Source organism: Mastigoproctus giganteus, chromosome 14, assembly GCF_048544385.1.
Source record: "Mastigoproctus giganteus isolate SK-2022 chromosome 14, ASM4854438v1, whole genome shotgun sequence".
NCBI lineage: Eukaryota > Metazoa > Arthropoda > Arachnida > Uropygi > Thelyphonidae > Mastigoproctus > Mastigoproctus giganteus.
Genome location: NC_143588.1, coordinates 117,705,956 through 117,778,044, shown reverse-complemented (window position 1 = coordinate 117,778,044; position 72,089 = coordinate 117,705,956). Strand labels below are relative to the sequence as shown.

Below are 72,089 nucleotides of genomic sequence, written 5' to 3'. Positions count from 1 at the left end.
CTTGTTCAGATTACGAACCTAAGGGGGCATAAATTCAAATTGAGGAAAGACATGTAGAATAGATTTGCGGAAATTTGCCTTTAGCCAGCTGGTGGTTAATTGCTGGAACAAACTTCCATCTGTCGTTGTGGAAGTTGATAGGTTAAATAAATTTAAGAAGGAACTGGATAAACATTTAGAGGGAATTGTGTTGTAAATTTTTTTTTTTCTTTTGGCTGTTTCTGCATAAGCTCATCCACTTGCTTTCTTGCATCACATGCCACTACCACTACTACTAAAACGTTGCCTCATCTGCCCCTTACTTCTAATACTTTAGCTTATCCTTAAATTTATTAAGACCACACAACACCAGACAGAAATCTATTCTAACAGTCACAAGTCTGGCTCAAAGCAAATTTTTGCACATCTATCTAATGTTCAGTATATCAATTCTTAATTTAAGTTTCCTGATGTGTGTTGTCAGAGAAAGAGCAAAGATGCTATCAGCATTTAGTTTACTTAATCCATTTAAAGCCTTAAAACACTTCAGTCAGGTCTCCTGCAAGGAGATCTGATTGAAGGCTGCTTGGTTTTCAAGTGCAACAGTTTGCAGAACTGAATGCATTGAAGGCTACCTTGATTCCAAGTGCTGCAGTTTTCAGCACTTAGAAAGCACTTTTGTAACCAAGTCTTAGTTTAAGGCTGCCTAGTTTGCAAGTGCTACAGTTAGCAGAACCCTGATAATGGTACCCTTTTGTGTACTTGACTAATCTTGTCACTCTTCTCTGCACCTGCTCCAGCAGATCCACATCATTTTTAAAATGAGCCTTCTGGAACTGTATGAAGTACTCAAGATGCTTGTTTGTTTGTTATTTGGTTTTTTGGGAGCATTAGCAACTAAGGCCATATTTCTCCAGGGATATGCGGTGGTCGTTCCCTGACTTTTCCGCATCCTCTGTATTTGGTGGTCACGGGCTTGAACCCTGGTCTAATCAGGAAGCATGTGCTATGAACTGCTGCTCCTACCACCTCTTGTCCCTGCTAGTAAAAATTCTTGTATATTATTGGCTGTCCATTATTGGCTTACTGACTGTCCAAGTAGCCTATCTACACTGTTCAGAAAACTTCATATCAGACCATACAATTAATCATAGGTCATGTTCATTCTCCACCACCTTGAGGGTGGTACCATCCAGTTGGTGTTATTTTGGGATTACTGCTGTCCACTTACAGTACTTTTTATTTATCAAAAAAAGTAGCAGAGTTGTGGCAGTACAGGATTCTTAGAATATAAATGGGATTCTGAAGGAAACAGAAATATATACAATGCTTAAACAACCTAGTAAGCTATTTTCTTTGAATCATTCATGAGTAGGAAATAATTTTGACATTGTTTACTTAGATTTCAGCAAAGCATTTGACTCAGTCCTGCAGGAGAGGTCACTATATAAGCTGGAACTTGTTGGAATTGCAGGCAAATTCATGAAATGGATCACAGGGTAGCTGCAGAGTAGAGAACAGAGGATGTTTATTAATGGTTTAATTGTTATCTCTTTAGATTGGGCCAACATAAGAAGTGGTGTTCCCCAAGGATTGGTAATGGAACCATTGCTATTTTTTATATTCTTAAGCTACATTAAATGATACAGGACATGATGTGAAAATTTGCAGGTAATATCAAGATTGTTAGAATAGCTAATAATCGGTGCCAAGTAGCGATTCTTTAGGATTACTTACATAGACTTTAGTGAAGGTCAAAAAAAGTGGCAAATATCTTTTCATGAAGCAAAATGCAAGGTTTTACACTTAGAAAATAGTAACCCCAAAATAGGTTCTACATTGGGTAGGGTTTCAATTAAAAAATAGTAGGGGAAGAAATGGATTTGAAAATTATGGTACAGTGGGGAATGTTAAATCATTGATAGGACACCATGGTGTTCTTTTGATGATTTCTTGTACACTTGCATGTAGAGATAGGGATGTTGTAATCCCACTGTATAAGACAATTGTATGTGACCACACTTGGAATACGAAGTTGAAGTTTAGAGACTGCACCTAAAGAAAGGTATTGAGGGTGAAAGGGCACAAAGATGGCCAGCATGCTTGGTGAGATCAGCAAAGGGGTATCAGTATGAGAAAAAAGTCATTGAATATGTAGGCAGCAGAGTTTGATTACTAGACATTTTATAGGAGTGATTGAAGGGTATAAGCCCCGGCATGGAGAAAATAAAATTAATATGGGTGAAGTTTTCACTGTTTTAATTGATTAACTAAACAGACAAGCTAGTGCAATTGCATCATATAAGTACATGTGTTCAGTGGTTTTGTCAACCACCACCGAACATATCTACCAGAAGTAAGTGCCATTTCACCTACTATGGTGAAAGGAGGCATATGATGGTTTTGTCAACCACCGAAGTAGGAGAAATTGTATCGTTTTTATTATATATCATATTGTGAATACCTTCACTAGTTACCCTGATATTGCACTACATTAAATAAGCAACGCTTCACTAGTACAGAAGACTAATGTTACTTATTGTTGCTGACACCACCACCCAGATGTCACCTTCTCAAGGTTTTCTGGACTCTCAATGGGTGGTAGGTACTCTGATGTTACAGTAAATGATAACCCAGTTATGAAGTATAACTCCACAATATGAGAGATGCCAGATGGTATGCAATAGTATAGACTAAGAATATTTTTGGGCTAAAGCCTCAAACTACAGAAAGTTGAAGCTTTAGTCCAAAAATCATTAGAGAAGGCATATGATGGAAGAAGCAAAAAAAATAAAATAAATAAAACTTCCCATTTCACCTATCCATTTGCTTCAAAAGTTTTCTCACCTTTTCTTTGAATTTATTTAAGGTATCAACTTCCACAATGACAAATGGAAGTTTGGTCAGCAATCAACCACTCCTTGGCTAAAAGCAAATTTCCACACATCTATTTTGCAAATGGCCTTCTTCAGTTTGAATTTGTGTCCCCTCATGTGTAGTTTGAGCAACAGGAAGAATCCCATCAGCATTGAGCATGCTCAATTCAAAGCATTAAACACCTCAAGCAGATCACCTTGCAGGTGCCTAGTCTCCAGATGCTGCAATTTTCAAAACTGAAACCATTCTTGGTAAGAGCACCCTTTGTTCCCCTCACCAATCTCATTGCCCTTCTCTGTACGCATTCCAGCAGCTCTACATCTTTCCTAAAATGAGGCCTCCAAACCTGTATGTAGTACTCAATAAGTGGCCTGATCATTGTCTTATACAAAGGGATAATAGCTCTTTATCCATTTTAGCAAAATTCTTGTATATCATTGACAAAATCCCATGAGCTGTGCTGGCAGCCTGCATTGCTCAGAGAACTTCATATCTGACTATACAATTACTCCCAAGTCTTTTTCATTTTCCACTACCCTGAGTGTAGTATCATACACTTGGTACATTACTCTGGGGTTACTGCTACATATATGCAGTACTTTGCATTTGTCAATATTAAACTTCAGTTGTCATTTCTCTGCCCTTCTGCTAAAGTTTTCTAGATCCTGTTGCAGTAGCATACAGTCTTTCCTATCATTAACCACCTTGCCAACCTTTGTATCAAACTCTAAAAGAGAGCTAAATAATTTAGACATTAAGCCTGATATACCTTTATGAATATCATTGATAAATATAGAAAACAACAATGGGCCCAACACCGAACCCGGGGACTCCACTAATAACATTAGTCCACAAAGAGCAATGGCCATTGATTACCACTCTGTCTTCTCCCACTCAACCATCCCTTTTTCCATAGCAGCAACTTGCACTTAATGCCACATTGCTACAATTTGTTTGCAATCTTTTTTAATGTGCAACAGTATCAAAAGGTTCCTTTGAAATATAAGTGTATCAAAATTATTTTTTGCATTCAGTTCCTTTGTGGCCTCATCATAGTATCCATTCAGATTGGTCAGACAATTTCCCCATAACAAACCCATACTGCTCTGAAATATAATTGCAGCGTTGTCTAGACCAGGCATGTCAAACTGAGGGTCCCCCGAGGGCCATATGGGTCACATTTGTGTTATCATGAGGGCCGCACACGACAACTAATTGAAGTCATTTAATAAAAATTATTGTAGAATATTTTTATTACTTAAACTTAGAAACATACAATGTGCATACAAATGGTTTAGCGGCTAGCCACATTCATGAATGCAAAGTAATGAAGTAGTTTAACAAAAGAAATTTTAAACGCAACGCAACAGACTTGTATGCAACAACAACAAATATATTGTACAAAAATTACAGCAGTTCAAAATGAACATTTATTCATGACTATTTTAGTGTTTTGTCCTGAGGCTTGACACCTCGTTTTAATGACAATTTTTGCTATGTCTGGCTGAAATGTCTATGCAGTTCCGACTTTCATCAGAGATGAGAGGTGTTGATCAGTCTTGTTCTCTGAGAAGTTTCTGTTGATTTCATGAAGGAAAATAACTGTTCACACACATAGGTGTGAACAGTTATTTTCCTTCATGAAATCAACAGAAACATTGCCATAATCCTTGTGGCAAACTTTCTGAAGTTTTTAAACTTTTCAGGAAGGTATGAAAAGAAACGAGGTATCCCCACTTCAAGATACTTTGCTCTGAGTGTAGAATCCCACTGCATTTCTAATAGTTCTATCTGCAGTCTTTCTTCTGCCTTGGCAACATCAAAGGTGAATGGTTCTGAGAATAATGCAAAGTGGTGTTCAAAAGATGAGAAATCACGAAATCTTTCCTGAAATTCTTTTGACAACAATTCCAGGTGACCGTCATACTTAGCAAAGCTAAGTACAGACTCAGTATTGGCAGTGTTTTTCAGCCCTTTGCACTTTGGAAAATGAACTAAATTTTCATTTGACAGCTGTGACTTCCATAAGCTTAGTTTTGTAATGAAGCACTTGATGTCATCATACAACTGAGTGATGAGTTTGTTTTTACCTTGTAATTTCAAATTAAGATCAGTTAATTGTGCAGTAATGTCCACAGCAAAAGCCAGATCCTGGAGCCAACTTTCATCTTTTATTTCATCCATGTTTTGACGTTTCATCTCCAAAAACAATTATTTCTTGTCTCAACAGATAAAATCTTTTCAGCACTTTGTGACATGACAACCAGTGGACTTCTGTGTAGAATGGAACATCGGTAAACTGATTATCCATATCTTCCAACAACTGGCTGAATTGACGGTGGTTGAGAGCACAGCCTCTGATATAGTTCGCTGTCTTTGTGACCAAACTAAGCACATGATCCAATTTTAAAATCTTTGAACACAAATTTTGCTGATGAATAATGCAGTGAAAATGTGCAAATGATGAATCTGGATGCGAGTTTTCTATTTTTGTTCGTAACATGGCAGCAACACCATTATGTCTGCCAACTATATTCGCAGCACCGTTGGTAGATAAGCATGCAAGTTTACTCAAATCCAAACCATAGTCATACAGAACCTGCTCGACTTTCTCAAAGATGACCTGGCTTGTTGTAGTGTCATGCATGGGGATCAGTTCTTCATAAATATTAAATTCATTGTCACAAGCCCTGATGAAAACTGCAAGCTGTGCTATTCCAGTGATGTCACCGGTCTCATCAATAGCAATAGAAAAATGTTCAAATCTTGTTGATGTGGCCTTCAACTGTTGTTTCAAATCACTTGACATTTCATCAATCCGTTCAGCAACAGTGTTCCTGGTTAATGAAATATCTTTGAATAAGTGTGCTTTCTCTGGACACACAATTTGAGCCGTTTTTACAATGCATTGCTTTATGAAATCTCCTTCACTGTAAGATTTCCCACTCATGGCGATCATTCGGCTGAGTTTGCAGTAACGGAAGCTACATTCCCTTTCTCAATTTTCGTAAAACAAGTCTGTTGCTGTCTCACATTAGCCTTCAATTCCTTGAGTCTTGAGACATGCATTGGGCCTTCATAATTTATCGTAAGATCGATGGTTCATTTCATAATATCTTTTCAAGTTGTACTCTTTTGGCGTGCCAATGCTTTTGTTGCAAATTAAACAATGTATCTTTCCATTCACCGTTGTGCAAAAATACTGTAATTCCCATTTTTCTTGAAACACTCACCCTTCTTCGTTCAGTTTCCTTTTTCTCTTAGCTGGAGAAGCACTAGCCATTTTTAAAGATGATGTGCAATCTGAAAAATAATAAAATTAAATTAAAAATAAATTCACCGGTTAAAAAACTGAAACGAAATTTAGACCAGCTTATGTATTGTTACGAGCGAGATAAACGGGTTTTTACCTCATGCTCGTTGGTTTCCCTCTCTCACTCAGGCCAAGCGGTTTACCTTAAAGAGAGAGGAACCTTTTCCACTTGTGGGCCGTGGAATTCGGATTAGGACCAGGTACCTACACCAATAAATTGGCAAGAATACTAGAATTCTTGTTGTAAGGCAGCCGTGCGCGATATTCTAAATTACCTAAATTACTTCAATTAATAGATTTTGCGAATCGCTACAGTGTCCTTTGTGCGAGCCGCAGGTGTGCTTGCAAAGGGCCACATGTTTGACATGCCTGGTCTAGATGATCCTGTGTTGCTTTCTCAGACCATACACAATTTACAGACAGTCAACACTGAGCAATATAGCCTTAGTCACTCATTCTCGTAAAACCCAACTAAAGCCGCCTGCCTTTTACAGTAACTCCATAATTTTTCCTAAAACAGAATTTAAACTAACAGGCCTGTAATTACTCATGTCACTGTTTGATCCCTGTTTGTGAATTGGCGATTCATTTGCTGACATCCAGTTTTAGGGGACCTGCCCTGAATCCAAGGATGCTCTCATAATTCTGGCTAAGGGTGGACTTACTTTGTTTGCTGCTTCCCTTAATGTAATTGGATAGATCCCATCCACCACAGATGCCTTTCTTATGTTTAACTTCAAAAATTTCTCTTCCACTTCTTAGTTATTATATAATTATTTAGCCCTCTTTTAGAGTTTAATAAACTTCTGGCATTTCCTTCCCTAAAGAATTCCTCATTTTTGAATGTAGATACAAAATACTCATTCTGTTTGTAAGCAACCTGAACAGGATCATCAACAGTCAAAGCAGCGATATCAAGTGGAACAAACTGATTCATCCCCTTCCTTTTAGTGTTTACATAAGTAAAGAAGTCTGCTATTTTTTTTTTTTTTTTTTTGCATCCTTCGCCAAAGGTAGGCTGTCGCTTGCCTAACCTTCTTTGCGACTTGATTACGTACTAGTTTATATCTGCCATAGGCTTCTGGGTCGTCTAATAATTTATTTCCATACAATGCATTTTTCTTCTCTTCCAAGAGTCTCGTCAGTTCATCTGTCATTCATTTAGGCACATATCTTGAAGAGTATTTCTTAGTTGATATGAAAAGCCTAGTAGCTTCTATGATTAATTCCCTGAACACTTCTCATTTAGAATTTGCTGATGGTAACATCATCAGTTAGTCCCACTGTATAGAAATTAAAAACCATCTCAGATGACTGTAGTCACCTTTACAAAAGCAAAAGCCTTTCCCTTTACCTTTGGTGATTGTTACATCTTTAAGTATATCCCAAATCAATTTGTGCTTTAAAAATCTGCAGATTCTTAATGCATGAATAATCACTGCTGATAATCAGATCACAAGTATTACTTAGTTAGGTTAATTAATGATCAATCATTTACAAAATTCTCTCCACCCTTCTTTCTCTCCAAAATTCTCCCTCTCCTCCAAAAGTCTCATAGAAGTTCATTTTCTACTTAATGCCTTTCCTATAGATACTTACATGCTGTTTGTTATTTGGTTTTTAGGAGCATTAGCAACTAAGGCCATATTGCTCCGGGATATGCGGTGGTCATTCCCTGACCTTTCCGCATCCTCCGTATTTGGTGGTGACGGGCTCGAACCCCAGTCGAATCAAGAAGCGCGTGGTACGCACTGCTGCTCCTTCCCACCTGGCTACGGAGGCACCATACTTACATGCACACTATTCCAAATGGTAATCTGGAATTTTCTCATGGCTTCCAAACTAGTCTGAATACATACAGCAATTGGTCAGCATTCATTCACTGCTGAACTCCAAATTCACAGAACTAACTTTTCCTCTTTCTCACCCTTTCTACTTCTGTTTTCTAGAATGTCCTTTCTTCACATATTTCCAAATAACTACAGTTTACAGAAATTCAATTCTAGTCAACAACTATCTTATGTTTTTTCAGCCTTCAGCCTATATTTGTATATATCTTGGCATCTCCTTGTACTATATTTTCTTAAAAATATATATATATTTTATCAATGGGATTTTATTTGTTATTACTTATAGAAAAGAGACTAAACTAGTAATGCCACTTGTATGAAATGTATGAACTAGAAAATGGCGATTGTTCAACATATTGAAAAATAAGAGTACATGTTTTAGTCTTTAATATTCAACCAACAAAACTTATTAATCTATATGTTAATAGCAATTTCATAATTTATACTTATATGTGAAGATCACAAATTAAAACTGCTCATCAGTTATTTTTATTTTTTTATTTTTTATATTTGTTTTTATGAAATATTCTAAGTCAAACAGAAATCCTATGTAGAAAAATATTTGATCACATTCAAAAAGTCCCAAAAATCTGTTTTTTAGATTATTGCAATAAAGAACAAATTAATTTTCTTAAAAGTATTGTTAAAAACCAAATGTGATTGCTTTTTTTAAATATTACTAAGTGATTATCATATAGAGATCTGTTTATTTAAATATTTGTTGTTTTACATATTTTAAAGTATTTCATTTTATTCTACAGGTTGCAAGCTACCTGCTGGAGAGATTTCTAAAGAAGTTTGGAAATAGAAATAGAAAGTAGCCATTAATATTTTATGGCAGGATAAGTAGAAGACTAGGATTAATGATTTATTGCTACTTTTCATGGTTTGTGAGGACACACGAGACTGAAACATTTTGATATTAGAAAGTCAGTGAAAAGTAATTGTTGTTACTTTCACTGTTTTAAACAACCAAGCAAACATAGACTATGAAAGAAATATTTAGTTGCAAAGTTTGTGGTAAGAAATATTCACAGGCAGGCAAGCTTACTGCACATGAAAAAGTTCACACCAATGAGAGAACTTTTCTCTGTGAGTACTGTGGAAAGGTTTTCAAAGGATCCAGCAGTGCTTTGTACCACATTAGAACTCATACCGGTGAAAAACCTTTCTCATGTAAAATCTGTGGTAGAACATTTACCCGGTGTGACTACCTTGTTTCACACCGCAAAACACACACTCGTGAGAGGCCTTTTACTTGCAAAATGTGTGGCCTGACATTTGCACGGTCTTCATATCTTTACAAGCACAGTAAACTTCATAATTTTAAAGAGAAAGAGAAACATTTTAAGTGTGAAAAATGTCCCAAAGCATTCATTTCTTCTGCATACCTTCAATCACATATGATAGTACATAGCAGTGAAAAGCCATTTGCTTGTGATATATGTGAGAAGAAATATAAACATTCACAGGGCCTCATTATCCACAAACGAATTCACACTAATGAAAAACCATATACATGTGAAACATGTGGAAAGGCATTTGCTGTTGCTGGACGTCTTACAGCACACTCAAGAATTCACACAAATGAGAAACCATATACATGTGAAGTATGTGGAAGAGGATTCTCATGTTCTAAATATCTTAAACAGCATTCTACTGTTCATTCACGAGTAAAATCATATATGTGTGAAATGTGTGGAAAAGAATTTTCTTCCTCTTGTTATCTGAAAAGACACAAAAGAACTCACAATAATGAGAAGCCATACATGTGTAATACATGTGGGAAAACATTTTCAGATAATAGAGTTTTAAAGATTCATACCAGAATTCACACTAATGAGAAACGTTTTGTATGTAACATATGTGGCAAGGTATTTTCAAGCCCAAGTGGTTTTACATATCATCGTAGAGAACACAGTAATGTAAAACCCTTTGCCTGTGAAATATGTGGCAAAAAGTTTTATCGTTCACATCATCTAATAGGACATCGTAGAATACACACTCATGAGAAACCATATACTTGTGAAACTTGTGGGAAAAAATTTGCACATGTAGGAAATCTCAAGCAGCATTTAAAGATTCATACCAAAGAAAAACCATTTACATGTAATACTTGTGGAAAATCATTTTCCCAGTCAGGAAGCCTTCGTGGACACATGAAAACTCATCGGTAAAATCTTGTGTTTGAGGAACATAAAGTAATAAAGTTTCCATTGTAAATTATTTTTCTGTACATATTTGTCTCATATGTATTCTTAAGTGGAAACTGTAGTTCCAACTAATAGTGTCCAAAAGTAATTCCATAAATAATGTGTGTATGGAAAAGAATGTGAAAATTTTCATTTATAGTACAGTAATTTAATGATTGAGGCAGTCTTTTTCCGTGTGTAAATATGAAACAAAATTTATAAATTAAATAAATTAAGAAATAAAGTAAATAAATAACTTCTGCTTTAATTCCCGATGCTGACATTCTTTCCTTAGTGAAAGTTGTTACAAGAAAATAAATTGCAAACCTGATTATGAATACTAACTCTAAAGATTTTTTTTTAATAAGAAAGCCCTCAAACAGAAAAATTATTAGAGCCCATATAGCTTAGTACCGTGTATGAGTTAACGCTTCAGAAGACTGAAGATACTTGTTGACGTTAAACATCAATTTCTGTAGATTGCAATTTGAGTAAATACTAGAATATAATTCTGCGAGTTTGGAGTTGGATAGTGATTGGATGTTGACTGGCTGAAGCACATATTTGCATTACTTTTGAAGAGAGCAGTGAATTTAAGAAACAAATTCAGAAAAACTGTGCTAATAAAAGTATTGATGGAAGAATTTTGCATTAGAAATTGATCATGTATGACACAAAGAGTCAAGAAAATTTCAAAGAGATGGATTGTTAATTAATCCAACTTCCCTCTTTTGAATAGAGCCGAGCTTGAGGTTCTGGGATCATTGCCCCAAATGCGGGAACAATATTTAATTGTAGGACAGATTTGAGATTTGTACAGAGTGAGTAGTTAGAAGGAAGTAATGCTTCTCTTCCAAAATAATAAAAGAAAACCCAGTTGTTTTGATGAAGAGGAAGCCATATCTGCGATGTGGTCATGCTAAGATAGATTAGAAGTCGGTAATCCCTAAGAATAATATGTGAATTTGTCTAGAAATCTAAGTGTCATTGAAGGTGAGCATAGGGGTAATAGACTTTTTTACAAGGTAAAAAAACAGGATTGGGTTTTAAAAGGATTGAAATTAAGTTATCCTTGCCCGATTGGAGAATTATGTGGAGATGAGTATTTATGGAATCAGTGGTGATATTTGAGACTTGAAGCTGTTTGTGTGGGTAAGGTTTCTCAGACTGGAAGAGGGAATGCAACATACTATCATTTGCAAAACTATTGATGGGATTTACAGTCAGTGGAATAAGGTCAGTTATATACAAGAGGAAGAGGGAGTAAGAATTGAACCGTGGGGAACACCAGAATTATGTGGAGAAGTTAGACGATAGTCATCTGTCATCACTTGCAGTGAGTGGCCAGAGAGAAAACATGTATTAGTCTTGAATTTCTGTAGATTGTAATTTTCATGTTATCTGCTAAATAAATCCATTATCTCAAATATAGCTTGTCTACAATTTCATTTCACATAGCCTTTGATTATTATTGAGTTTTGTAGTAGGTGTCTTGTAGTAGGTAGTGGCACTCAGAAGTGGGGTATATAGCCCATCCCTTATGATCAAATTAATGCTGATATTTCATATCAGCATTGCATAATAGTAATATACACAAACCATATTTTTTTATGTGGAGGAGAATGAAAGATAAAAGGCTGTATTTGGGGTGGAAGAACAAAAACTGGAATGTTTTTGGGAAAAATTCTATAAATACAAAAGGCAATAACACAATAAGGCAGAGAGGTAGAGATTTTAAGTCACAGAAGATCAGAACGATCTTCTGTGACTTGATTTCCAAATTATAAGTCTCTGACAGGGAATATCAGAGCAGACATATGGACAAGTACCATGAGTAATTAGGACAATGAAGTGAGCAGTGGTTGAGGCAACTAATGATTGAGATTCTGTCAGAAAGAAGCAAGTGAGACTTGGCAGACTAAGTGGAAATGGACATCCTTGAGATTGAAACTGAGACCACCTATATTTTTCAAATGAAGAAGGAAGTGTTTGAGAGGTTCAGATTTTTTAGCAGATAAGTTTATTCTGTTGGTTTGACTATTTATGATATATTCAGTAGTAAAGTAAAAGTAGAGGGACTGGAGCATGTATATAGTAATGAAATTTTTGTATATGGCATACATGCAGCAAGAATTATACCCTTCTTCTTGATATAATGTATCCTCAACAATGTCTCCTGCATATATACTATCTAATCACTATCTGGCAGAGTGGAGGTAGCAAGATTATTCACTTACTGATTTGATGCCTCCTGGAGAATTACTAATAGGTTTGGTCTGGTGGACTATCTAGCAGCCGGTATTCAAAAATTTTAGAAATGAACCCTCAAAATTTAAGGATATGTGATTATGACAAAAGTCCTGCATTTAACAATCATTTACATCACTGTATAAAATAAAATTACTGAACAACAGTGATTCCAAAAAGGAAGACATGAGAAGAAAAAATGGAACATAAAGGATAGATTTGTTAAAAGTAAAAGTCAAAAAGAAAAATAAATAAAATTTGTGCAAAGTTTATGAAGTATGAGTTCTTTTGCACTGATAATATTCAAAATAAAAAAAAAAATTAAAGGTATGTTCATCTTCATACATTTTTGATGATGTTCTATTCTAAACTTTTTAAAAATTATCATCAGTAGATACAAATATTAGGTTAAAATTAGATATTTCTTAAGAAAACGAATTCAGTTGGTAGCAGCACAGCTAATCATAGATATAGTAGACGTTCAGAATAACGGCATCTTCAGGAGTTCAGGGTGGCATTATTTCAATTTTTCCGCTATCTAGAAAGTTTTATTTTTAATATATTTAATGCAGAAATAATGAGGTTAAATAAGAAATAGATTAAGAACGCAATTTTATTAACCGCACATAAAAAACATAAACATGATGACAATTCAATGTTATATTCTGCCATTAATACACTCCTACTTATGCCTTGTTCTGTTTTCTTTGTTATATCAAGTTTAGTCTGCATGATAGCGTAGCACAATGGTATCATCACCATCCTTTCCATAGCGGGTGGAAAAGGGCCGGATTCAAATCCTGTTGATGTCGTGAAGAACTTTTATGGGCTTTTTACACTCTGTGGCTGTTAGTCAGTCAGTCTGAGTCGTAGTAGCAAGGTTTTTCCCCCCAGAAACTGGGATTTTTCATCCAGCAAAACAGGCAAATTGACCAGAGAACACATGCAATTTACAGACACAATACACACGTGTATATGAATTAACTTTCCTGGTGACCATAATGTAATAGTTTGGATTATATCAAATTTGTCACTAAGCTTTAATGTTTTTCTTCTCTGTATGAGGGGTTTTAAATTTAAAATAAATAAATAAATGTAAAACAGCGGTATGATCTGTGATATCAGTACAGAATTCACTTTTAAAATGGCGAACGTAAACAAATACAGTAATCACGTGACTTGCCGTTTTTTTTTTTTTTTTTTTTTTTCCAGCACTGCAAGACAACTGCGCTGTATGTAAACATCTGATCTCAATGTGCTGTTAGCTTGAATGTTCCATTATTTGGGGTGCCGTTATTTCGACAGTCTACTGTATTTTTCCTGTCTGAGGGGAAGGTGTATATGACATCTCTTAATTATAGCAAAGGAAGTAAACAGATTTTGAGCTTTTGGAAACTGATACGTTTTTGGAAATAATTGCTGTTTTTTTTTTGCTTATCATTAAATTTGTTCAAAAACTAGTTTAACAGACTTAGCCGTGTGTCTTTAGCTTATTTTTTAATTTAGCTAGAGATTATGTTGGTTAGGACTTAATGTTCGTAAACTTTTGTACTGGTGATTTGGTGCGAATCTTGTAAAATGTAGCATAGTATAATGCATAGTAGTGACTTATAGTAAATAAGTAGCTCAAAGGTTCTAATCTCATGAGGTCGTGTATATTTTTTTTTTGTTTTAGCAAAAAATTTTATTTCTAGTAAGGCTATAACTAATTTAAAACTACGAACATAACAGTATAGCCTAATACATATAACGTAAACTTGATAGTGTAATATGTATTATTGCATTTAGATATCTATCAGTTTAGTCTAGTATTCTTAAGTTAAACTGAATTTAAACAGAAACCATGCCTCAGACTAGAGCAGCAAAGCAATGGCTCAAATTAGCGAGAGTGCTGGGGCTTGGAGAAGAACTGAAGGGGGTGGTTCTCCTACGAATCACAGCCTTATGAGATAAGCTAGTTGGGTGATGTTTGTAGACTATCTGCAAAGGGATATGATACAGCCAGGGGAGAATGTCTTTGTGTGTGTTCAGTGCAAAGAGTATGAGGAAATTAGGTGTGAACTCATTATTCTGATGGGTGTTTATATGAGCTTGAAAAATATGGTGTGTGCACCATTGAAGGAATTAAAATGGGGGCCCCATCAAGCTCTCAGCTGCAAACTCAATGCCAGAGCCCTCACTTGTGCATCAGGCAACATACCAGCAATCTCCAAGGCAGAATGCATTCATCCTGCAGGAGGTAGATATTGTCAGAGAAATGGAAATATATTGTGCAAAAAGGATAGGTGGAATAGGACCAGAATATGTCTGCCAGGGACAAAGGCGCCTCCGTAGCCAGGTGGGAAGGAGCAGCGGTGCGTTAGCACACGCTTCTTGATTAGACCGGGGTTCGAGCCCGTCACCACCAAATATGGAGGATGCGGAAAGGTCAGGGAATGATCACCGCATATCCCGGAGCAATATGGCCTTAGTTGCTAATGCTCCTAAAAAAACCAAATAACAAATAACGCCAGGGACAAAAGTAGATGGCATTGTATAGCTGATATCATCTCTTTTCAGGGCACAAAAGGCGATATTGTAAACACATTGGCACTAAATGATATTATGAGTAGCAGATCTGAGGACTTACTTAATAAGTGCAGGACAACGTTGAAAAAAAATTGGGAGGATTAAATTTGAAAATGTTTACAATCCTGCTCCTAACACTGCCTTGATGGCATCAGAACGATAGGAAGGAGTGCATGTATTGTCAATCTGGAGGGCTCATTGGGTACAGTTTTTCTCAGCATGTTTTGTGCTTGTTAACAAGAGAAACTTCTTACAGGGATGGGATAAACTTAAACAGAAGGGGTCCAAGAATATTTGCTGATGCTATCAAGGCAGTGTTAGGTGGGTTGGAAAACTGACAGCATGGGGATACACAGACTAATAAATTAAGTAGAGCAGGGAGTAATATGTTAAGTGAGAGCTGGCAGAGGTGAAATTGGTTCTTGCGTTGCTTCTATTGGAATATGCAGCAGCCTGGAAAGCAAGGTGTCAGGGATTTCATGCTCTGCTTTGGGTCATCAAGTAAATACATGAGCTGTGTTAGTTGTGTTACTAAGGGTAAGAACAGGTGCATGTATACTTGCATACATGGGCACTGGTAGCATGGTGCAAGTGCACTACCTTTGGATTTCAAAGTAATACACAATTTTTAATATTTTCATTAATTTATTTTGATGAAAATTTGGTGAATAAAAATTTTATTCCCACATGCACCACCTTGAAAAATATCCTGTCGGCTCCCATGCTTGTATACACTAATGTGTGTGTACTGAGTAATGCTAGGGGCATAGTAAATAAATTTGATGAATTTGAAGTACTGATTATGTCATTAAATGCAAACATTGTGTCATTCAAACATTAAGGATGCAGAATTTGAATGTGGAGAGTACAATCTGTATAGAAAGGGCAGACAAGGGCAGTGAGGGCTATGCTGTTACTTAAGAAGCATATTACACCTGAGGCAAGTGCCTCCAGTTGACATGGATGGCCAGTGCAATGTAGAGTCTATTTGGTGACACATAAGCACTAGAAACACAAAAATTATAGTAGGAGTGTGTTTTAAGCCTAATGACTGTAATGAGTATAACAAACAACTAAACACAGAAATATAGTAGGCCAGTAAATCAGAATGTCTTGTAATGGAGGATTTCCATGTATTGACTGGAACTCACAGGTTGGTAATTCACACTCTAGGAAGACTTTTGTGGATTTATTGGATGACTGTTTTCTACAGCAGCATGTTAGAGAAGCAACAAGAGAAATCAGTACTCTTGATCTCATTATCAGTAGTGATTATTCATGCATTAAGAAACGGAGCCTCCATAGCCAGGCGGGCAGGAGCAGCAGTGTGTAGCACACACTTCTTGATTAGACCGGGGTTCAAGTCTGTTGTTGTTGTTATTTGGTTTTTAGGAGCATTAGCAACTAAGGCCATATTGCTCTGTTCGAGCCCGTGACTACCAAATACGGAGGATGCGGAAAGGTCAGGGAATAACCACCGCATATCCCCGGAGCAATATGGCCTTAGTTGCTAATGCTTCTAAAAAAACCAAAATAACAAGCATTAAGAAACTGCAGGTAAAAGAGCCAATGGGTATCAATGATCACAAAGTACTGATGTGGGATTTACTTTCATAAGGGTGACTGAAGTGGTTTCAGACAGTTTTTAAATTCCATGTAGTGGTAGCATCTGATGATGTTACTAACAGCAAATTCTAAATGGGTAGCATTGAAGGAAGAAATTTTACAAGCTACTAAGCTTTTTGTACCAACTAAAAATGGCATTCCAGGCTTATACATAAATGGATGTCAAACGAACTGGTGAGACTTGTGGAATCAAAGAAAAATGCATGCAATGCATACAAATTATCGGGTGATGCAGAAGCCTGTGGCAGATGTAAACTAGTTTGTAATCAAGTCACAAAGGAGGTTGGTCAAGCTAAGACAGATTAAAAACATTATGGAACAGATGTGCAGAAATTTGTCTTCAGCCATCTGGTGTGGTAGAAGTTGGTAATTTGAATAATTTCAAGAAAGAACTAACTGACAAATCGTTAGAGGGAATGGACAGGTGATATTAGCAGTGACAAATGATGCAAGAAAGCAAGCTTATATAGCATCAGGCAAAAAAAAAAATAACTTCCCACATCACATGTCCATCTCCTCCAATTTTATTCAAACTACCCACTTCCACGACAAATGGCAGTTTGTTCAATCAATCAACACTCGCTGGTAGCTGAAGGCAAACTTCTATATGTCTATCCTGCAACTGTCCTTCCTCAATTTGAATTTATGCCACCTCATGTGTGTAGTCTGAGCAAGACAAAGAATGGCATTGGCATTGAGCTTGCTCAGTCCTTTCAAAGTGTTAAACATCTCAATCAGATTACTTTGCAGGTTTCTAGTTTCCAGATGCTGCTATTTGTAGAACTGCAAATTGCTGCATTTGGAAACTTTTTATTTGTAAAACCACCCTTGTGTTCCCTTCACCAGTCTCATTGCCCTTCTCTGTGCCCAATCCGACATCTCTATATCCTTCGTGGAGTAAGGTCTCTAGACTTGTATGCAGTACTCAATATGTGACTAAATCATTGGCTTGTACAAAGGGATAATCACCTCCTTTATCCCTGCTAGTAAAGTTCCTGTATATCATTGACAAAACCCTATGAGCTGCCCTAGCAGGTTGTGTGCATTGCTCAGAGAACTTCATATCTGATTGTACAATTGCCTCCAGGTCTTTTTCATTTTCTATTGTGAGTTACTATCACACAGTTGGTATGTTACACTGATATAACTGCTGTCCATATGCAGTACCTTGCATTTGGCAAGGTTAAACTTCAACTACCATTTCTTGGCCAACTGCCTAATTTTTCTAGACCCCATTGCGGTAGTTGTCATTAACCACCCTACCAACCTTTGTATTATCTACACACTTAGACATTAAGCCAGATATACCCGTATCAGTATCATTAATAAATATAGAAAACAACAATGGGCCTAGCACTGCACCCTGGGGAACTTCGTTAATGACACCTAGCCCATGAAAAGCAGTGTCCATTAATAACTACTGTGTTCTCCCACTCAACTGCTCCTTTATCCAGAGTGCTGACTTGCTCTTAATGCCACACTGCTTAATTTGAACAGCAGTCTTTTATGTGCAACAATATCAAAATATTTTTTGAAATCCAAGTATACGATATCAAAATTATTTTTGCATCCAGTTCCTTTGTTACTGCATCATAGTATTCATTTAGGTTGGTCCTACAAGATCACTCATTAATAAATACATGCTGTGACTGCAGTATAACAGCAGTCAGTGTGATTGCTGTTTTAGCGCAGTCATATTGGAAGTGATAGGGGTTTTTTTTTTTTGGGTGATGCTGTATAAGCTTTCTTTCTTGCATTATTTGTCACCAATAATACTAACATTGTGTCAGTGTCAGATGTTCTCAAGGAGACCACAGAAATCAGTGTGTGTGTGTTGAAAGTGCTTGAAACATTTTCTGGAAACAACTGCCTTTCAAACCATAGAAGCCACATTATGTTCAGCAATTGTTTTCTTTTCTGCACATCTGTCCTTCAACCATCCTTCCTCAATTTTAATTTGTGCCCCACCCCTCACTTGTGTAGTCTGAACAAGAGGAAGAATGCTATCAGCATTGAAGTTACTCAGTCCATTCAAAGCTTTAATACCTCAATCATATCAGCTGGCAGTTACCTAGTGTTGAGACACTGCAATTTGTTGAACTGAAGCCTTTAATTTCTCTCCATAATAGTCTGATGTACTTTTTAGGTAACTTAAAAAATATTATGTACCTACTTAACTAATTGTCTCTTTTATAATACTTCTACAACTAGCATATTTTATTTAAAACAGGGATACATTAATAAAAATTGATAGGTTGAATTCGTAACCTTGTTTCATTTTAAAGTTGCTTATGTACTGGGAAAGGTAGCCTGGTTTAAAGCACTGTGCATGATACAATTATTAGTTTCATAAGTTATATAAATGCTTTCAAAAAAAAAAAAAAAGAGTATATAACAAAATCACATCACATTTTCCCTTAAAGTGGAATGGAAATTTTTTCTATTATTCTACCCAGAGAAATTACAACAAAAACCTTGGCCTAATCATGTTTAAATCCAGAGAGGTGGTGACTCTTATTGCAGCGAAAAGATGTATTTATTGAGGTTAATATCTGGGGCATTTTTGGCTTTACTCATATTAGGAATGAATTATTAAAAATTTTTAACCCCATGCAATTATGATCTTTTTCAGGCCTCTGACTGTGGGAATTTAGTAATACAGTACATACTACTCAGTGGTCAGAAGAATCATTTTAATACACAGAAACTCACAGAGGGCATTCAAAGTTTTATCACTGAATTTCGCCCTGATTTGCCCTCTCATGAGTTTACTAAATAATAAAATTGAGTACTTTGAGCACTACTCAATATTATAAAATTTTAATAAATTTTATTTTAATACCATAATTATTTTAGTTATATTCAACTGAATTGTTTGCGCATTAATAATTTATCACACGTCATGAGACAATCTGTACAATAAGAATGGCACAAACTGTACATTGGAACAAAAGCCTGTTTGTGCTGGTTGTCATTACATTTAAACTGTGTTAGTGAAGTGTAGATAAAATTGTGGAATAGTTAGTTTTAAGATATGACTGGATTGTAATTTTCTGTTTTATTTTTGCTCTTTATTATTGATCAGCCAAAAACAAAGGGAATTTTGTTTATTCTGTTGTTCTTTACAGTCACAAGTACAGGGGATCTCCGGTATCCGAGTATTCATTATCCAAGTCCTCGCAGTTACGAGGATTTGAAAATTAAAGAATTAAAGTTTTTTCCCTTGAGAAAATTGACCAAGCACTTGAATATTTTTTGTAAGAATGATCTTCTTCATGATCGTGCAACGAAAGTTAAGTGCAAAGTTAAAGACACCTAAATGCTACAACACAATTTTATCTGAAAAAATACAGCAAAAAAAAAAAAAAAAAAAAAACTCAAAACAACTCTGGATTCATTCTTTATTCATACAACTGAAAAATAGTGTAACTTCAATAAACTTTACTTAACCTTACATTGTGTAACATATTATAATAAAAAATTTATAACAAAATAATTTTCTCATTTTTCAGTTCCTTCATCCATTTTTTTACTATGTACAAGTAATAATAAACATTACTGTATAATATCGGTGTAGATACACTGTAGACAACTCTTAAAAGAAAAACTACAATAGTAGCGTGAAAGGCATCATTTCATCTGTATCTCATATTGTGCTCATCGTTCACAACGAGTTACCATGTATTGCACTGCCTGGAATAAGTAACGCTTCACTTAGAGAAGACTATTGTTACTTATTCTCGGTGGGCACCACCACCACCCAGACAGCACCGCTTGCCAAATGGTATGGGATAAGAAACTGTGTTATCCACATACTATCCCTATTAGACTTAGGAAAGCAAAAAGGTGTAGGAAAGTGATAGTAGGAGAGGAAGAGGAAGAAATGCCATCGAAAGAAGAAAGGGGCAGTTACTCCCACTCACTGACTGAACTAAATCACTCACAAAACCCCCCGAGTAGGCAACGCTGAGTTAACACGTATTGCACTATGAGTGCACAATGAGTTGCACTATGAGTCAACTCATTGTGCACAATGAGTTGACTCATAGTGCAACAGTCGGCCCATACCACAATGAGTTACCACGTATTGCACTATCTCGAATAAGTAACGCTTCGCTAAATGGTGCCATCTGGTTGGGTGCCCACCAAGAATAAGCAACAATAGTCTTCTCTATTAGTGAAGCATTACCTATTCGAGGTAGTGCAATATATGGGCAGCTTGTTGTGAAGGATGAGCACAATATGAGATACAGATGAAATGATGCTTTTCACTCCAGGATCGTAGTTTTTCTTTAAGAGTTGTCCATGGTGTATCTACACCGACATTATATACAGGGTGTCTCAAAAATATGAGGAGTTATTCAGCAAGGGGAATGCCAGAGGTGTATTCAACTCTAGCAGTAAGCTACAGAATCTTGAAATAACTGAGAGTAAAGTGGAGGAGAAACTGTTGAAGATAAACACAAGAAAGGCACCCGGGGTGGATGGGATCTATCCAGTTATATTAAAGGAGGCAGCAAAGGAAGTAAGCAAACCCTTAGCCATAATTATGAGAGCTTCCTTGGACTCAGGGGAGGTACCCATAGACTGGAAATGTGCAAATGTGACCCCAATTCACAAAGGAGGATCAAAGGCTGACACAAGTAATTATAGACCTGTGAGCTTAACTTCTGTTCCAGGAAAATTAATGGAGGCACTGGTTAAAGAAGCACTGCAGGATCATTTAGACAAGACTTCAGTTATAGCTCAGACACAGCATGGTTTTGTTAAGGGGAAGTCTTGCCTGACCAACTTGATTGGATACTATGATGCAGTCACAAAAGAACTGGATGCAGGGAATAACTTTGATATTATATACTTGGATCTTAGAAAGGCTTTTGATACTGTTGCACATGGAAGACTGCTACACAAATTGGAGCAGTGTGACATTGGAGGCAAATTGCTGCTATGGATAAAGGGGTGGTTGAGGGGGAGAAGACAGAGAGTGGTAATCAATGGACACTGCTCATCGTGGACTAATGTTATTAGTGGAGTCCCTCAGGGCTCAGTGTTGGGTCCACTATTGTTTTCTGTATTTATAAATGATATTGATGATGGTATATCAAGCTTAATGTCCAAGTTTGCAGATGATACAAAGGTTGGCAGGGTTGTCAAGGACACTACTGACACTATGCTGCTGCAACAGGATCTGGAAAGGTTGAGCAGATGGGCTGAGAGGTGGCAAATGAAGTTTAACATTGACAAATGTAAAGTACTACACATGGGAAACAGCAATCCCAGAGCAATGTATCAACTCTGTGGTACTACACTGACAGTGGTAGAGAATGAAAGGGACTTGGGGGTGATTGTGCAGGCAGATATGAAGTTCTCTGAGCAGTGCAGACGGGCTGCAAGAGTAGCTCATGGAGTATTGTCAATGATATACAGGAATTTTTCCAGCAGGGATAAGGAGGTGATTATTCCATTGTATAAGGCAATGGTCAGGCCACACCTAGAGTACTGTATACAGGTCTGGAGGCCTCATTTCAAGAAGGATGTAGAGCTGCTGGAACGAGTACAGAGAAGGGCAACAAGATTAGTGAATGGAACAAAGGGGTGCTCTTACGAAGAAAGGCTTAAGTTTTGCAAATTACAGTGTCTGGAGACTAGGCACCAGCGAGGTGATCTGATAGAGGTGTATAAAGCCTTGAATGGTTTAAGCATGCTCAATGCTGATGGGATTCTTCCTCTAGCTCAGAAAAATCACCTGAGAGGGCATAAATTCAAATTGAGGAAAGACAGATGTAGGATAGACGTGCGGAAATTTGCCTTTAGCCAGCGGGTGGTTGGTTGGTGGAACAGACTGCCATCCCTTGTGGTGGAGGTTGATAGCCTAAATAAGTTTAAGGCTCAGCTGGACAGGTATTTTGAACAAACAGAGGGGTGACGTGGAAGTGGGTTTTTTTTTTTTTTTTTTTTTTGGCTGATGCTGCATAAGCTTGCTTTCTTGCATCAAATGCCTCTACTAATGCTAATGCTAATGCTAATATTGGTACAAACGTTTAGGGGAGGTAGGTAACATCTAAAGGAATGTGAATCGCATAGGAACCCAGAGGGAAAATTTCTGGTTTACTCATTCAAGCAGTAGTCGCCACATGAAGAGCATGCATCGATATACGAACTGTGAGCTGGCAGACATGCACCTAGTGTATGGATTAGCAGAGGGCCCACACGGTGTGCCCCCCCATGCGGCACAACATCGCTTCGCAATAAATGTGTGGGCAGGTATGGTCAGTGACTGCTTAGTCGGCCCATACCTGTTACCATCCCGCATGAACTCCGCTAAATATCCGATCTTTCTTGAACAAGTTCTACCAGGGTTACTTGACGATGTTCCAGCAAATGTGAGACGCAACATTTGGTTTCAACATGACGGGGTGCCTGCCCATTACGGCAGGTGTGTTCGTGACCATTTGAACAGGTGTTTTGGACGTCGATGGATTGGCCGTGGTGGACCCGTTGCCTGGCCCCCGCGCTCACCTGATTTATCAAGCCTTGATTTCTTTCTGTGGGGGGGGGGGCTCTCAAATCTATCGTGTATGAATCACCTGTGGAGACGGAAATGGATCTCGTGGCGAGACTCATCTGCGCTGCTGCTACTGTCAAAGAAACTCCAGGTGTGTTCGACCGTGTCTGCCAATCCATGCTGCATCGGTGTCACGCATGCATCGCGTCTCATGGTGGAACCTTTGAGCATCTGTTGTAACATCATGAAATGCATCCATCTCGTACTCCATTGTTAATATTGTCAAATGTTTGCCACTAATTACTGTCTTGTGTCATTTCTGCTTCTTGTGCCTCTGCTACTACTTTCCTGTGATGTTTCCGGTTATGGGTTCCTATGCGATTCACATTCCTTTAGATGTTACCTACCTCCCCTAAACATTTGTACCAATATTTTTGAGACACCCTGTAGATATAGAATCTTAAACTCTTAAAATATTATGCCTAGTTTCATTCATTTAAATAATAAACAATATGCAAATTTGGTCCCCGTTTTAAGTGGAATTTTCTGGAACCAATTATCCTCGGATAACGAGGATCCCCTGTATTGCATACAATAATCTGGTTGACATAACATCAGTTAAAAATTTTACCATGTGCAATAATTATTATTTACACAATTATTGAAGTATTATTTATACAATATTAGCTTAAAAAATATATTATCTTTCACTTTCTCAACTGATTTCACAATGGATAAAAATAGGCCCAAGTATTTTATACATACGTTTAAATATACATCATAATATATGTAAATTTAAGGGTGCCTATAGTAGGACCCACAATATTGGAAGATGAGATAAGATTAGCTATCAAAACCATGAAGAATGGCAGAGCAGCTGATCCAGATGCAGGAGGGCAGATCCAGGCACGACTAATAGGGCTTGAACTGTTGCCCCTAAGGGCCAGGGGCTCCAAATACTCCCTAACTTAAATTTTTTGGTGTTAAGGTATCATTATTTATTTGAAAAACGTTTTTTGTTTACTGTTTACAGTATATACAGACACACTTGATGTTTTTGAATGACTAACAGTTATTATGACCTTGAAAACGATTTTCAACCATAATCCTTTACAGATCACAAGGTTTTTACAATTAGAATGTTAGTGGTTGTGGATAATGCACTTGCCCTGACACGACCCTGGTAGAACCAAGCTCTGACTTTTCATAGTCTAACAACGTTCTAAAAATTATGTATTGACACTGATTGTTATCTTTACAATCAATAATGAATGGAATAGTAGTGAGAGAGTAGTTAGCAGCTCCTCATAATTGAACGATTATATTATTCAGGAAGTGACCACAAAGATTTAACTGATTGTGCCGTGCACATTATACTAATACCTAAAAGGGTCCCACTAAGAATGTCAGCTCTGGGCCCCCAAGAACCTAGATCTGCCCCTGCCCAGATGAAATTCCTTCTGAACTGTTGAAGAACACTGGAAGCTGGGCATCAAAGAACTGCCTTCCATTCTTAACAAGATTTGCATAGAAGGAAAGGGCCTCAGAAGAAATAAATAAATCCATAATCAACTCCATACCAAAGAAACCCTATGAAACATGAATGGGCGAAGCATAGAACAGTAATCTTACTGAACCACGTAAACAAGATCTTAATTAAAATAATACACAATAGAATTTATACAGTAGATTAATAGAGTTTATAAATTCTATTAATTTATATTTATAGAATATAAATTAATAGAATTTATTTATACAATATGGTTTTAATTTGAAACTGAACAGGATTTGGAACAAGAAAAACAATTTCCACAAATTGTTGAAAAAGTACAGCCAATCCCCGATTAACGTAAAGGTTGCATTCTGCGGAACTCTACATAAGTAGGAATTTCCCCCATGCTTGTGCAGCACTTGCAACTGTGCTCGCTGAATTGATTGAATCAAAAAATAAATGTTTGATGAACATGTAAATAGAATTATTTATTGTATTTATTCGATTTTTTATCTCATACACAGGAAAAATTACAAAGAGAGGAGAGAGGCATAACATCAGTAATTTTTACCTCTTGAGCATCATTGCTAGAATCGACATCTTCAGCTGATAAGTACGCCACTGCGGAGGGCTGTGGAGATTTAGAAGGGGTTGGCCGCTCAACCTTACAAAAGAACATATTAATGTATGACTGAATAGTGGCTTTTTTCTTTTCATCGTAGATTTCTTTGTAGCAAGCAAGCATATCATTCACCCCTCTGTTAACTTTTAAGAATCATTCGCTGTCAGGATTCATCTTCTCAAACCTCACCATTGCTGATGCAATTTCACGAAATGCCATTGCCATCTCTCAGGTGATGAACCATCTGGGCTCCTCATTTGGTTCATCTTGAGCTTCGTCAGCATTTTCTTCTTTCACTATCGCTGCCTGCAAGTCAATAAGTTCTTTGTTAGATAATTCCTTCTCTTCTTCCTCTATTGACTCCTCCACATCTTTGGCAGCAACCTCCAACTGAAGTAGCTCTGCAACATTTACAATCTTATCTGTAACCTCTTCATATGATTCATCTTTTTCAAACCCTTTTACATGCCGTGGGCATATTTTCTTCCATGTGCCATTTAAACAACTTTTAGTAATTTCTGCCCAGGCCTTATTAATGTTTAAGATGCCGTGGTGTATATTATAAGATTTCCAAAACTCAACGTAACAATTTTCTCACCGTCTACTGCAGACAATGACTGAGCAAATGTTGTGCGTAAATAGTATGCTTTTAAATTCGAAATAACACCCTGATCTATAGGTTGGATGAGTGAAGTCGTGTTTGGTGGTAGAAATATGACTCTCACGTTTGAATTGAAATCATCTAGATACGTAGGATGTCCAGGAGCATCATCTAATAGAAGCAAAATCTTGAAAGGAATGTCGTCTTTACAATATTTTTCAACCTCGGGAATGAAGCAGCATTTAAATTAATTTTGAAAAGAGAGATATCAATAATGGATAAGCATGGATAATAATACCTCAAAAAGAGATATTGTTATCCATGCTCTCTGGTTCGATCGGAAATGCACGGGTAGGGTGGCTTTATTGATGCCCTTAAATGCACGAGGATGTCCAGAATGGTACACAAGCAGTAGTATTAATCTGTAATCTCCCGCTGCATTAGCCCCAAGCAAGAGCGTGGCCCTGTCTTTTGAAGAAAAGAGAAGAGGAAAAGACAATGCCTTGAAACCTGGCATTGTTTTTTCCTCTTTGGCAATGTATGTTTGATCCGGCATTTTTTTCCAATACAGAGCAGTCTTGTCAACGTTAAAAATTCGTTGCATTGAATAGCTGCCTTCATCAATAATTTTTTCCAACACATCACAAAATTTCTCTGCAGCTGCAGAATTGGCACTGGCGACTTCACTGCATACTTTAATGTTTTGGAAACCAGTGCAATGCTCAAATCTATTAAACCACCCATTGCTTGACACGAACTTGGCTTGGCGTTCGCCGTACTTATCCTTAATATCTCCATAAATACTTCTTGCTTTTTCTTGAATGGCCATTGGACTCAGAGGCACTGCTTCTGAATCTGATTTTCTATCCATATTATCAATAGCTGTTTCATCTTCGATATAGCACCTGAACGCTGTTTTGTAATGACTGTTGATCTTAAGTGCGTTGATCCTTTGACATGTTCTTTTATACGTGCACTGTCCTTTAAAATAGTATTCACTGTTGAAGCAGCGAGACCTAATTCCTTGCAATAGATGACAAACTTTGGCCTGCTTCGTACTTCTTAATCATTTTCATCTTTATTTCTAAATCAATTTTGTTTTGTTTCCTGGCACTGCCAGCACTTGCACTTTCCGTTGGTCCCTTTCCCTTCATGATTATAATACATGAATAGGAATGAAGAGAAGTTTCTGAAAATTTATTTTTTATATGATTGAAGATTTCAGTGAAGGGGAACTCATTTCACCATAATACTGTAACGTAAAAACCCACAGAATTCCAGTTATTGGTATTATTGCAAATGCAATAAGATCGAGTTTACTATCCGTTTATAATAGATTGCGCCAACAGAAGCCCAATAAACTGGAAAGTGCAAATTGTTTTTATTGTTTTATGGCAGTGACTTCCAGAAATGTGTTTTAGAAAAATATCACAAAGGCGTTCAGAATTGATTCTTGTAACGGAACGTATGATAATGAAAGTGTAGTGCAATTTCCATTATAAAAATGACCTTTTAGAGAGATAAATAGCTTAGTAATATAGCGAAATTTTCAACTTCCAAGGACTTGGAACGAATTACAAAAAAACAATATGTTATTGGGTTCACATTACGATATTTTCACAATATATCTCTATTTATCCCTACAGATGCAACATACGTTTCCATATTTTTTTCAGTTTGCACCGGCTGCCAAAAACTTATGTAAAGTCGAATTTGCATAAGTCGAATATTATGTAAGTCAGGGAGTTCCTGCATATAAAAATGAATGTCCCACTTTCCTGTGATATCTAAGCAATGAAAAGGCATTTGAGAAGATCAGACATAACAAACTTATTGATATCCTAAGTAGAACATAGGAGGTGTTCCTAAAGATATAAGAATCATAAAAGATGCCTATTGTAAACAGAAAGCCAAAATTAGAATGGGAATTGTGGAATCAAACTGGATTGAAGTTAAGAGAGATGTGAAGCAAGACTGCATTGTTTTTTCAGTTCTGTACAACTTATATGCAAAAATAATACAGGTTGAATGAGATGGAAAAAAGGCAGAGAAATAAATGTAATGATAGTGAACCTGAGATACACAAAAACAGTTATCATATCATTAAGAGAACTTTTAACTAGAATCAAAATGTAAAAAAATGGACCTTACAATTAAGAATAAGAAATCAAAAATTATGAAATTATGTGCATGATGAAACAAAAATAACATTCTCCATTCCCTGCAGAAATTAAATACAGTATGAGTCAACAAATTTTGCTACCTAAGAAGCCATTTCACTCATCAGACAACAACCAGACTAAAGAAATGGGATCTCTACATGACAAGCAAAAACCAGGTTTATTTAGATGAGAAAAGTCCTGTCTGAAGCAAGTTGAGTTTGGAATTAAGAATCAGGACTTGCCAATGCTATATTGGGTGTGCATTACTATAAGGAGTTAAAATCTGTACAGGTAAGGAGAAATGCCAAATATATTGGAGGCATTTGAGATGTGGAGAATTGTCAGAATCAAATGGTAAGCAGAGTTATTAATGAGAGTTCTAAAAATGGCAAAGACAGAAATACTAGAAATTGCACAGGAGGACTAAGTTAACAGCGGAATAGGACGAAGGGGGAAATTTGTGGATGCCCTGCGAAACTGGACTAAATTGAATGCTGAGAAAATAATTCATGATGCCAGGGACAGAGAAATTTGGTATTTGCTGGCCACCATCCTTCCTGTTTTAGATGGCACTAAGATTATTCCAAAAACATGTCATTGCACATGCTGCTTCTGTATTATTTATAAACAACAATTTTTCCTTCAAATACGAAGCTGAAGCTACATTTCCTGTTCCCCTCCCCCACAAAAAAAGTAAACATTAAGGTTGAATCTACCCTCGAACTTAATCATAGAAAAATTGAGAAAGTATTTCATACTCTTGATCTGTCTAAATTTGTCTTAATTTGTCATTTAAGGGCACTTCCTCTTATAAAATACATCATACTCAAGTCTACTTTGGTTGAACTAAATGTAATTTGTAGCCAAAAAATGTACATAAATAGAAATGATGATTGCTTTCAGAAATACAGATGTCTTTATCAGATCGCTGGAACTTAACATGTGTTGCACAAACTGTAAACTACCATTGTTTGGAGCCGGATTTATTTCAAGAAGATGGCACAATAAGGGATATATATGAATGGTTTCAAATTCCTCCGTTTTGTAATTCTGCTTAAAATCAGGACCATGAGCAATGAATATGGGTTTCATGGACATAAGTTCATTATCATACCCGTGGTTCCCAGCTGGACGAGAAAGATTTATGTTGCTCTGCAAAGAAAAATGACACCAAAAATTAAGGCACTAAATATTCTTGTATAAACATACAATTATAGAGTAGCTTACAGCTAGAGAATTCTGTTGTCAAGGCTCCACTCAGCCTTAATATTAACATTAGGGCACAGTAATAAGCTGTGGGGAGGCCTCCATAGCTGAGTTGTCAGGAGCAGGAGCACACACTCTTTGAGTAGACCGGGGGTTCAAGCCCCTGACTGCTCAATACAGTTGATCTGCCAACCTGCACTAGACCAGCATGGCAGTTATGGTCCATTTCCCTCAACACGAATAGTTGAGGAGGCTTCCATTGTGCAGTGGATTGATAATGGCTTCAGTTTACCTTTTAAGCTGTGGAACAGTGTTTGTTCTCAGATATAAGTGTTGCCCACTTCAATTTGCTGGTCACCTGGTTTATTTGTTAAGTAGTTATTATCTCAAAAACTACTCATATTATGAAAATGAAAAGTTTGGTTTTCAGTGAAACGTTATGTGGCTACTCTAACAGTAAGCTTGTTTCTTTTCCATATAGGCTGTCCTGCAGTATAAAGCAACTCTTTGCCCTGATATAATCTAGTGGCCAAGCAAAAGAATTCTCACGCATTTGAATGGGCCATGGTTTAAGCTTACGTGACTGCCAAATACGATTAACAACTTTCATTCATTTTCAAAATACATGTCAAATTCTCTAACCTAGCTGTTGTGCTTGAATATAAACAAGAATTATTATTTTTTTTTTTTTTGTTGATAATCAAGTTATTATTATTATTATTACTAGCCATATAGTGCAAGGAAGCCTGAGGCTTATGCTGCACCAGCTAAAAAAAAAAAAAAGTTCACTGCCTAGACAGTGGTTCTGAAAGTGGGTGTCGCGACGTCAAATTTAGCATTGGCTTACATCGTGGTCGTCACTACAAAAGTTCATTGATTTTCATGCAACTGTGTAAATTAGAAGTCGTCATGAAATAATGGCTGACCGCATTACAGTGTTTATGTACATACACCTACATATATGGAACAGCTGAGCCGAGCCATCTGTCGTGTACACTGTATTTGAAACAGCGCAGCACTGCTGCGAATGCTCATACTCGCTTAGCAGATCTTAGCCCTTAGCTCTAAAATTAATAAAATTTCAATATAATTTTGTATTGTTTTTTTTTGTTTTTAATTTTGAATTATTTCAGTTTCTGGATATAAATTAGAAAATGTACTTATTTTTCTAAAAACATTCAAATAAGTATGAAAAAACAATCAAATATTATTTCTTTAATTTAGATTTTTTCATACAATATATTATTCTTAGAGATATAGAAACTGTGCATAAAATGCAGTATGAGGCCAATTTTTAAATTAAAAAATTTTTGTTTAAAAATCCTGTACAAAAAGCCAAACTTTTTTTTCATGCATTTTTCAAAAAAAAAATTCCCTCATTGCCCTTCCACATGCACCACCTTACAAAATATTCTTCCAGCGCCCATGCACCCGGTGCTGGGAATTTTCATAGTGGATTTAGGGTGTCTTCACATTAAAAAGTTTGAGAACCACTGGCCTAGAAGTAAACACAAACAATTATTCTAGGCAAGATGTTTTCAGTAGGCCTATTAAAAATACAAACATGGTTTTCAAATGAACACTATGTGGGTGTATGAGTAGTAGTGATGTCATTTTAGGCCGTTTCAAAGTCCAAAGATAGGATGATTGTACAGGGAGAGGTCTGGACTGTATGGAAGGTATGTAAGCTGTTTCCTCTTATACCTGTTCATCTCTGCCTAGATGACATTGGCTGTATGGGGTTTCCCATTGCACAAGACAATGCCACATGTGAACATACCCATTTACTTACTGTTAAAGGTGTGCTTTAATTGTTCCAGCATTTTTTTGCAATCCATGGGATATCAGTATTTGAGAAATCAGAGGCATAATTACGTTATGGCAAATGTAACCCTGGCCACGGCAATGATTCTTCTTAGGCACCAAGTGGAGTTACAGATTATCTTTAAAAAAACTAAGAATAAAAATTTTTATAAAAGCCAGTCTTAAACAAATGTACCATTTTATGGATAATAATTTAATACTTATTATTATTTTTATAATTTAATTGTAATTAAATTTACGTATAAAAAACAAAAGTGCATTGCTGATATTTATCACCTCTTGGATCAAAGAAGGATAAAAATAACCCACCCAGTGCTATGTATGAAACAAACTTTTCGGGCAGAAAAGAGCTTGCATATTTCCATTACTGGTTCATGACTCATGTTTTCCTGGTGTAGTATAACTACAGTAATTTTTGCACCAGTAAAATCAAATCAAATCAAACCATGACTCATTGCCCATTATGAGCTGACTAATACATCTTCACACTAATCATAATATTGCACCACATGTTCTCTGTTAGCTGTGTATTGCCTGTTTAAGCATTCTGCTACTCTGATTGCACATGACTCTGATTACTTATAATAATGCAGATACTCTCATGAGTGCCATAGCCTAAGTAGTGTTTGCTTGATATTGCACTTAGCCTTACATCTATTAGCCTGTACCATATATTCCAATGTTTTAATTGTTGCCTAATCAACAATGATTATGTTTTGGCTGCAATCCTTGTTTAGGTGTGAAGAGAGAGTGAAGAAATTAGGCACCAACTCAGTGTTCTGATGGGCATCTATCAGAGTTTGAAGAAAAAAGGATGGTTGATGGCATGCTCCCCCCATTTTTTTTTAAATGGGGGGGCATGCCATCAACCTCTCAACTGCCCATCTCAACTCTAGAGCTTACTCATCTGCAGACTTCCTTAACAAATAAAGGTTAATGTTGAAAAAAAAGTTGAGTTGGGATTATATTTTATAGTGTCTGCAATTCTGCCCAGACATGATAGGAGGGAGTATATGATGATAGTCTTATCATCAGCCCTGGAGAGATTGTGCAAGGCTCATGGGTTAATTTTTTTCATCGTAGTCTGTGCTTGTTAACAGGAGAGACTGCTTCTGCAGGGATGCGATACACTTAAATAGAAAGTGTGCAAGAATATTTGCTGATGATATCAAGACAGTTAGGTGAGTTGGAAAACTGCTAGCTTGGAGGGGAGGATACACAGACTAGAAGATTAACAGTTGCTGCAGGCAGAGGTGAAAGTGATTCTTGCACTGCTATTGGAATGAGCAGCACCCAAGAAAGCAAGGGGCTGAGGATTTCAAGCACTGCTGGGCATCATCTTGGAACAAGTAAATACCTTGGCTGTGTTATGGCAGACAGTGCAATGTTAAGTCAGATTGGTGTGACATAAACATTGGGAAAGCAAAATTGAGAGTAGGAGTGTGTTACATTGATAACGACTGATGAGTACAACAAAAACCTACAGAGAAATAGTGGGCCAGTAAAACAAAATGTCTTATAATGGGGGATTTTAACTTCCCAGATATTGAGTAGAACTTGTGGTTTGGTCACTTGCATGCTACCGAGACTCTTGTAGATTTGTTGAATGATTGTTTTCTACAGCAGCAACAAGAGGGACTAATACCCTTGACTTCATTATCAGCACTGATTATTTGTGCATTAATAATCTGCAGATAAAGAAACCGCTAGGTGACACTGATCACAGTGTACTGATGTGAGATTTACTAAAGATGTAATTACCATCAGGGATAAGGGCAAAGGTTTTTGCTTTCATAAAGGTGACTACAGTGGTCTCAGGCAGTTTTAAATTCTATACAGTGGGATCAACTGATGATGTTACCAACAGCAAATTCTAAATGGGAAGCATTCACAGAAGTTACTTTTCAGTTTATACCCCCCACAGGTTTGTAATCTGAGCAAGAGGAAGAATCCCACCAGCATTAAGCCCGCTTAATCCATTCAAGGCATTATACACCTCATTCAGATCGCCTCGCAGGTGCCTAATCTCCAGATGATGCATTTTGCAAAATTTAAGCCTTTCTTCGTAAAAGAACCCCTTTCTTCCCTAATGTCGATGCAGGCTTTGCATTGCCTGTCCATACTTAGAACATGTTGATAAGTTCTTGCAGTAACATCGTCCATTCCTTTGTCAGCACCATCTTCAGCTGGTGAACATTTTTTGGTGGGTGTGGACGTGCCACTAGGCGTCTCCCTAGAGCGTCCCATATGTTTTCGATGGGATTTATATCGGTAGAAAAATGGCAGGCCAATCCATAGGAACAATGTCTTAACTTTCCAAAAGCATATCACAGATGCAGTGCGATGGGATGTAGCGTTATCATCCATAAACACGAACTCGAGGCCAATGACACCTTTTAACAGAAACACATGGGGGAAGGATTACCTCAGTACAGTGGCGTGTACCAGTTACAGTACCGCCTTCCAGTCACTGGAGTTATGTACGTCCATCCAAGATAATGCCTCCCCAGATGAGAACACCTCAACCGCCATATCGATCTCTTTCAGTGATGTTTGTGGGGTGATACTGTGTGCCAACTTCTTTCCAGATTAGTTGACGTCCAGAATCGCTGCTGAGTCCGAATCTACTCTCATCAGTAAAGTGTACCTTATGTAAAGATTTTGTGGTTGTAACCTTTAGGAATAGTGTTGGTCCTTAAGTTTTGAGCGATTAGAAATTTTTTGTTTTTGATAGGTGAGGACTTAGTCCACTTCTTTAGATCACTGGGAGATCAAAATATGTATTTTATGACATTTAGCCCAACCCAGTATGTAGAAATGTAGCGGATCTAGATATAATTTAAAAGCTAAAATATATCAGTGAAGATACTTACAAAGTACACTGCGTAGCCTTCATCAGGGACGATGAGAATCGGTGGTATTCTTCTGTGATTTTTGTAATGGAGCCGTTCAGGAATATCTTCTTTCTTGTAGACCGTAAAATTGAAACGTTGATCATGTATTCGGCTGAAGACGTATGTAACATTTTTAGGGAAGAGTCCTAATATCGGACCTCCTTCGGTAATCGCTTCTACATCATCCGCCTTTATGTATTTATCCAAATAGAGTGTGTGTTCATCGTCATATGAAATATTTGCCATACCATGGTCGCTGACAATTACAATGTCGATAATATCAAACAGCTTCTTTTCTTTAAGACGTGTTATTATATCTCCTAAGACTCTGTCAACTCTTTCAATTGCTTTTCCCACTCCATCACTTGCGGCTCCATATTTATGGCCACTGTGGTCTGGCTCATCAAAGTATCCTAGCACGATATCCACCTTGTCATCAGCCAGCCAAGTGATTATCTTATCTACTCGTACATCGTATGTGATATTATTTTCCTTCTCATAGGGTAGTGTATAATCAGGATTCACATCCCTTTCAACTGTGCTTCCAACCCATAAACCTACTGCCGATTTTAATCCTTTCTTCTTGGCCGTGATCCAGATTGGCTCTCCTCCGACCCACCACTTTTTATCTAAGTTATATGCTGTAAAATTTTCTTTAAAGTCTGGATCATACATCTCATTTGAAACAACGCCATGGCTTTCAGGATATAGCCCTGGAAAAGAAAAAGTGTTAGTGAGGGTCTATCTTATGAATGTCCAAACATTATTATAGTGGATAAAAACTTTGAGAAACCATTTTCCCTCTTTCTTTATATGTTCTTTTAGACTCCAATAATAAATCTTAAATAAACAGTTTATTGTAATTAATGTCAGAATAAAAAGTTTATTGTGTGTGTATTAAGCGTCAGTAAACTCTCTAATTACGTGTATTCTTCAGTCGATTTGCTATTTCCTGGACGAAAAACTGGTGTCATTAACAACCCTGCCAATCATTGGATAATAAGTCTGATATATCTTCATCAATATCATTAATAAACACAGAAAACAACAACAGTCCCAACATCGAACCCTGAGAAATTCCATTAAAAACATTATTCCACAAAGAGCAGTATCAAAATTATTTTTTGCATCCAATTCCTTCGTGACTACATCATAATATCCAATCACAATGGTGAGACAATATTACCCCTTGACAAACCCATGCTGTGTCTTAACTATAACTGCCCGAAACCGAATATGTAGTAATGAATATATCCATAAAAAAGTTTTAACTAGAATTGATGGAGCCATATATCAACATTGTGAATAATGGAGTGTCTTTGATGTTTAAGAACACGCGGTCTTATAATTCCATCAGCATAACCCTAATGTAACTCGACTCCCTCGCCTGAGACCCACTAACTCAGCTACGATGTGAAAAAGGCCGATAGAAATTCTTCCCCTCATCGACATGACTCGAACTCGGTTCTTTTCCACCTTATGCGGGGAGGACGGCGATACTATCAAATGTACTACCCACGAGGGCCCATTGTATTGTAAATTTGGGCGTTTTGTTTTTCATAAACAATACATTGCAATGTACTGTATCCAAAATGTTAAGCAAAAGAAACAAATGGTAATCTCATAAAGTTATATTCTGTTTTTGAAATGTGCGCTAAAGTGAGGCAGTTAGTGACCTCTTAAAAAAGAAGTAGTGATAAATAAGTGTGGCCTCTGACTACACTATATATCTCAAATTACAACAGCTAGTACATGAGATCGCAGACCACGTTCAATGCCCTGAAGAAGGATTTAATATTATTTAAATGTGTCGTTGGACCCAAGATCTCCATTCATTAGATTATGAGGGTTTACCTGGATATTTTAGCATTCGACATTTTGCTAATAACGATTATAATGATTCTCTTCTTTCTCAAATTTATGTGTTTCGTGAAATACATTGCTTGGCCACTTTATTAGAATTATGGATGTTTGGAGTGTGCAACAACTTGAGTACATCAAAGGAGTCACATGGTGCGTTAAGGGCGCAGATAAGTGTTATAAAGCCTTATTACTCGACTAGAGCCAAACCGTTTCGCCAGAAATAGCGAAAGAGAAGGATCTCACGGACTTGCAGGGGTACCTTATGTAAAGATTTTGTGGTTGTAACCTTTGGCGCCGTGCTTTTATCAAGTATTCAAAGGCTGGCGCCATTGAAGTTGTTAAGAAATATAGAAATTCCCAAAAATTGTGCGCAAACAGCCACAATTGCTGCCGAAAATGTAAGCGACCAAGCAAGGGTCTCGTCGTCTGGATTCATTAACAAACTTTTCCAAACGACAGAACAATTAACCACTGCGTCAATTTTTCACTGCACTCCAGCACAGTTGTTATAATCACTGTCCTTCCCACACCAGAAAAGAAAGGCGCATTCTCGAATCCCGTCAATGACGCTGGGAACACTTATGGGTTTTGTTTGTTTACATTGTTGGAAGTGCATCAGCAACATAGATCATTGTGGTCAGTTTTCTGTTTGCTGGACGAAAACCCTCTTCTTAGATCGACTAACTCATCCACGTCGTGAAAATAGCCCATAAAAGTCCCTTGCATCATTGACGGGATTAATTTATAGGCATATTACACATCGGCAGATAAGTTAGTCATTGGGTGACCCTAATATGATATTTTCCATCTGTCTATAATGCAGGAACATCACTGAAACCGGTCTCAGACGCGTACTTGAAAATCCAGCTGTATTGTATTTTCGATAATGCAGTACTATGTGGTATTAGAGATTGCTCTCCGGTTTCACTGAGAAGGTTCCATTGCAACATTAAATCCACCTAGATTTGGCAGGAATTTATTTCTATTGTAGCATATTTTCAACCAGAAAAAGACTCTTTTAGCCCATACTAATGTAATGGGCAAAGCGAGTGTTTACACATTAGGTATATAATTAAATGTATCACTAATGTGTAGAGTTAATGTGTATGCTTTGCTCATTACTAATATGCATAGTTTACACTGAGTGGACAGAAATCATAGATACTTACCTAGTAACGGGTAAACCCACCTTTTGCCAGATAAGGGCAGTCACATGGCGAGACATTGAGTCCACTTGTTCACGAAAGCGTTCCACATATATTTCCATTCACCAGAACTGACGTAAACAAGGATACCTTTGTTTACATCAGTTTTGTGTGCGTGGTCACGTTTGGTGACTCCCTCTTTAGGCATATTCACGGCACAGCCATATGCTCAGTCAGCTCTGTGATAGCAAACATTACGATGAAAGAACTGGAGGACCGCATATTCTTAAACCTACCAGTCCCTGTCACCCTCTGGTGTCGGTACGTTGATGATGTCTTCACAATTATCCCCCGAGGTTGAGAAACCTGGCTATTAGACCATCTCAACTCCCTATCACCCTCCATGGACAACAGACGTATTGAAGTTTCGAAAATAAGGGCCAACCTTACAAACTGTGGCTATCCTGCTTATACCCTAGACAAATGCGATTTGCAGGCACGTGAGCTTGCCGCACACCCTAAGTCCCCGCCCCATCGTGATGAGACGATCTCTTCCACATACATCCCGTATTACCCAGGTATTTCAGAACGCCTTTATAAGGTCCTACGTGGGTACCAGATAAAGTGCTTGCAGCTTCCCGGGAGAAAATTACGATCTATTGTCCAGAAGGTGAAGCCACTCCCCTCCTGTTTACGAAACGGCTCGATATATCGCATCACTTGCCATGATTGTGGCAGATGCGATGTGGGAGAAACTACCAGGGGACTCCAGGACCGCCTCTCAGAACATGAGAGGGCCATCCGGACTGCTGACTCTGAGAACTTTGCAGTTGCAGAGCACTATTAGTCCACGTGGCACGACCTAAATCCGCAATGTGATATTGAAGTCATTGACTACTCAGGTCGCTACCATCAATGATTGTGGCTCCAGTCACTTCATATATCCTGTTGCCAATCATAGAGGCAGTTGTGTTACAATGTGACAAGCTCTAGCATGCACCTCATGCGTACACCCTACATTCGCAGCACCAATTATCTGGTTCTGCACAGTAAACGTTCCTTGCGTGCAGAATGTTTGTTTGCCTGATATTACCACGCCCGGCACATTCTTCATTTCATTATAACATTTGTATGTATTTTTAAATGTTTTACAGCTAAGGAAGTTTTAAAGCTTCTGTACTCATTTTATTTTATCTTATTTATTGTATTTTTCCTGTGTTACCTCATTTTTGTTTCCAATAAACCTTCATTACCGTGTATCGCGATTGTCATTTTGCAATTATGATATTCCACCACCATCATATTTCAATTTTAGGGTGAGTGGTGGTGTGAAATTCGATTCAGAAAGTTGGAAAGGAATGCTGCTTTGAGTTTGGTAGCATATACTTTGATATAAAAGGTAGAAGTTCGTGGGAAGAGAATCAGTAATTACTTAGAGAGCATGGCTTCATGAGGTGACACAGTTTTGCACGAGATAGAGTTTTACTGTTCAGCCCCCATCTTTCCTCATAAAACCGAGTTTCTTGCTTGATGTAACAAGTGGGAGAGAAGAGCTACTGAATTTTGTGGGAGGTCTATTATGGTCAAGCATCCCTTTAAAGATCATCATCTGCAATTTATTAAGGGAAACTGAAAGTTTAGTTCTGTTTCCTCCTAGTATGTAGTCCCCTTACGTGCAACCAAAATATGGTTCCTTGGAACCTTGTGGGAAGCTGAGGGAAACATTTCTGATGACGGATATGGTTTCTTGCGTCAACAGCAACAGCTCTATTTCAGATGTAACTCCTGATGATATTAAGCAGTTATTTAGAGTACTCTACAACCCGAAAAAAACAGAGGACGCGCCCCCACCAAAGGGAGTCAACGGTCACGCGAATCAATAAAAATTGCAAGTACATATTTATGGGGTGAACCGTGACTCTTTGATTAAGCTTACAAGATTAGCAATAACGTCCTCGTGTCCCAGACCTAGCCGAAAACCAAACTGGAATGGAGAAACCATTTCCCATTCTTGGAGAAGTTAAGTTATCCTGGAAGCACGAAGGCATTCAAATATTTTGCCTAAGTTTGATAAAAGGGCTATGGTCCTACACGATTTGTCATCCGTGTAGGTTCATCTGGTTCAGGATGATACGGAGTAAGACACACTTCCAGTCGTTAAGAAATAATTCTGTAAGGCATTTACAGAGCCTTCAGGATAGTAAGGCAACTAGTATATTGAGTGTGTTCTCTGTTCGATTTGCCTGTTTTGCTAGACGAAAAAAACAAATTTTTGGGGAAAAAAACTTTGCCATCTACGCCTGAGACCGACTAACTCAGCCACGGAGAGAGAAAATACTATTAAAATTCCTGGCGTCATCGACGGGATTCGAACCCGGGCCTTTTTCATCCGGTGTGGGGAGAACGGTGAAGATACCACTGTGCTACTTGCACAGACTGCTTCCTGCGTAAAGGAAAGAGTGAGACCAGAAGAACTGTTGTGCTGATTTTGAAGCACTACAGAATTACAGTATCGCCTTGAAAATGTTCGCGCCTATACAATTTATAGATAAGTCACCTGGGGCGCATACATTTCCACTTGATTTCACTAATTCTCTCCAGGAATTTTGGTTTTGATTTAAAATGTCTTTATTGTATTGCTTTTAAAGATCTTTGTAATTGCCAGATCCGAGTGATTTCTTGACGAGGCCAAAAGCGACCCTTACGGTGAAATTCTCGACTTCCAGATGCAGTCAAACCATGAGTCTATCGGGGAGTCGAATACTTAGGGTGAACTTTTTTATTTGTAGAACAACTAATGGCTTTATTCAATGCTTGATGAATGGTGGTAGCCTACCATTTCAATAGCAGAAAAGTTCGTGAAAAAATTCTGATCATCATCGTCATCATCAGTGGCAGAAATCGTGTAAGAATGAGTTCCATTTGACATTCCTCAAGGAGTAACGTGTAAGGTCTAAAGGAGGTGGGGAAGGAGTAGAAATTGATGACGAAATTGAAGTTAAAAACTTCGGCTCTGTGATCACTTACACATCATTCAGTTTTAAAATTCCAGTGAGTAATACGCGAAGCTTAGTTGATGGAGATAAGGGAGACATCAATGTTAGAACTTCCAAGGAAACTGAAAAGTACTTGTAGATGGTTAGGCTGATTTTAAACAACTAACTGACGAGAAAAAGAATAAAATCTTCAAATAAACGTCTTCTAGGATCAGTAAGTCGACTATGCCATAACGTGGATTTCGAGTTGGCATCAGTAAGGATAATTAAATTGCATATCCTAAAGTTGTATAGGTACCAAAGGTGTGGTTCTAAGGCGTCATTTAAAGGACAATATAAGAAAAACATAAGATGACTTTGATGAAGAAGTTTGTTCTTTTTTTAGGCGCATCAGCGACTAATCGCACATTGCTCCTTGTATATTGTCTTAAATTGCGTTTGTTTTCTGATCGACTGTTTGCCGGACAAAAAACCACAGTTTCCAGGAGAGAAAAACCATGCTACCCTTGCCTGAGACCGACTAACTCAGCCACGTTGTGAAAAAGGCCCATAAAAATTCTTCACGTCATCGACGGGACCAGAACCCAGGTCTTTTCCACCGAGTGTGGGAAGGATGGCGATTCTGCAAACTATGCTATCCACGACGACAATAAAGAAGTAACTTGTACACAATTTGCATGTTGTGTAGAGAAACCTGAATTTTTCAAAACATCAAGGTTCGTGTTAAAAACAACTATAACAGATTTTAGTTTCAAATCCAAGTATTAAAAAAATCTGCCGTATTTAGGGGCCACCAAAAATCAACTCATCTGCTCATGCGTAAAACTACAGCCATTATCAATCCACTGCAGGATGGAAGCCTCCTCAGCAATTCATGTTGAGGGAAGTGGACCATAATCTGCCGCCCTGGTCCAGTGCGGGTTGGCAGACAGACCATATTTAGCAGTCAGGAGCTTGAACCCCGCCCTGTCTACTCAAAGAGCGTGTGCTACTGCACTCCCACTCCTGCCCACTCGGCTACGGAGGCCTCTCGCCTAATATATTCATAAATTGCTTGTAAAATTATCAGAGAAGTTTACCTCAATATAGTACGTAGAACACTTCCGTATGATACTCTCCAGAAATTAAATCGAAAAACTTACGTTAGAGTAACAAATAATTAAAAATCAATTTAACCCAATAAAACTCAATTTAACACAATTAAAAATAGGGAAATTAATTAAAAGAATTTTAACAAAACAATTGCAAAACGCTTTTCCTTTCTGAAGTTGACAACGCTTTTCGACCGTATGTGGTTATCACAGGAATGAAAATTACCGAATAGGGGTGAGCATGAAACTTAAATAAGGATTATTTGTCTTCGCGCATGCGCGTAAAAGCCCACGAATCGGATATCAGATAGGGCCGACAAACATTAACAGAATCTTCGTGTAATTTAATTTCCACGGTTTCTGCAATTAATAGTCGTGTATAATTATTGGACACTAGGTATTTTGGCCTCGTTAAATAAAAAAGTATGTTTTTGGTTAACAGCGTGAAAGGCTAATTCTGCTTGTGCGTTGCAGATACAGTGGAATCATACATGAAAATGTTTTCGATCACACACACACGTTGGTAATTTTCACTTAAACGCATTTAAACAAACATACTTGATGTCGCTGAATATACTCTTTTATTGTAGTTGTGACAGCTAAAATGTCGAACTTAAAGTTGGTAATTTTCTCATTAACGTCTTGTGCTAACAACTAAAACGATCTAAACGAGTTAATAGCGAAAAGATCTAAACCTCCCAAACACTTCCTAATTCATTTCACAAATATACGTGGTCTCAATTCTAATCTCAACGATGACCATTTCCACTTGCAGTCTGCCAAACCCCATGTACTTTTTCTGACAGAATCTCAGTTATCGGTTGATTCGACTATTGCTCATCTCAGTTGCCCAAATTATTCGCTGTACGATTCCAGTAGCCTCAAAGGTGGTATTTGTGCATATGTCCGTTCCAATATTCCCTGTCAGAGACTTGGTAATTTGGAATCTCTTCTTTTCGATCTTCTCTGGCTTAAAATCTCTCTATCTCATTTTGTAAAATTCATCTGTTGTCTCTACCGTTCTCCCAACTCCACTAATCACTTGGAACTCTTTGACTTCCTCTCTTTGTAACTTGACTTTCTCCAGTCCAACTTTCCTAAGAGTGAGGTAATTTTCTTTGGTGATTTTAATGTTCACAACTCCAGCTGGCTTCCGTTTTCTAGTCACACTGACCCAGCTGGTCAAGATGCTGAGGCTTTTGCAATTACTAATGACCTTGCACAGATTGTTCATTTACTTCAAGAATACCGGACAATCCTAACCATACAGCCAACACGTTTGATCCTTTTCTCACAAACAACCCTTCTAAGTACACGGTCGAAGTGAGAAGTCCTTTAGGCACCTCAGATCACAACTTGGTGATTGTCTCTTCTCCAATGGAGCCTTTATCTCATGGCTATTCCCAACCTCGTATTGTTTGGCATTACAAGAATGCAAAATGGGATGACTTGCGAGATGTCTTTACTTCTTTTCCTTGGTCAGATTACTGTTTCAAAACTTGTGATGTCAACGTTTGCTCAGATTGTGTCAGTGAAATTATTCTTGCAGGAATGGAATCCTTTATCCCACACTCCATTGTAAAATCTCGTCCTTTATCTAAACCTTGGTTTTCCAATAAATGTGCTAAGGCTGTTCAAGAGAAGAATGTTGCATATCGTAATTGGCTTGTTTCTAATTCTTCAGTTTCATTTTCTGCCTACACCAAAGCTCGCCACAGTTGTAAAGCAGTTATTAATCAGTCCAAACTAGAGTTTGAAAGGCTAAGATTAGAAAACTTGCTTCTTGTCCTAATGGTAACCGAGCATTCTGGTCTCTTGCCAAAGCTTTTGGCCGCAACTTTTGTCCATCTCTTCTCCCACCTCTGTCCAAACCAGATGGTTCTGTTGTCACTTCAGCCATAAAAAAGCTGACTTCCTAGCATCCCATTTTTCCTCCAACTCCTGTATTAATGATCTTTTAAAAACATCTCCCACCATTCCCAACACATTCCATTCAATGCCTCCTGTGGTCTTCCATCAAAAGGATGTCAGAAGGATTTTGACGAATCTTGATGCCACGAAAGCTCCAAGTCCAGATGGTATTTCTCCACTTGTTCTCAAAATCTGTGCTCCTGAACTTACTCCTGTTCTTTGCCGCCTTTTTTCACTTTCTTATTCCAAAGGTGTGTTTCCTTCTGCTTGGAAATTTGCTCATATCCAGCCAGTTTCTAAAAAGGGTGACAAATCCCTCCCATCCAATTCTCGTCCCAATGCAATTACTTCTACTCTTTCTAAAGTCATTGAGAAATCAATTAACCACCAACTCTTAAACTACCTAGAAACCTTCCGTCTGATCAACGATCACCAGTATGGATTCCATCAGTGTCGATCCACTGGTGATATTCTGGCTTATGTTACCCATTTATGGACTAATTCAATGGAAAGGTTTGGTGAAACACAAGCAGTTGCTCTTGACATCTCAAAGGCTTTCGATCGTGTTTGGCATAAAGGTCTTCTAAACAAGCTTCCATCTTATGGTTTGCCAACTGTTTTTAGTAATTGGTTATCCAGTTTTCTCTCTGATCGCTCACTGAGGGTGATGGTAGATGGCTTTCTGTCTTCTAACTTTTCCACTAATGCCGGTGTCTCCCAAGGTTCAGTTCTTTCCACCACTCATTTCCTCTTGTATATCAATGACCTTCTTCCATTGACTGGAAATCCTATCCGTAGTTTTGTCGATGATAGCACATTGCATTCTACTTTCCATTTTGCGAAGCCTTGTCCTGCTCAATCAGTTTCTAATTCTCGAAAATCTGCTACCAATTCCTTAAATGCCGATCTTCAGGTAATTCTCCAGTGGGGCAAAGACAACTTAGTTGATTTCAACCCTTCTAAAATCAGTCTTGTCTTATATCTCGCAAAAAGGATTCTTCTGCTCCTATGCTTATCTTTAGTGACACTCCGATTTCTAGACAAAATGATATATCTCTTTTGGGGATTACCCTGACTTCTAATCTCTCTTGGCACAAACACATTACAAATATTGCTTCCTCTGCATCTAAAAAACTTGGTTTTCTCTTTCGCTCTCGGCGTTACTTTTCTTCCAAACAGCTGCTCACTCTGTATAAATCGCAAATCCGCCCTGCCATGGAATTTTGTTCTCACATCTGGGGTGGTGTCCCCAAAACCTCTCAGGCTTCTTGATTCCTTTCAGAAGAGGGCAGTTAGGTTAATTAATGATTCATCTTTAACAAAGTCTCTCCACTCGCTGTGTCATAGACGTACTGTTTCTGCTGCATGCGTCTTCTACAGATACTTCCATGGGCACTGTTCTTCTGAATTGGCTTCTATAATTCACGCTCTCTCTTTCAAAACAGTCCGAACACGTGCCGCCACCAGCCAACATCCATGTACTGTCCAACTCCAAACTCACAGACCATTGTTATCTTGGTCGACCAACATCTCTCTTGCCTGTAGGTTTGTAGTTAAAGGCTAATTTTGGGATCCGGTCTGGGATCATTCTTTCTATGTGGGTTATCCAGTTTTCCTGATACCGTTTTATGTCATTTACTATGTTATCTACTTTTAATTTCTCGCGGATATCTAAAATTGTTTGGTGGTCTAGTCTTGTAAAAAAAAAAAAAAAAAAAATCTAAAACGACAAAATAAAGTCACTGAGAAATAGTTTGCGAAAAATGAACACAAACGGACGTGAGAAAAAACAAAATAAATTTCATTTAGAAGAAGAGAAATATCAGGTTTTATTTTCAACCAATCAGAAATCGTTTGCAGATACAGTTGAATCAACAATTAAAACGTTTTTTATACAAAAGTTCTTGGACTTTTAAAACTTTTTCCCAATTTAGATCCATCAGAAATCGTATTCAATTCTTGAACATAAAACGACTGATTCTGTTCGCTTCAGACAGGAAATGTCCCCCCTCCCCCAAATTGATTGGTAACTCCCAAAAGCTGAGCGGAAACGGTCAGCTTCATTAACTAGAGCTGGTGGCATGTACAGACGTGATTTGTGAAGATGAAAGCTGGTGATATTCAAAACTAACCAGTGAAAATAAACAAGAAAAAATAATTTACATTATGTCGTTTCAATATGTAAACGGCTTATGTTTCCCAAAAATTTTCTGCTTTGCTAACTGCAATTATCTCTTGTGACGTCTCTATTCTGTTTAAATGAAAATAATCTTTTGTGTGGTTCTTTCTGGAAAAAGTGTAAACAAGCACTTTCATTACACTTGAGAAGTTCATTTCCACTCAGCAACGAGAATAGGACAGAAATCTTGGAATGTTCTTTCCAACTCAGTTCGAATCAATAGGGCAATCAATAGGGGCTCATTCTTACAACTCATCGGCTGTAGTTTTCGAACGGAGGCAAAAGTCTATCTCCGAGCAGATTGAGTTTATGTTCTGCTGTTAATATGTAAGTGAACTCATTTACATTCAATCAACTGAAAAAGGACTAAAATCTTAGAGAGAATAATAACTTTTTAAGAGTTTAATTTTTAAATCTTATCTTGGAATACATTTCACACATCAAGTATACACAGAGGTTACAAAAAAAAAATACAGTCAGTGCAGAAAAACAAGACACACACACACAAGACTCCCCACAGCTTAAATATCCCTAAACTCCCCAAGAAACAAGACTCCCCACAGCATAAACATCCCTAAAATACGTAGTCCCTATTAACACCCACAATGCATTGCCACATAATTAACGTTGAAATTATTCAACGTTAATTATGTTCCCCCAAATCTCACGGGGGAACCCAGCACAGTCACAAGCTAAGATGCCCACTCAGCAATCATGGTATCGCAGTTCAAACCCCTAACCAAAGACAAAATTAAATTCCGAAATTACAACTATCGCCATCTATTGAGAGAAAAATAAAACTTTTTATTTCCAGCCAAATCTGGACCCGCCTCCGTCCCAGCAAAATCGGTTCGTATTGTCGGGACCCGCATCCTCCTGGGCACCCGTCCCAACAAAATCGGTTAAAACTCCACCCCATTACTACTACTTTTTTATTCCAAAGGTGTTTATTTTCTTATTTCAAAGGTTTTCCCTTCTTGAAAAATTTGCTCATCCAGCCGGTTTCTCAAAAGGGTGACAAACCCTTCCACTCAAATTAGCATCCCATTGCAGTTACATCTACTGTTTCTAAAGTAATAGAGAAATCAATTAACCGCCAGCTCTTAAACTATGTAGAAACCTTCCATCCGATCAGTGATCACCAGTATGGATTCCGTCAGTGTCGCTCCACTGCTGATATTGTGGCTTATGTTACCCATCTATGGACAAATTCAATGGAAAAGTTTAGTGAAACTTAAGCAGTTGCTCTGGGAAACTGCTTGAGTTTCACTAAACTTTCAAAGGCTTTTGATCGTGTTTGGCATAACTTCCATCTTATGGTTTGCCAACTGTTTTTTATAATTGTGTATCCAGTTTTCCCTTTGACCGATCACTGCGGGTAATAGTGGATGGTTTTCTCTCTCTTCTAACTTCTGCACTAATGCTGATATTCTCTAAGGTTCAATTCTTTCTCCCACTCTTTTCGTCTCACAAATTATTATTATTTTTTTATTGTTATTATTATTATTATTATTATTATTATTATTATTATTGGCTATATGGTGCAAGGAAGCTTGAGGCTTATGCTGCACCAGCCAAAAAAAAAATTCCCAAGTTACCCTAAGAGAGAGCGAGAGAGAGAGAGAGAAGTAGAAGGGAATCACCAAGAAAGAGAAGAATGATGATATCCAGCTCAGGACCCTTATTGACCTTTTTCCATCGATTAGGAATCCTACCCATAGGTTTGCTGATGATAGCCCATCGAATATCAATGTACTATCATCAGCAAATATCCACTACCAATTCCTTAAATATTCACTTCTAGAATTCCCACTATCAATTCCTTAAATGCTGATCTCCATGTAATCCTTCAGTAGTCAGAGATAACTTGGTTGATTTCAATCCTTATAAAACTCAGTCCTGTCTTATATCTCGCTCCTATGCTTTTATACATTTTCTCTTATGCTTATCTCCGATGACACTCTGATTTATATGCAAGATTACATATCTTTATTGATGGTTACCTTGTCTTCTAATCTCTCTCGGCCCGAGTACATTGCAAATATTGCTTCCTCTGCATCTAAAAAACTTGGTTTTCTCTTTCGCTCTTACTTTTCTTCCAAACAGCTGTTTACTCTGTACAAATCGCAAATTCGCCCTTCCATGGAATATTGTTCCCACGTCTGGGGCGGTGCCCCCAAAACCTCTCTCAAGCTTCTAGATTCCATTCAAAAGAGGGCAGTTAGGTTAATTAATGATTCATCTCTAACAGAGTCTCTCCACTCGCTGTCTCATAGACGTACTGTTTCTGCTGCATGCCTCTTCTACAGATACTTCCCTGGGCACTGTTCTTCTGAATTGACTTCTATAATTCCCACTCTCCCTTCCAAGGTAGTCTGAACAAGTGCCACAGCCAGTCAACATCCTTTTACCTCAACCTCAAACTCACCGAATCAACTTTGCTTCTTCCTCATTTATTCCTCCAACTTCCGTTTTCTGGAACAACCTACCTTCATACGTATTTCCTTAAAATTACTATCTAGATAATTTCAAGTTTACTGACAACAAGTATCTTCTTTCACCTTCTCAACCTTCTACCCAAGCACGGTACTAAGTACTATAGGTTCTAATATCTCTCGTACTTGGGATTCTCAAAAAAAATAAATAAATTTGTAATTATTTGAAAAATGTTATCACAATGCTTGCAGCTTTTGCATAGAAGCTTTTAAATAATAATGTATTAATAATAGTTATTATTTATTTTATAATTTAATTAATATTATAATTAATTAATCTGTTAAAACAGGCCTTCTTAAACTATGGGTCGCAACCCCATTTGGGGTCGCGTAGCAAAATTCTGGGGTCGCGAGAGATTTTAATGTCAAATATTTAAATACACGATTTTATAACATCTAGATGTGTATTTGTGCAGAGTCACACTCACACATCTGCACACAAACAAAGGGAGGAATGCGCGCGCACACGTGCAGCGAGACTATGATTCAATAACACTGACTGTAATGTGAACTAGTGGAGTATTGACGCTCTTCTAGTGTAGTCAATTGTCAGTGTTCCGCCCTAACGAGATTTTAGTTTTTTTTTATTTATTCGGTAATTAATAAATCAATTATTATATGCAATATGTTATTTTTATATATTTATTGTATTTTAGGATCAAAATAATTTTTGGCCATGGATAAATGGCTGAACTTAAATAAGAATAGCAATGACGCAGATAATAAATTTTCTGTTTATACTCCGGGACGACCAAACGAGTTTACAAGATACACAGAATACAAGAAACAGCACCGTATTCAGCAGTCACGGGCTTGAACCCCGGTCACTCAAGGCACGTGTACTTATGCACCCGCGCGCCTGACCACTAGGCTACGGCGTCCTACAAACTAATGCTGCTACAAACTCTTCTCAGGCAGGACAAAATATTGAAAAACAGGCATCTTATGTGCGAAAAAGAAAATATGATGAGTCTTTTCTTCAATTTGGCTTTACATTTCAAAATTGTAAGGGTAATGAACAACCTCTTTGTTTGATCTGCAATGAATTATTGGCTCCGGAGAGTATGAAACCATCAAAATTAAAAAGACATCTTGAATCAAAGCATGTTTCGTATGTCAATAAACCAAAATAATATTTTGAAAGACTGTATAAATCTTTAAATAAAGAAAAAAAATCCTTTGAAAAATTTATAACCGTTAGTGAAAAATGTTTACTAGCGTCATATGAAGTTTCATACTGTATTGCTAAAAATAAAAAGCCGTTCACCATTGGAGAAGATCTTGTATTTTACCTGCTGCTATTAAAATGGTAGAAATACTACATGGAAGTAAATATGGCGATGATATTCGAAAAATTCCTTTGTCGAACGACACTGTCTCGAATAGAATTTCTGATATTAACAAGGACCAATTAGTGCAACTTATTACAAGAATTAAAGAAATCCCAAAATTTTCAATTCAGTTGGACGAAACAACTGATATTACTAAATTGGCTCAGTTGTTAGTATATGTCAGGTACGTTTATAAAGAAAGCGTGGAGGAAGAATTGTTATTTTGTCGTCCTATGGAAGACCATACTACAGGGAAAGACATATATTGTAAAGTTGACGAATTTTTAAAAACTGAAGGTTTAGAATGGAAAAATTGCTGTGGAATATGCACAGATGGTGCAAGAGCGATGACCGGCAAAAATTTTGGTTTTAAATCATTTTTTCAAGCTGCTCATTATGATCATATAACTTTTACTCACTGCCTTATTCACCGAGAGGCCCTTGCAGCAAAAAAAATAGCACCAGAATTGAACGATGTGCTTCAGGATGCTGTTAAGATTATAAATTTTATTAAGAGCCATGCCCTTAACAGCCGCTTGTTTTCAAATCTCTGTAAGGATACGGATTCCAACTACACAACTTTATTATTACATGCAGAAGTAAGATGGTTGTCAAGAGGTCAAAGTTTAAGAAGATTATTGCTATTAAAGGACGAGATCGAAATATTTTTAACCGAACGAAAATGTGAACTTGCTGCTTTTTTTCAAAATGACTTATGGCTATCCAAGCTGTGTTATTTGTCAGATATTTTTGCGAAATTAAACGATCTCAACTTGTCTCTCCAAGGAAAAAATTACGATATATTTACTTCGAATGATAAAATTGAAAGTTTTATCAAAAAGATCAACATTTGGAAAAGTAGGGTAGAAAAAAATTCGTTCGAAATGTTTTCCAGTGTCGACAATTTTATAATCGAGAAAATTCATTGTAAAACTTTTATTGCAAAAATTATTGTAGATCACTTAAAAGCGCTAGAAACACCGTTCCGTACATATTTTATATTAAATATTGATTTCCAAAAAATAGTTTGGATTCAAAAGCCGTTTTGGATTGGCTTAAGTGAGATTGATCACCTGCCACTTAAAGCTCAAGAGGAATTTGCTGAGCTTTCGAGTGACTCAAACTTAAAACTACAATTTCAAAAAAAGTCCTTGACTGAATTCTGGATCGGAACTAGAACTGAATTTCCCACAATCGCTGATATGGCGTTAAATGTACTTCTGCCATTCAACACCACATATTTATGTGAAGTTACTTTCTCAGCTTTAACACATATTAAATTCCAGTATCGTTCAGCGCTAAAAAATGTTGAAGAGGTCTTACGTCCAGCAGTGTCAAACATTCCACCAAGATTTAATTTGTTATGCAATAAAAAAACAGGCACATCCATCTCATTAAATTTTTTACTTTAATTTTAATTTAATACTTACCACTCAACGACTGCGTCCGAATATATTCGAGCGAACTAAGACGATCAGAATCCCCTTTTATTTATGTTATTGCAAAAAATGCAATTTTGATGAAAAATAGGGCATATAATTTTTGTAACTATAATAAATACAATTTTACAATTTTTTGTGCAAATTTTAATTTTAGATTTTTGTATGTTTCAAAACGAATTCTAAAACTATATATTTTCATATGTATATGTATATTGTTACCTAATAAATAAATCATCAAAAAATATTAATTTATCTTTCTTTTATGGGGTCGCCAAGAAACTCGCAATCATAAATGGGGTCGTGAATGAAAAAAGTTTAAGAAGCCCTGTGTTAAAACAATATTAGTAAGTCTCTGAAAGGAAGTTATCTGTAAAAATACAGAAAATAGAAAACAAACGAAGGGTGAGTTATGTGCGAGTAGTTTGTTCAGTTTTGCAATTTAAATACGAAAAGCGAAAACAATCCCTTGTTTTGTAGGATATTATAGATTATGGGAAGACAGGAAGTAGTTATAATTTTAAAAATATATTACAAAGAATTTAGCTTTGCTACTAGATTCCTATAAATTCTTCGATCACTGTTTCTTAAAATTCATTGGATATTTTTACATCATGGATTGCGTAAATTTAACTATTTGATAATTTCCCATGTTCTTGAAACATGCTAACGGTTCCAGCATTTTGCTTTCTAAGAATCAAAAACAAGAGAATAAATAAACTGGGAAAACTGGTTAATAGAATGAAGTGAGATAAAGGCAGAAAGATAGGAACGAGCGAAAAGGTTGCTATTATTCTTCAAGGCAAAATAAATCCACCTTTACATGGACTTTCCAGGAGTTATTTAGAATTTAGTCTTAAGTAACAGCCTATTTCCAAAGATTACATTTTTGCTTAAATTAATAAATAATAAACCATAAGTTTTGAAACAAACTGATTTCTTTATTAATTCCCCACTGCTGAAACCGGAAAAAAAGTTGTCTGTTTTATTTACAGAGAACAACTTTTCTATGATGGATATTTTTAAATGGATGATTAGATTAGATTTTTAGATACTTTTATGGTGGATTTTTTATATATTGTATATATATATATATATATTTTTTTTTTTACAGGTAGTAATTTTCTTAGCGTGGCCTACGCTTGTTAACAGGAAGGACTGTTTCTACATGGAAAGGATACACTTAAATAGAGGGGGTCCAAGAACATTTCCTGATGCTATCAAAACAATCTTAGGTGGGACCGGAAAACATTAACTTAAGAGGGAGGAGATACAAAAATTAAGTAGAGCCGTAGGCACAGTTCAAAGTGACTCTTGGGCCGCTTCCATTGGAACATCGAGCAGCCTGTAAAATAAGGTGTTGAGAGTTTCAATCACTGCTGGGTAAACTTGAAACAAGTAAATACCTGATCTGTGTAACATAAATAAGATTAAGAACGTGTGCATGTACACCAATGCTAGGAGTATAGTAAATAAATTTGAAGTACTGATTAACTCATCAAATGCAGACATTGTAGGAATAGAGGACACACGCGACACTCAGACATAAGACAATCAGAGTTTGAACACAGAATGTACAATGTGTACAGAAAGGAGAGGACAGACGGGACAGTAGGGAAAGGGGTTATGCTCTTAGTTTAGAAATCTAATACAATACATTCAGTCAATATGGTTTACGAGTGCAGTGCTGAGTCCGTTTGGTATTATATAAGCACTGGCAAAATAACAATGAGGTTAGGAGTGTGTTATAGGCGTAATGACTGCAAGGAATGTAACAAACTGCTAAACACAGAAACTGAGTGGGCCAGTAAATCAGAATGTCACATAATGGGGATGTTAACTTAGCAGAAGTTAACTGGAATTTGTGGTATAGTTTGAGACGACAGAGAGTGGTAATCAATGGACACTACTCTTCGTGGACAAATGTTATTAGTGGAGTTCCCCAGGGTTCGGTGCTGGGCCCATTGTTGTTTTGTGTATTCATCAATGAATCACTCGCACACTAGCAAGACTTTTGTGGATTTATTGGATGACTGTTTTCTATAGCAGCATGTTAGAGAGGTAACAAGAGGAAGCATACCCTTGTTCTGTTTATCAGCAGTGATTCGTCATGAACTAAGAATCAGCATTTAAAAGACCCACTGAGTGACGGTGATCACAGCATATAAATGTAGAATTTAATTAAAGACATAACTATTATCATAATTATCATCCATTAAGAATTTGCAGATAAAGGAGACCACTGGGTGACAGGGATCATAATGTACTGATTTGGAATTACTTAAAGACGTAGCTACCATGAAGGCTAAAGGGAAGGGCTTTTGCTTTCATAAACGTGACTACAGGGGTCTCACACAGATTTTAAATTCTGTACAGTGGGATCAACTGATGATGTTACCAACGTTGAATTCTAAATGGGAAGCATTCAGGGACTTAATTTTGGAGGCTACTAGACTTTTCATTCCAACTGAGAAATACTGTTCAAAGTTCAGGCCTAAATGGATGTCAGATGAATTAATGAGGCTTGTGGAAGAGAAGAAAAATATGTGGAATGCATATAAATTATCAGGTGACACAGAAGCCTACGGCAGATATAAGCTTGTCTGTAATTAAGTCACAAAGGCATCCGAAGGCAGATTACGAGAAATCTTTGGCAAAGGATGTAAGGAAAAACAGCAAAGAGTTCTTTAATTATGTAAACTATAGAAGGAAAGGGATAAATCAGTTTGGACCACTTAACATAGATGGATTGACTATTGATAATCATGCTCAGGTAGCTGATAAACTGAATGAGTTATTCAATGAAGAGTTATTCGAGGAGTTATTCAATGAGGGGAGTGCTAGAAGTTTATCAAACTCTAACAGCGAACTAAGTGATTTTGTAATAACTTAGAGCAAAGTGGAAGAGAAATTGTTGAAGTTAAACATAAAAAAGGCATCTGGGGACGGGATCTAGCCAGTTATATTAAAGGAGGCAGCAAAGGAAGTAAGCAAACCCTTAGCCATATTATGAGAGCTTCCTTGGACTCAGGGGAGATCCCCATGGACTGGAAGTGTGCAAATGTATCACCAATTCACAAAGGGGGGTTCCAAAGGTAACACAAGTAACTATAGACCTGTTAGTTTAACTTGTGTTCCAGCGAAAATAATGAATCACTGGTTAAAGAAGCATTGCAGGATCATCTAGACAAGACATCAGTAATAGTTAAGACACAGCATGGGTTTGTTAAAAGGAGATCTTGTCTGACCAATTTGATTGGATATTATGATGTGGTCACAAAGGAACTGAATGCCAAAAATAATTTTGATATCATACTTGGATTTCAGGAAAGCTTTTGATACTATTGCATATGGAAGACTGCTGTACAAATTGGAGTAGTATGGCATTAAGGGTAAGTTGCTACAATGGATAAAGGGATGGTTGAGTGGGAGACGACAGAGGGTGGTAATCAATGGACCACTACTCTTCGTGGATAAATGTTATTAGTGGAGTTCCCCAGGGTTCGGTGCTGGGCCCATTGTTGTTTTCTGTATTCATCAATGATATTGATGAAGATATATCAGTATTAATGTCCAAGTTTGCAGATGATACGAAGGTTGGCAGGGTTGTTAACAACAGTAAAGATAGTATGCTACTCCAACTGGATCTAGATAAGTTGGCCAAATGGGCTGAGAAGTGTCAACTGAAGGTTAACATTGACAAATGCAAAGTACTGCATATGGGTAGCAATAACCGAAGAGAAACGTACCAACTGTGTGGTACTACACTCAGGGAAGTGAAAAGTGAAAAAGACCAGGGGGTAATTGTGCAGTCAAAGATAAAGTTCGCTGAGCAGTGCAGACGGGCTGACAAGGTAGATCATGGAGTCTTGTCAATGGTATATAGGAATTTTGCTAGCAGGGACAGGAAGGTGATTTTCCCATTGTATAAGGCAATAATGGTCAGGCCACACCTAGAGTACTGTGTACATGTCTGGAGGCCTCATTTTAGGAGGATATAGAGTTGCTAGAACGAGTACAAAGAAGGGCGACAAGATTGATGAGGGGAGCAAAGGGGTATTCTTACGAAGAAAGGCTTAAATTCTGCAAATTGCAGCGCCTGGAGAGTACGCACCTGCAAGGTGATCTGATTGAGGTGTATAAGGCCTTGAATGGGCTGAGTAAGCTGTATGCTGGTGGAATTCTTCCTCTTGCTCAGATTAAGAACCTGAGGGGGCATAGATTAAAACTGAGGAAAGACAGTTGTGGAATAGGTGTGCGGAAATTTGCTTTTAGCCAGCGGGTGGTTGATTGATGGAACAAACTTCCATCTTTTGTTGTGGAAGTTGGTAGCTTAAATAAATTTAAGGCTGAGTTGGACAGGCATTTAAAAAAAAAAAAAAAAAAAAAAACATTTTTTTTAAAAATCGGGAGTTTTTTTTTTTTAAGCTTGCTTTCTTGCATTGTACGCCTTTGTTATTGCTAATGCTATTGTCAAGTGTAAAAGGAAAGACTTTTGCTTTCCTAAGGATGACTGTAGTGGTCTCAGACAGTTTTTAAATTGTATGCAGTGGGACCAATTGATGAAGTGATCAACATCAAATTCTAAATGAGAAGCATTCAGGAAAGTAGTCATAGAAGCTACTAGGCTTTTCAAACCAACGAAGAATACCATTCCAGGCTTAGACCTGAATGGATGTCAGATGAACTATTGAGACTCGTGGCAGGGAAGAAAAGTGCACGCTATGCATATAAATTATTAGGCGATACAGATAAGTCTATGGTAGTTATAAAGTAGTCTGTAATAAAGTTACAAAGGAGGTTACCGAAACTGAGGCAGAATATGAAATATCTGTGGCAAGGAATGCAAAGAAAAACAGCAAAGATTTCTTTTCTTGTATTAACAATAAAAAGAATGAACTGAATGACATTACCCCACCTGGTGTGGATTGGTTAACTGTAGATGACTCTGTTCAAAGTACTGACGAACTGAATAGGTATTTTGCATCTACATTCACGCGAAAAATTCAGTAGGGGACGAAATCCCAGAAGGTTATGAAACTCCAACCGGGAGCTAAATAACTTTGCGATAACTGAAAGGAAAGTTGAAGAGAAACTGTTGAAGATGAACATAAAAATGGCACCTGGGGTGGATGGATTCTATCCAAACATATTAAGGGAGTCAGCAAAGGTGGTAAGCAAACCTTTAGCCATAATTATGAGAGCATCCTTGGATTCAGGAGAGGTTCCAATGAGCTTGAGATGTGCAAAATGTATCCCTAATACATAGAGGGGAAACAAAATGTGATATGAGTAACTACAGATCTATTAGCTTAACTTCTGTTCCAGGGAAATTAATGGAGTCACTGGTTAAAGAAGTAATGTAGGACCATATAGACAAGAATGGAAATATACTGCAGTTACAGCATAGATTCGTCAGCATTAGCATTAGTAGAGGCATACAATGCAAGAAAGCAAGTTTATGCAGCATCAGCGAAAAAAAAAAAAAAAACCCTCCCATTCCATCCCTCCATTCGTGTAGCCTTCAAAATTAAACCCCTGAATGCTTCCCATTTAGAATTTGTTGTTGGTAATATCATCAGTTAATATCAACAGTGTAGAACTTAAAAAATTCTCTGAGACCAATGTAGTCACCTTTACGATAGCAAAAGCCCTTCCCTTTAGATTTCATTGTAGTTACATCTTTAAGTAATTCCACATCAGTACATCGTGATCCCTGTCACCCAGTGGTTCCTTTATCTGCAAATTCTTAATGCATGAATAATCACTTCTGATAATAAGATCAAGAGTATTACTTTCTCTGGTTGTCTCTCGAACATGGTGCTGCAGAAAACAATCATCGATTAAATCCACAAAATTCTTGCTAGTGTGCGAGTGACCAATCCACAAGTTCCAGTGAATATCTGGAAAGTTAAAATCCCCCATTATAAGACATTCTGATGTACTGGCCCACTCTATTTCTCTGCACAATTGCTCATTATACTCATCAGATTCATTAGGCCTTCAACACACGCCTACTCTCATTTTTTCCTTTCCCAGTGCTTATGTTACACCAAACGTACTCAACATTGTATTGTCCACCAATATCAATTGGATACACTTCGTTAGATTCACTTTAGATTCAGAAAGAAACTTTCTAACTGCTTGGATGTTATGATGCAGTAAGTAAGTATTTAAAGTCTTACTTATGGTGCAGTAAATTTAAATTATTATATTAGGGTCACCCTAATCTCTTACATATATATACCCATATATGTATTATGACTGTAAATTGCGTGTGTTCTCTGGTCGATTTGTCTGTTTTGCTGGACGAAAATCTCCAGTTTCGTGGGAGGGAAAAACCTTACTATCTACGCCTGAGACCGACTAACTCAGCCACGGAGTAAGAAAAGCCCACTAAAGTCCTTGCGTCATCGACAGGATTCGAACCCGGGCCTTTTCCACGTGGTGTTGGGAGGACGGTGACGATACCACTGTGCTACCGGGCTGACATGATGCAGTAAGAAAGAAACTGAAGGCCGCACCTTGGATACTTATATATGTCTGGAGGCCTCACTTTAGGAAGGATGCAGATCTGTTTGAATACTTATATATGTCTGGAGGCCTCACTTTAGGAAGGATGCAGATCTGTTTGAATACTTGTATATGTCTGGAGGCCTCACTTTAGAAAGGATGCAGATCTGTTGGAACGGTCGCAGAAAATGGAAACAAGATTGGTGAAGGGAACAAAAGGGTGCTCTTACTAGAGATGTTTCATCTCTGCAAATTGCAATTTCCAAACATGGAGAGTAGGAGCTTGCGAGGAATTTTGACTCAGGTGTTTAAGGAATGAATGAATTGAGTAAGCTAAATGTTAATAGCATTCTTTCTCTTGCTGGGACTACAAACATGAGGGGGCATAATTTCATGTTGAGGAAAGATGGTTGCAGGATAGATGTGGGGAAGTTTTCCTTCAGCCAGTGGGTGTTGATTGTTGGAACAGGCTTTCCTCTGTTGTTGTGGAAGTGGATGGTTTGAATAGATTCAAGAAGAACTACACAAATTCTAGGAGGGTTTGGATGGTTGAAGTCTGTAGTTTTTTTTTTTTTTTTGTCTGATGCTATATTTGCTTGCTTTCTTGCATCATTTGTCACTACTACCACTACCAGTGTCACAGACCAGTCAATTCTTACACAAGAGGGTGCTGCTAATTTCCGAATTCATTTGGAGATGGTACGCAGCGTCATGGTAAACAGTCGTGGACGATTAAAAGAATGCCTGCAGAGAGACGTAGGTCACTTTAGTTCACATGTGTCTTCAAAAAATAAACGGATACTATATACTCTAAGATGAAATATTTGTAATTTGGCAAATTAAAGTTCTTTATTTAATTATAGAGTTTTTAAAATCGTCCAGTTCCTTGCCCCACTCTGTATTATGCTTGCTAAGTGCTATTGTACCCAATGTGCAAAAAAAAAAAAAAATAAAATAATAATAATAATAATAAAAATAAAATAAATAAAAATAGAAATAAAAAATAAAAGCTACCTGTGTTTGAGGATAGACGCTTTTTAATGTTCTTTTATTTATTTTTAATTTCAGTTGTTAATTAATTGGCATTTTTACTTGTATTTTTTGTTTGAACGTAGGGAGCAGTAGTTCTTGGCAAACATATCTGTTATAGTTTCAGCAAATACGTTCACGAGGTAAAAAAAATTGATCCCAATGTCCCTTTTCTTATTTTTGAAGTCATTTCAATTATATTTTCTCTTCCTCGTTCATCCTTTCCATTTCTGTTATTTGGATCGTGTATTTTCCTAAGATTAGAACTTACAGAAATTGAAGTCTAATGTCAATAAGTATCTTCTACTCTTCGCAACCTCCAACTGAGGCACAGTACTATCGGTTCGAATTCTTGTTGTGTTTTAGGATTACCATCAAAAAAGTTGATCTCGATGTAAGCACCAATAGATATCAAAAACACTTTTATTATTATTATTATTATTATTATTATTATTATTATAGCCGAAGGCCTCAAAAACATTAAGTGGTCGGGCCTCTCTGGACCTCTGAGAGTGCCTACCTGGACCTGTCCTTTTGCCATTTCTTCAGCAGTTACACAATCCTTTATTCCAACGGAACAATTCTCTGCACCATACCGATAATGTCAAACAGTTTCTCCACACTGTCTACAAGTTTCTCTGTCCTGCTAGGTCTCTTGACTTGTGTAACAAATCTGAAACATGCCCAGTGGAGACAAATCAGGCCATTTACTTTATCAGACACCTTTTGACTCAATGCCAAGACAATGGCAGCGGGCATCACTGAAGAAGGAGGTGGGGGCGGGAAGTGGCCATGCTTCATGTGAAGTCTGTCATATGAAGCATGCTTTGGTCCGTTGTTTAATTTAATATAATTAAGGCATTGTTTAATTTTTCATTAAACCTTACTTGCTTGTTCCGCACATACACACACAACTCCTACAATTTGTGCGTGTTACGCGCACACATTCAAATTGTCGGAGTTGAGCTGCCCGTCATCGATAAAAATAATTTTTAGATTTGTTTCCGAGTCAAATTCGAACAGATTGAATATAATACTTGAATGATCGGTCCCCGTGCTGTTTGGATAATTGAATGCCACCCTAATAAATCCAAAATAATAAACTGTACGTAGTTGGGAAGTGAAAAATTACCTGTGGCCATTGTGTAGTGATCTGGAGTTGTTTTCGTGACGAAAGCAGGTTTAACCCCTTTTTCCGCAAGTACTCCTGTCGATGACAATAAGTCGAAGTTTGGGGTGGGAAATCTATAGATGTAATCCCACCGAAATCCGTCAAACGAGATAACCAAAACTTGACGACTTCCATCTATGGAATACGGTAAATAAAGCACTGTCAGAAAACTGGAGAGTATTAACTGAAGATACGGCCAATACATTTTCGAATCAGTGAAACTGCTAAGTTCTTGATTTTGAACACAACTTCCAATTAATTAAGCCAGTGTTCAAGGACACCACACGCCCGGGCAGTCAAATACGCTGGGTTTTCATATAGCGTCAAATAATTTTGGATGAAAAGCACATTTATGAACGTAACACGCGCTATGTTCTTCTTCTTCGTATTTTGATGTTTAACATAGACGAATAGAAAATGTGCTGATGTAATACCACTGGGGTGTGACCGTTTCACAGGAACAACGTTTACAGTATTTCGAAACGGCAAATTATTTCAAGGTACTGATTTATAAATTGGGAGTAATCTATTTTTCCTCGTTCGTGCCATCCTCACCTGTCATACTTCTACGGTTTTAATAATAGCACTGATCTTTTGGCAAAATACCATCACCAAAGCAGAGGAAGATATTTAAATTATTCGAATCATTTCTATAGTGCTACGAAATAAAATTCTTTGCCATGCCAGACAGTTTAAAATATTTTAAAACAAGAAATTAATTTAAAAAAAGTGCGCATTACTACATTTACATTTTTGATAATAGCGATGGTCTTTTGGCAAAATACCACCACCAGGGCAGAGGAAGACATTTAAATTATTCGAATCATTTCTATAGTGCTATCAAATAAAATTCTTTGACACGCCAGACAGTTTAAAATATTTCAAAACAAGAAGTTTAATTTAAATCAAGTGGTCATTACTTCATCTACAGTTTTAATAATAGCAATGATCGTTTGGAAAAATACCACCACCAGGGCAGAGGAAGACATTTAAATTATTCGAATCTAGACGTATTATTTCTGTAGTGCTATCAAATAAAATTCTTTGCCACACCAGACAGTTTAAAATATTTTATTAACACTTATAACTAGATAATTTTAAAAATTCTTACAAGTAAAAAAATCTATAGAAAATAAAATAATAAAATAAAGACATATTACCTTCGAGTAAATATGAAATTATTTTAACATATTAAAATATTACTTTTATTACTTAAAAAAAAAGAACAAAATTTATTTTATTATTTATTATAAATTTTATATTATTCTTTATTTTTTTATGTTTTATACACTGCGCGACAAAATTAACAGACCACGTAGAAAATGTGCTGTAACTCGTGCAGCTTACAGAAGTCGATAAAAGATGCTCAAAAATGTCACGCGACATTAGTACGGCGTATAATCCCCTCCAACAGGCCTAACAGCGGTGAACCATGCTCGATATGCGTGTCTTTAAGATTCTGTGGCAACAAATGCCTTTCTTCTAACAGCACAGCAGCTCACCAAGTCACCAAGGAGATACCGCACATGTTTGAGTGGATTTAAGTCTGCTGATTGAATCGGCCATGGCAGTCGTTGGAGATCTCCAGTTTCAAGATATTCCTCCACCACTTGAGCTCTATGTGCAGTGGTGTTGTCGTGCATGAAAATAAACGCTGGGCCAACCACACTACTCAAAAGTCGCACATAGGGTTCAAGGATCTGTTCTCGGTACCTCTGCGTAGTTAGTATCCCTATCAAAAAAGCTAAGAGGGATGCGGCCGTTGATGATTATTCCGCCCTACACGAGAACACCGCCTCCACCATAAATGTCCTGTTCTCTGATGTTGGAGGGATGGTACCGCATTCTTCGTTGTCTCCAGATGAAATAATGTTTAGAATCTGTTTTTAGGCTAAAACGGGACTGATCAGATAACAGAAATGTTAGTTTTCTGTTAATTTTGTCGAGCAGTGTAGTTTTATATAAAAAGAACAAACTTCGAGTATATGTTATTCTTGTTAATTATATTTTAAAACGATTTTATAACATATTAGATTTATATTTATCCTTAAACCTTACAGATGATGAGAAGTATATTTCAACAGAAGTATTCCGGTGCACACTGACGATAAGTTAGATAAATTCGAACAATAATTTCCAGCTCAGAGAAGTAGATTTTCTGATTAATTTTTAATAAAGATTTAATGATGTAAGAGTATATACCACGAAATGATCACACTCTAAAAATGATGGATCTCTGGCAGGGTAAACAGCCAAAACTCTTTTGCAGATCTTCCACTTTTGCAGAGACTCATCATAGATCTATCATTTAGATTTCTAAAGATCCGTCATACAAATACAAAAATACATCTGTATTTGTATAGCTTTATATTTGTATAACTTTCCCTTCTCCGATGAAGTCTACATTCAACAGTGACTTAGTACCTTTTCTCATACACACATCTAGCCAGGTGGGAAGGAGCAGCAGTGCGTAGTACACGCTTCTTGATTAGACCGGGGTTCGAGCCCGTCACCACCAAATATGGAGGATGCGGAAAGGTCAAGGGAATGACCACCGCATATTCCCGGAGCAATATGGCCTTAGTTGCTAATGCTCCTAAAAACCAAATAACAAACAACAAACAAACACACATCTAAGCTGCTCTTTCCATAGAATAGAGCGATGAGTGTCATTATTATTATTGTTGAACAACAAACAAACTACACAGGACGTGGGAGGATGGGAAGCGAAAAGGTGAAACTGGCTACTATGGCAAGGAAAGGTTGAATTATCTATAATCTTCTTTCTAAGCGGATCTACAAGTACATTGACATTGAATTAGTGGAAGAATATTCTATTGTAGCTATGAAAACTAAACATATTGACTATTGCTCAGTAACTCAGCCAATATTCTCTCGAAAAAGTGCATTAAAAGGCGAGAATATATCCTTTTAATTTTAGGGAACGTTCATCCTCTTCCTTTGAGAATAGGATATCCGGTAAGCGAACAACTGTAAATCAGCCAACTCGCGATGTATTTAGAAGGAAACTGATAAATACATCGCGAGAATGTTCAGAATCCTTATAGCCAGGAAATATCAACTTCCAGCTCAAATTTTACGTACCCTGGCACATCTGTAGTACTGTTCCAAAATTTTCTTCTTCACAAAAGACATTTTGGAATTCTTGCCTTCTAAAATGCCTGCTGACCATTATGACAGAAGTTAATCGTCAGTAACGTAATAAATATGACTGGGCTGTTGTTTCTGGATTTCTAATTTGTTTTGATTTTTTTTTTTTTAATTTACAATATTTAACTAAAATACACTGCTCGACAAAATAGAACTCGTAGAAAATGTGGTGTGACTCATGCGGCTTGCGATGAAGCCGGCCAAAATTGGTACAGTTCTGTTTTCTGATGAGTCTCGTTTTAGCCTACAAACTGATTCCCGACGTTATTTCATTGAAACAGCGGTACTGAGAACAGATCCTCGAACCCTATGTGCGCCTTCTTAGGGGTACGGTTAGTTCAGATTTTCTTTTCATGTACGACACTGCTACTGCGCATAGAGCTGATGTGGTAGAGGAACACCTTGAAATTACAACCACTGCCGTGGCCAGCACGATCAACAGATTTATATCCGATCGAATATCTGGAGCGGTCTTAGACGTCGCATTACACTCCGACAACCAACTCCTAGGTCACTTGGTGAGCCAAGGTCTGTGCTGGTGGAACAATGGGATTTGTTGCCACAGAATCTTATAGACTCCCTTAAATCGAGATGGTTCACCGCTGTCAGGACTGTTTAGCCGTTGTAGGGGTTCACACGCCGTATATATGTCATATGACCACATTTTCGAGCACCTTTTATCGAGTTCTGTAATGTAGCGTTGTGGTAATTCTTATACACCCCTATAAATGTCCCTTATACTTGAAATTTCTCGCTCTCTCCTCATTTCATTCATATTCTATGGTAAACCACCATGCCAAATTTTGTCCCACTTCCTCACAAAGCTGCACGAGTTATACCATGTTTTCTACGTGTTCTGTTAATTTTGTCGAGCAGTGTACTTTGTTTGTTTCTGCTATAATATTGTGTATATGGAGTATCCGAATAGGTGTTACTGTAACAAAGATTTTATAGCCACTTTTGGTACATGCCTGTGTATTTATTTTTTTAATTTTTTATTTATCTTGTTTGTGCATCTTCACTGAAAAGAAGCAGCGTATTTTGGCGCGAGACCACTGATTTATTCTTGTAAATAGATATTATTTACCATCTTGCATGCTTTATTTACAAATAACGTTGGCGTTGGCGAACTAAGACGTTAAGAAGTTTAAGGTGTTTCTTTGCCTGCTTCTAATATGTAAGTGTATTAATATTATATTGTTCATTGATTATTTTAAATAACTGGGTTCATTTTTTTGAATTATGACGCTTTGAAACAGAAATAAAAATTTATGTTTTTGCTTAACTATACGCAATGATTCTGTTTCCTATTTTTTTTTATTTTTTAACAGTGACGTATGGGAAATGATAGTTTTAATCTTCTTAACTGACGCAGCTGTTAGACTACATATTAAGCCAATATTCCCCTGAATAGTAATGAGCATAAACGAGAGCAAACTGTTCGATTATTTCTATTGTAATCATATCTTTCGAATAATTCATTCGATTATTTTTTAATCTAAATCTCTCGATCACTAATCATTTGATTATGAAAATCAATCGGTTATTATTATTATTGTTGTTCTTATATTATTTCTCCCTGATTGGGGGGTTCTACTCCGTGACGGGTACTGCTACAAAGTACACAGGGTGGTTGTAACGTTGGTGTTACTGTTGGTCGAGGAAATCTCTGACTATCCTACAGGTGTTCAGGATTGCGACTTTCTGGAGTTCGTTGTAGGTATTCTCTGGAAGACCTATTGCTACTAGGCTGCTATGTAGTCTTTGGCACCATACCGGTGGTTGACACGATGATCGGGATGGTCGATACTTCATGCATATGCCACGTCTCCTTGACTTCATGTCTCAGTTTCGTGTACTTCCTAATTTTTTTCCTCATGGGTTTTCTGGACATTTCTAGTGTTGGGCACCGCTATGTCAATCAGGTAGGTAGCCTTTTCCATCTTATCCACAAGGGTTATGTCCGGTCTGTTGTGCGGGATGGTCTTATCCGTTATTATGGCGTGGTCCCAGTACAGCTTGTGGGTTCGGATCTCTAGTACTGCATGGGGTTCGTACTTGTAGTATGGTACACTTTCTTTGGTCAACTGGTATTTCCTCGCTAGCTTCTGATGTATTATCCTGGCTACCTGGTCGTGTCTATGAGTTTACTCAGTCTGGGTGATCACCTTGCACCCCGCGGTGATGTGTTGGATCGTTTCTGAGGCCAGGTTGCCTCGTCGACATGTGTCATCTGACATTCCGGGCTCCTTTGCGATGTATTTTCTATAGTTTCTGGTGTTGATTACCTGGTCTTGGATGGCCAGCATGAATCCTTCAGTCTCGGGGAAGAGCGTTCCGCTTGTGAGCCATGCATTGGAAGCGATGTTATCGATGTAATCTTGATGGAGGTCAGTGTCTGCCATGGAGTGTCTTCTTTGCCCATCTTTCTAACTTCGTTTCTTGTACCGTCTGGGCGGGAAGGGGTTCCTCGCTTAGGTTGAATTGGGTATACCACTTATCTATCTTCCTTATGGCCTGCGGAGTGGTGCTGTGTTGTTCTCGAAGTTAACTATCGCTGTCTTCTGTTTCTCTATCAGGCCTCTTCCTCCCTCTTTCCGAGCTATTGTTAGTCTCTCCACTACTGACTTCGGGTGGTGTTGGCGGCTCTTGGTCATCATTGTCCTTGTCTTTCGCATGATATCTTCTAGCTCGGTGTTAGTCCAATCTATGACCCCGAATGTGTATGTTAGTACTGGAGCTGCATAGGTGTTTATGGCTTTAACTGTGTTCCCTCTGTTAAATTTTTCTTTCAGCAGGCTTCTGAGTCTCTGATGATAATTTTCGGTCAGGCACTTCTTGATTTCCTTGTGCTCTAACTGCTGAGCCTGCATCATCCCTAGGTATTTGTAGGCCTCTCCTTCTTGTCACAGCTTCGATCTCTTTACCAGTCAGCATCTGGTAGATTTGGCCAACTAATTTTCCCTGGTGCAGTGTGTGGATCTTGCATTTGTCTAGACCAAATTCCATCCTGATGTCCTTGCTGAATTCTTCGGTGATCCGGAGTTGCTTCTCGGTTGCCGCGTAGAGCTTGTCATCCATGTACATCAGGTGGTTGAGGTTGTACAGTTTCTTTCTTCCTTCTTTGAGGCTATATCCCTACTTGCTACCGTTAAGCATGGTGGATAGCGGGTTGAGTGCTAGACAGAACTACAGTGGGCTCAGAGCATCTCCCTGAAAGATTCCTCTCCTAATGTAGATTAGCCTAGTTGTGATGTTCTCGACCTTAATGGTGGTACTCCATTTCGTCATTGTTGCTCCTAGGAAGTTTGTCACTATCGGATTGACCTTGTAGATCTTCAGGGTCTCTATTAGCCAGCTATGAGGTACGGAGTCGAAGGCTTTGCGGTAATCGATGTAGGCCGTGTATAGGTTGCAGTGCTTCTTGTATGCTTGCTCCATTATTATTATTATTATTATTATTATTATTATTATTATTATTATTAGCTATATGGTGCAAGGAAGCCTGAGGCTTATGTTGTACCAGCCAAAAAAAAAAAAAAAAATTCCCGAGCTACCCTGAGAGAGAGAGAGAGAGACAGAGAGAGAGAGAGAGAGAGAGAGAGAGAGAGAGAGAGAGAGAGAGAGAGAGGGTCAAAAGGGAATCACCAAGAAAGAGAAGAATGATGATATCCAGCTCAAGACCCTAGGTGTGCCAAGCCCATACTCACCAGATGTGAGCCCCTGGGGTTATGCTTATCACTAATTCTGACCGATCTTTCCTATGCGGTTTTAAGTTCTTGTGAAATTTCACCTTTTAGGGCTTTTATTTCTAGGTAAGGGTACGAACATTTTGATACCCCTCGTATTAATAGTGAAAAAGACCTAAGTTCGAGTACTGTTGATGACGTGAGGAATTTTTATGGGCCTTTTTCGCAACGTGACTGAGTTAGTCGGTCTCAAGCGAGGAGAGCATGGTTTTTCCTCCCGGAAACTCCGGGAGGAAAAACCAACGAACCAACCAACAACCAACCATCCGGGAGAGGGTGGTTGTTGGTGGAACAGACTTCCATCCCTTGTCGTGGCAGTTGATAGCCTAAATAAGTTTAAGGCTCAGCTGGACAGGTATTTTGAACGAACAGAGGGGTGAAGTGGAAGTGGTTTTTTTTTTTTTTTTTGGCTGATGCTGCATAAGCTTGCTTTCTTGCATCAAATGCCTCTACTAATGCTAATGCTAATGCTAACTCGGGTTTTTCGTCGAGCAAACAAAAAATCGAGCACAGAATACACGCACCTTACAGATAATATTCACGGAGCAATAAGGCTTTAGTCTCTGATGCTCCTGAAACCCTACTACTACAACAACTAATCAGTAAAATGTGAAGTTTTCTGAGTAGTGCAGACAGGCTGCAAGAGTAGCTCATGGTGTATTGTCGATGATATATAGGAATTTTTCTAGCAGGGACAAGGAGGTGATTATTCCCTTGTATAAGGCAATGGTCAGGCCACACCTAGAGTACTGTATACAGGTCTGGAGGTCTGGAGTAAAAAAAAAAAAGAATAATAAAAAAATAAACTAAATCTATTTTTCATAAAAATGTATTCGAGCTTTGTTATTACGCGTATTTCTGTTATTGTAATTAATATCAATATAAGGTTACAATTTTCATCTTACGTTCCGATTCTTCAAATTCTATTTAAACGTATATTTTGTTGTTATATTTTAAAGTTGTTTCTTTCCTAAAGAAAAAAAAATGCAATATTTATAGTATATATCACACCATTAGGCATCTCTCATATTGTGAAGTTATATTTCATAACTGGGTTGTCACTATTGCAACACCAGGGTACCTGCCCACCCACCGAAGAGAAGCCAACAAGCTTTGAAACGGTGTCGTCTGGGTGGTGGTGGTGATATCCGCTGAAAATAAATAACAGTAGTCTTCTCCATTGGTGAAGTGTTATTTATTTGAGGTAGTACAATATCATGGCAACTCGTTGTGAAGGCATTCACAATATGAGATATAACCAAAATGATGCCAATTTAATTAATTTAACTACTTTGGTAGATAGCTATATAAAAATGATGCTTTTTCACTAACCTACATGTTTGAGTAAGTTAACCTTTTTTTTTCTTTTTATACAGTGGGATATTCCATAGAAAATTATAATGAAGATTCCCATTATACTGGTAAGTAAGGACTGCTGTTCTCTCACTTGAGCCATCTATATCTCAGTTAGAATATATTTTATTTTTGAGTACGTTTAGCCATTACAAAATTAACGTTAATTATTATCAATTCATCAAGTACGTACACGCTTCCTGAAATGTTGTTTGAATGACCTTTTTCATATCTTTTTCGTGTATATATAACATTTAAATGTTTTATTTTCTTCAGGTTTTGGTAGCAGCAGTATTAGCAAAAAGTAAGCATTCCTTCCCTTTATTACAGAAACATTTGAAGTTAATTTGCATGCTGAAGTCTAATGTACTTTTAAGTTTTTGCCTTTCAATTTATTATTTATACCTAATTAAATGATTTTCATATGAAATTATGTCCTGGCGAGTAGCACAGTGGATCCCACACCAAGTGGAAGGTGCTCGGGTTCGACTCCTGACACGACTATTAGGGCTTAATCCCCCTCCCTCAAGTTCAGGGGCTCCAAATTTTACTGATTGGTTTAACTGATTGTGCCATCCACATTATACTAATACGTAGAAGGGATCCACTAAAAACGCCAGCCTTGAATCTCCAAGAACGTAGATTCGCCCCTGCCTGACAATGACATGAGGAACTCTTATGGACTTTTTTTAAAACAATGTGGCTGAGTTAGTAGGTTCTCTGGCGAGGATTGCATGGCTTTCCTCCGGAAAACGTGGGTTTTTCATCCAGAGAACGGGCAAATCTACCACAGAACACATACCATTTATGTAAAATACATTTGGCACCATATGGCCTAAGTCGTTAATGCGTGGTTATGTGGTTATGTGTCGAAATAAAGTATTTACATTTCAATTTTAATAAATTGACATAACATTCAGGCAAATTTATTTTTTTATATAATTTTATTTTGGAATAGTAAAAAAAGGATTTGAATTAGGCCATGAGATGTCAATTTAAGATGTGATCATAAAGTTTGGGGACTGACTTTTCAAATTGCCGATTCTTAGCGAGTTGCAAGTTGCAACTCAGCTAGATAACGCCTGAATATGCTCTGTCTTTTCCCAAATTTTGTTTCCCAAGAACTATTAAAACAGCTTTCTTCGAAAGCTGTTTTAATCGTTCAAAGATTTTTGGGTGGTTTGCAAAGTTTAAAGGGGGTCTCTTGTCGGCAGACGTTGATCATCACTCTGGCCACCCTTCAACTTCAAAAACCAATGATTCAATTGCGGGACTTTATTCAAAAATGGCAACGTAGCACTGGCTGCCATGATACAGACGCATCACTGCCAAAGATGGAACAAAGGGAAGAGGTGGTCCTCAGTAGGAGATATGGCCACCCCTAATATCGATGCAGGCTTTGCACCGCCTGTCCATACTTAGAACAATGTTGTTGATAAGTTCTTGCGATAACATCGTCCCTTCCTCTGTCAACGCCATCTTCAGCTGGTGAACATTTTCTGGTGGGTGTGGGCGTGCCGCTAGGCGTCCCCAGAGCATCCCATGTGTGTTCGATGGGATTTAGATCGATGGAAGTGGCAGGTCAATCCATACGAACAATGTCCTCACTTTCCAAAAGCATATCACAGCTGCAGTGCGATGGGGTGTGGCGTTGTCATCCATAAAGATGAACTCGGGACGAATGGCACTTCGGAACAGACGCACATGGGGAACGATTACCTCAGTACAGTAGCGTTCATCGGTTACAGTACCGCCTTCCAGTATCTGGGGTTGTGTACGTCCATCCAAGATAACGCCTCCCAGACGAGAACACCGCGAACGCCATATCGATCCCTTTTAGTGATGTTTGCGGGGTGATACCGTGTGCCAACCTCTCGCCAGATTAGCTAACGTCCAGAATCGCTGCTGAGACTGAATCTACTCTCATCAGTAAAGAGTACCTTAAGTAAAGATTTTGTGGTTGTAACCTTTAGAAACAGTGTTGGTCCTTAAATTTTGCAAACCAGTGTATTACAGTAATTACATTATAAGTCTACGCGCCAAAAAACCTCCAAACTACCAACTAACATATTGTCTGTGAAGTTTTAGATTTGAATATATCATAAAGTTCATGTCCAAATTCCTACAAGGAAGCAACAAATTTGGTTCTTACCATCTTTTCATTCTATCCGAACGAAAGATTCTTATTGCAGTTGAAACCAAGATCTTTATTAGAATACAAATCTTCCACCAGTGTGCCATTAATGATAATTGGATATTTTTAGATTCGTTTTTTTAAAAAAGTGATTTGGGAACTTTTGTATGTATTTGTTTATACGTGTATATTGAATGTACTTCAAGGGCACAAATTCAGAATTTCCTACCCCGATGATTTCCTTTTGCCTTTTCTCAGTATTTGGCTATTTGAAGACATTTCAAATTCTAAATGATTTCAACTTCCATCCAGATATACTACACTGAGTGGACAGAAATCATGGGATACCTACCTAGTAACGGGTAGGCCCACCTACCCGTTTCGCCCGGATAACAGCAGTCACACGGCGAGGTATTGAGTCCACTAGTTCACGAAAACGTTCCACAGGTATTTCCATCCATGCTTGCTGCAACGCTGTTCATAATTCCGTCGCATTCCTGGGTGGAGGATTTGCAAGGATGGACAGGTAACCTGGACCGTTCAGAGATGCATCTAGACGTACCAGAGGTCCCAACGTGTGCCAGTTTAACACGCCCCAGACCATTACCGACCGTTCACTTGCCTGAACAATTCCTTGTTGACATGACGGGTGCATAGTTTGGTGCGGTTCCGCCAGATACGCACCCTCACGTCCGCTCGATATAACTGGAAACGGGACTCATCGGACCAGGAGACCCGTCTCCAGTCATCCTAGGTCCAGTGCCAATGTTCTTTCTCCAGGTTGAGGCGTAGAGTTCTGTGTCATGGTGTTAGCAATGGGACTCTGGTGGGTTCGCAGCTCCCATAACCTATTGCAGCTAATGATAGCCTGATGGTCTTGGTGGAGACGTTTCTGGCACCTGCTTCGTTCAAGGCGACGGTGATTTGTGCCACTGTCACTCTCTGGTTGGCTAAAACAATGCGACAGAAAGCCACGTTCATCCACCACCTTTCTCTGCCCACAGCGCTGTCCACGATAAGATGTTATTCCGAAAATGGCGTATTCCCGATACACTCTTGATACTGTCGAACGGGGATAGTGTAATTTTTGTACTCCTTCCGGAATAGAGTAACCCATGTGTTGGGCACCCACTTTTTTTTATCGTATGATGTGATCAATACACGGAGGAACCAGTTTTTTCCTGCTTGTTTCGTGTATCGTGGCCGTGAGATCCAACCGGATAGTGCGGCACCATCGTGATATCCAAGCGCGAGGCGGGATTCGAACCCGCGACCTTTGGGTTGCCAGGCAGGCACTTTACCCCCTCGGCTAGCCCGGTCGGCAACACCCACTATCATCCCTCTTTCAAAGTCGGTTAACGCACGACGTTTATCCATACTGACATCGAATTACCGTCTACGTGAATACAGTGATGCAGTGTACCTATATACCTGCCAAGCGTCCATTAGCGAGAGGGGCGACAGCGTCGCGTTGCCCAGGAACCAGGTATCCCTTGAATTCTGTCCTTTCAGTGTACTAACTTTCATTACAATGAAACTCAAAGCGAATCATTTAGATAAATATCTTTTGTACTCAAAACGTGAACTTCTTGGACAATCCTCATATTTCATTCTAGAGCTGGGTTCATAGAGTATGGTACAAATTTTTAGTATGCTAATTTGTAGCATACTTTATGAAACCATTTCAGTTACTTTCTTGAACTTAGAGTTATAACAACATATTATTGAATATTTTATAGAATTTACTGGCACTCTAAAAGTTGTGTTCTTATCGTTCAGAAAAGACCGAATGTCAAGAACGTCGTGACAGAGAACTGCGAAGCGATATGAAAATTACCTTGATCCCAGAATGTGACGAAAACGGTGAATATGTAGGTTTGCAGTGTTTTAAGGGAAGCCCATTCTGCTTGTGTATGGAAAAAGATGGTACTCCTGTTACGGAACCTTCCAAAAAGATCAAGTCCTGCGCTTGTCGCTTGGAGAAATACAAAGCAACGATGGCAGTGACGTTCATTAAGTGTTACTAGAAGTTTTATTAGAAGGTTAAAATGAAGAATTCTTCAGATTTGTAATATTTGTATGTAGTATTGGTATTAGATCAGCAAGGCGAAATGATGCATCACGAAATGATTCCAGTTCTTCGACAACCCGCTGTCCCTAGGTTAACTTCTTGAGATCCAATCGTCTGTTGTTCTCTGGTATTTGTGCCCATTAGGTGTTGTTTCGCCTGCAAGGACAACAGCCCTACGTCATTCATTTTATTGAACTCACCATTCACCGGAACCCTTGCTGTAGTGGGTAGCACAGTTGGTAGAATCGCCGTTTTCCCCACACAGGGTGGAAAACACCTGAGTTCGAATCCCATCGATGACGTGAGAAATATTTATGGGCCTTTTTCACAAAGTCGCTGAGTTAGTCGGTCTCACTAAAGGGCAGCAAGATTTTTTCTCCCGGAAACGATTCACATCGTGTTCTGAGGCCTTAGTCGCTGATGCTCCTGAATCCCATACTATAACACAATAACATCAATAGCGTCTATTTGGCATAACCATGTTTTTTTT

The 72,089-nt window shown here is 37.8% G+C and overlaps 4 protein-coding genes across 4 annotated transcripts in view; 1 reads left to right on the top strand and 3 right to left on the bottom strand.

The window, feature by feature from the left end:
• LOC150075660 (uncharacterized) overlaps positions 1-10,209 on the top strand; it is a 12,966-nt gene extending 2,757 nt beyond the window's left edge. Inside the window, exon 2 of the mRNA XM_090388811.1 lies at positions 8,781-10,209. Coding sequence (XP_090244937.1) covers positions 9,009-10,196 — 1,188 coding nt within the window. The 5' untranslated portion in view covers positions 8,781-9,008 and the 3' untranslated portion in view covers positions 10,197-10,209. The remainder of the gene's footprint in view (positions 1-8,780) is intronic.
• Positions 4,495-5,040, bottom strand: LOC150075662 (general transcription factor II-I repeat domain-containing protein 2-like). Its single transcript, XM_090388611.1, has one exon. It carries the CDS (start codon positions 5,038-5,040, stop codon positions 4,495-4,497), a length of 546 nt encoding a protein of 181 aa, XP_090244737.1.
• Positions 5,160-5,806, bottom strand: LOC150075661 (general transcription factor II-I repeat domain-containing protein 2-like). The gene is made up of 2 exons (XM_090388610.1): positions 5,387-5,806; positions 5,160-5,243 (listed from the first exon to the last, which is right to left on the bottom strand). The coding sequence occupies exons 1-2, from the start codon at positions 5,804-5,806 to the stop codon at positions 5,160-5,162; spliced, it is 504 nt and encodes a 167-aa protein (XP_090244736.1).
• Positions 10,210-28,830: 18,621 nt separating the features above from the next.
• On the bottom strand, positions 28,831-59,470 carry LOC150075659 (ectonucleotide pyrophosphatase/phosphodiesterase family member 5-like). The gene is made up of 3 exons (XM_090388635.1): positions 59,083-59,470; positions 33,938-34,671; positions 28,831-29,186 (listed from the first exon to the last, which is right to left on the bottom strand). Exons 1-3 carry the CDS (start codon positions 59,324-59,326, stop codon positions 28,881-28,883), a joined length of 1,284 nt encoding a protein of 427 aa, XP_090244761.1. The 5' UTR covers positions 59,327-59,470; the 3' UTR covers positions 28,831-28,880.
• Between the last annotated feature and the right edge of the window lie 12,619 nt (positions 59,471-72,089).

Bases quoted from the DNA above. Each gene is read 5' to 3' on its own strand.
- LOC150075662 (XM_090388611.1), bottom strand. From the start codon at position 5,040: ATGGATGAAATAAAAGATGAAAGTTGGCTCCAGGATCTGGCTTTTGCT.
- LOC150075661 (XM_090388610.1), bottom strand. From the start codon at position 5,806: ATGAGTGGGAAATCTTACAGTGAAGGAGATTTCATAAAGCAATGCATT. The intron at 5,244-5,386 runs GTTGGCAGACAT...TCATGTGCTTAG, and splicing joins CCAACGGTGCTGCGAATATA to TTTGGTCACAAAGACAGCGA.
- LOC150075659 (XM_090388635.1), bottom strand. From the start codon at position 59,326: ATGTATTGGCCGTATCTTCAGTTAATACTCTCCAGTTTTCTGACAGTG. The intron at 34,672-59,082 runs GTAATTTTTCAC...TTTCTTTTCCAG, and splicing joins TCACTACACAATGGCCACAG to GGCTATATCCTGAAAGCCAT. The intron at 29,187-33,937 runs GTAAGTATCTTC...TTTTCTTTGCAG, and splicing joins AAGGCTACGCAGTGTACTTT to AGCAACATAAATCTTTCTCG.